The sequence below is a fragment of the Rana temporaria genome, chromosome 1, assembly GCF_905171775.1.
Source record: "Rana temporaria chromosome 1, aRanTem1.1, whole genome shotgun sequence".
Lineage (NCBI taxonomy): Eukaryota > Metazoa > Chordata > Amphibia > Anura > Ranidae > Rana > Rana temporaria.
In genome coordinates, this window is record NC_053489.1 from 77,111,794 (window position 1) to 77,171,159 (window position 59,366).

At 44.3% G+C, this 59,366-nt stretch overlaps 1 protein-coding gene and 2 pseudogenes across 2 annotated transcripts; all 3 read left to right on the forward strand.

The window, feature by feature from the left end:
* Positions 1-860: 860 nt before the first annotated feature.
* Positions 861-50,423, forward strand: LOC120928325 (granzyme K-like). 2 transcript variants are annotated; one of them, XM_040339423.1, is made up of 5 exons: positions 861-958; positions 36,897-37,050; positions 41,581-41,725; positions 42,716-42,979; positions 49,702-50,423. In XM_040339423.1, the coding sequence occupies exons 1-5, from the start codon at positions 907-909 to the stop codon at positions 49,852-49,854; spliced, it is 768 nt and encodes a 255-aa protein (XP_040195357.1). In that variant the 5' UTR covers positions 861-906; the 3' UTR covers positions 49,855-50,423. The 2 variants fall into 2 exon arrangements, with proteins under 2 accessions (XP_040195357.1, XP_040195358.1); XM_040339424.1 differs by lacking the exon at positions 861-958 and adding an exon at positions 24,194-24,296.
* Positions 19,560-19,688, forward strand: LOC120925225 (annotated as a pseudogene).
* Positions 20,613-20,748, forward strand: LOC120925249 (annotated as a pseudogene).
* Positions 50,424-59,366: the final 8,943 nt, after the last annotated feature.

The following is a 59,366-nucleotide window of genomic DNA, read 5'->3' on the forward strand; positions in this document are numbered from 1 at the left end:
TCTGGGAACTGTGTGTGTTCTCAGAGAGCAGCCACCCATTCACAAGTTGGCGCGAGACTCGCGCATGCGCAGTAGGAAATGGGCAGTGAAGCCGTAAGGCTTTACTGCCTGTTTTCCCTAGTGTGAATGACGGCGCGGGACCAGCATCGTGGGGGCCATCAGCGCGGGCAAGTAGGACAGGTAAGTGTCCTTATTAAAAGTCAGCAGCTACACTGTTAGTAGCTGCTGACTTTTAAAAAAATTAATTTGCGGGTGGAATCCCGCTTTAAATCTCTGTGATGACCGTAAAGTGAATAACTCAACACCAAGTTCACTATATGGACCCCTTATATATTTGTACATGTTGATCTTATCCCCCCTTTATCTCCTCTTCTCAAGAGAGAATAAATTCAGTTCCCCTAATCCAGGCTTCACTAAATGGCAGTCCGTGGTCCGGCCCCAGTGGCCATTCTAGGGTGCAATAAGGTGACAAAACACGAAACTTTACAACCCCTTTAAGGTGACTGAGTCATACTTGCTGAGGTATATTTCTTATTAGAACCAAAAAAGCTGGTTGGACAAGTTGTGTAGGGTCTTTTAATTTTACAGGACAAGTCCAGTTGAAAGTGACTAACTATTCTCTACCATGATCTGTAAAAAAAAAAAAAAAAATGTTTGATTTGATTTTTTTCCAATGTATTCATCATTTCTTAGATTGTTGAGTGCAAATGTCGTCAGATACTGTAACTAATGAACATGGAAAACTTTGTGTTGAGTAATTTTCTCAGTAGTAAAAATCGCTCTTATCGGTGTGTCTTGAGATTGTGTCAGATGTTTGTTGAGATTGCATTGCAGTGGGGATGTGGGCTATATAAACCTTCCCTTCCCAAATTTTTCAAAAAGGGAAGTATCTGTACCGATGAAAACATGAAACTGTTCCTCCTGCTTCTTTCCGCAACGTCCTTCCTTCTCTGTGAAGGTAAGAGAAATTACAACATTTAAAAGCTTATAAAGAAAACATGCTGAGAAAATGTTTATCATTGTAAATTAGGCCAAACAAAAAGGTGCAATAAAGCCTTGCAACCCATCACATTGGGGTTGATGTACTAAAAGTGGAGAGTTCAAAATCTGGAGCAGCTGTGTATGGTAGCCAGGCTCTAACTTTAACTTGTTTAATTTAAGCTTTGGCCAAAAAAAAAACTTGGAAGCTGATTGGTTTCTTTGTAGAGCTTCACCAGATTTTGCATGCTCCAGCTTTATTAAGTCAACCCTATCAGGTGAGAGCAGCCAGAACACAGCGATGATTGCTGATTGGTTGCTTTAGGTTTTTGCATGTGGCCATTACTTCTCTCTGTAAATAAAATTGAAGTCTAAAAAAATGCTTGCATTTCCTGACTGGTCTATCAGTAGCATGGGTTTCCAGGCCCAAGAAGGAGTCGTCTATAAATGTCCCAGATAAAGTTGTTGCAATGACAAAACTGTGGTGCACTTATTTTTAAATGACACCCATGCACAGGAAGTTTAGAGAACAGTGTATCCATTATAGAAAGGGATATGTGACCTTAAAGATTTTAATTATGAGTATATTTCTGATGAACTTTTTTACTTATCTGACTGCTAACCAGCAAAAATGATGCAGGATGATTATTAATTGTTTAAAAAATGCCATCTGGAAAGTTTGAAATATTTTATTATTTAAACATGATTTTATTGATAATAAACTGTTGGTAATAGATATGTGACCGCCCCTGATACCCTATACCACCACTGCGAATATGAAAAATAAAAACAGTGAAAAAAGCCGCCACTTAGTGAAAATAAAGCATATACCGGTATGTGGAATTAAACTTTTTTAAACAAAAGATGTATAAACAGGAAAAATAGTGTCTCTTAACCACTTGAGATCCGCACTATAGACGAAAGACATCCACAGCGCGGCTCTCAAGTGCCGGGTGGACATCCCTGGGCGTCCTGTTGTTTACATTCCCCGTGCGTGCCGCTAGGGGCGCGCAGCGGGGAAACACTGTGCCCGGTGCATCGCTGGGAAGCCGATGAGCGTGCCTGGCGGCCGCGATGTATCGGCGGTGACAGCAGGGACGTGGAGCTCTGTGTGCAAACACAGAGCTCCACGTCCTGTCAGGGAGAGAGGAGACCAATCTGTATCCCTTGTACATAGGGACACAGCATCGGTCACCTCCCCCAGTCAGTCCCCTCCCCCCACACACCCCTTCCTCACCCCCTAGTGTTAACCCCTTCACTGCCAGTCACAGTTATACAGTAATTAGTGCATTTTTTATAGCACTGTTGCTGTATAAATGTGAATGGTCCCAAAATTGTGTCAAAAGTATCCGATACGTCCGCCGCAATATCGCAGGCCTGACAAAAAAATCGCAGATCACCGCCATTACTAGTAAAAAAAATAAAAAAATTTAAATCATAAATCTATCCCCTATTTTGTAGGCGCTATAACTTTTGCGCAAACCAATCAATATACGCTTATTGAGATTTTTTTAACAAAAGTTTGTAGAAGAATACGTATCGGCCTAAACTGAGGGAAATTTTTATTTAAAAAAAAAAAATATTGGGATATTATTATAACAAAAAGTAAAAAATATTGTGTTTTTTTTCAATTTTTTTTGTCTTTTTTTGTTTATAGCGCAAAAAATAAAAATCGCAGAGATGATCAAATACCACCAAAAAAAAGCTCTATTTGTGGGAAAAAATTATAAAAATATAATTTGGGTACAGTTTTGTATGACCGCGCAATTGTCATTCAAAATGCGTCAGTGCTGAAAGCTGAAAATTGGTCTGGGCACAAGGGGGCTTAAGTGCCCAGTAATGAAGTGGTTAAACAATGCAGTATACAGCAAAAACTGTGAATGATAACAATTAGGGTTGTCCCGATACCACTTTTTTAGGACCGAGTACAAGTACCGATACTTTTTTTCAAGTAGTCGCCGATACCGAATACCGATACTTTTTTTTAATGTCATGTGACCGTTTTCAAACCACAATACAGACCAAAGATATTTTCTTTAGAATTATGAAGAACTGGTACATCATGGTGTGGGTCTGTTTTTTAGCATACGGTACTGGAAAACTACATATCATTGAAGGAGTGATCACTGTCGGTGCAGCTCATCGGTGCCAGTGCCCAAAAGTGCAGCTAGCCAGTGCCACCTATCAGTGCAGATCAGTGCCCATTAGTGCATCAGTGCAGGGAGGCAGCTTATTAGTGCATCTCATCAGTGCCACCCAATCAATGCCAGTGCCACCTATCAGTGCCATCCATTTATGAGTGCCATTCATTCAATGCCAGTGCCACCTATCAGTGCCATCCAATGGTGCCATCCAATTTGTGTGCGATGTCACAAAAAAAAAAAAAAAAAAGTATTCTATTTTGGTATCGGGAGTATTTGCGCGAGTACGAGTACTAGCGCAAATACTCGGTATCGGTCCCGATACCGATACTGGTATCGGTATCTGGACAACCCTAATAACAATGATAAATGTATAAAACGTGGATATTAAAAAATATCACCCAGTGACATGTGATAAATCAATAGTCCATAAAGCAAAAAAACTTTTGTGAAGTATTTCAATGCTTCATCTTCTTAAATCTTCCACCACACCAACGTGCAAGTGACTCTTCTACCTTTGAAATCGCACTCACCAACTTGCAATGCCTCCCACTTTCATGTTTGGCTCAGATGCCTTTTAACCACTTAAGACCCGGACCATTATGCAGGTAAAGGACCTTGCCCCTTTTTGCGATCCGGCACTGCGTCGCTTTAACTGACAATTGCGCGGTCATGCGACGTGGCTCCCAAACAAAATTGACGTCCTTTTTTCCCCCACAAATAGAGCTTTCTTTTGGTGGCATTTGATCCCCTCTGCCGTTTTTATTTTTTGCGCTATAAACAAAAATAGAGCGTACATTTTAAAAAAAATGCAATAGTTTTTACTTTTTGCTATAATAAATATCCCCCAAAAATATATATAAAAAACATATTTTTCCCTCAGTTTAGGCCGATATGTATTCTTCTACATATTTTTGGTAAAAAAAAAATCGCAATAAGCGTTTATTGATTGGTTTGCGCAAAAGTTATAGCGTTTACAAAATAGGGGATAGTTTTATGGCATTTTTATTAATATTTTTTTTTTACTAGTAATGGTGGCGATCAGTGATTTTTTTCGTGACTGTGACATTATGGCGGACACATCGGACATTTTTGACACTTTTTTGGGGCCATTGTCATTTTTACAGCGAAAAGTGCTATAAAAATGCACTGGTTACTGTGAAAATGACACTGGCAGTGAAGGGGTTAACCTGTAGCGGGCGCTGAAGGGGTTAAGTGTTTCTTAGGGAGTGTTTACTACTGTGTGGGGGCGTGGCTTTGCATGTGACGCCACTGATCGTCGTTCCCTATGACAGGAAACAGACGATTAGTGGCAGTCACCCTAGGAAGAACGGGGAAAGGTGTGTTTACACTTACCTCTCCCCGTTCTTCAGTTTTGTGACCCGATCGCGGGATGCAGTCACGGAGCACAGGACCAGGTCGGCAGCGTGCTTGCGACTCACGGCTGGGCTCTTAAAGGCAATGTACAGGTACGTGCTTGTGCCCAGCCAGGGATGGACTGGCCATTGGGACTACAGGGAGTTTCCTGGTGGGCTGATGGCTCAGTGGGTCGGCTTCAGTGACAGCAGCATGGGAGTTTCTCACTTCTGCCTAATCTTGTCCCATAAGGGGGGGCACCAAACTGATTCTTTGCCCCGGGAGAAATAATGTCTAGCTTCCCAACTAATACTGCCTATAAGAGTACCAGTACCAGCCGTTCTACTCTATTACAGTAAAACGGCTAGTGGCTAGTGAAGGGGGAGAGGAGGCTTGGGTGGCCGGGATTTGTCCGGCCTCTGTGGGAGAGACCTGTCAAAGTGGGCCAGTCTGGATGAAGTCAAGGGCCAAATTTTTATCCCAGTCCAGCCCTGTGCCCAGCCGTGCCATTCTGCAAACGTATATCGGCGTAAAGGGGTCCTTAATAGGTTAAACCTCACAATGGGTTAAAACGATCATCCAATATTCAACCGTGCTTTACACAGGATCTTCCTCATGTATTCTCTGTCACTCCTCAGCCTCATGCCATTGCTGACAGCAGGAAGGATTGTCTGGGACTCCCACTCTCCAGCCTAGATCTGATTGAAGTACCAGAAATTAAATGGAAAAATAATTGTGCAACTTGTTCCACCAAGTTTGGGGAAGAGAAGAGAAAGTTAGTAACTTGCACCTGAGCGTGTCTCCTTGTAAGATCTTCTACAATCCTTCCTGCTGTGAGCAATGGTATGAGGCTGAGGAGTGACAGAGAATACATGAGGAAGATCCTGTGTAAAGCACGGTTGGATATTGGATGATCTTTTTAACCCATTGTGAGGTTTAAAAGGCATCTGAGCCAAACACGAAAGTGGGAGGCATTGCAAGTTGGTGAGTGTGATTTCAAAGGGAGAAGAGTAACTTGCACGTTGGTGTGGTGGAAGATTTAAGAAGATTGAGCATTGAAATACTTCACAAAAGTTTTTTTGCTTTATGGACTATTGATTTATCACATGTCACTGGGTGATATTTTTTAATATCCACGTTTTATACATTTATCATTGTTATCATTCACAGTTTTTGCTGTACACTGCATTGTCTAAGCGCCACTATTTTTGCTGTCTTTTGTTTAAAAAGGTTTAATTCCACATATATGATTTTATTGATGTTGACAATTAAATTAAAATAACTTTTTCAGAAATGTATAGTTATTTTTTAACCACTTCAATACCCGCCCATAGTCATTTGACGTCCACAGATGGGATCTTCCATCCTGGGTGGACGTCATATGACGTCCTGGGCTTTGTGGGGGGATATCTGAATGATGCCTGCAGCTAGAGGCATCATTCAGATATCAAAAATATAAAAAGGGGAACTATTGCGCTACTGGGAGTAGTGAGCGTGAAAATAAGTGAAGCTGATATCAGTGGCATGGAAGCAGCTATATCTAAAAGTGTTCACTGTACACAAAACGAGAGTTAAAAAATAATAATAATAATGACAAGCGCTAACCACTATATGGATCACTGCTAATAAGTAGTGACTGGTGATGAATACAACATAAATAGTGACATAACGTAGATGAATCAACTATGTAATAATCTGCAATAATGTGCAACACAGAAAAGTGCAATAAAATGCAACACAAAAATGAAAAAAAGGAACTCAAACGGCTCAAAAGAGCCTGAAAATAAATGGGTGTAATAGCCAATTTTGGAAAAAAGTCTTATAGCTGAAAATGACGGCAAAACAAATGAAGATCTTCAAAATAGAGCTGCAGGCAATCATGAAATGTAGACAGCATCCATAACCAGTCTCCCAGAACTCTCACCTTAATACGATGTAATGTGGGCACGTGACACCATCACATCCGGAAGCCACCAGATACACGTAAGACGGCGCGTCCCAATCACATGCCTGTACCATTTTATTCTATGTAAGAGTCCAACTTTTAGTCATTAAAGTACCCCCCTGATTTCAACGTACTTCACCATTGGAAGCATCTTTCTTTCCCCCTCTTCTCTCTACCCCCTTACCTTTGAAAGCATATACCATCAGCTTAGACCCGCTGTTTATCCCTGGGAATTGGAATCCATGAGAGAGTCAAGGGACCAATTAAGAAGATACCTAAGAGGAATACCCAGATGAGAGTCCATACCTGTGATATATGCCCACATTACATCGTATTAAGGTGAGAGTTCTGGGAGACTGGTTATGGATGCTGTCTACATTTCATGATTGCCTGCAGCCCTATTTTGAAGATCTTCATTTGGTTTACCGTCATTTTCAGCTATAAGACTTTTTTTCCAAAATTGGCTATTACACCCATTTATTTTCAGGCTCTTTTGAGCCGTTTGAGTTCCTTTTTTTCATTTTTGTGTTGCATTTTATTGCACTTTTCTGTGTTGCACATTATTGCATATTATTACATAGTTGATTCATCTATGTTATGTCACTATTTATGTTGTATTCATCACCAGTCACTACTTATTCGCAGTGATCCATATAGTGGTTAGCGCTTGTCATTATTATTATTTTTTATCATTCAGATATCATTCGTTAGTGCTGGCGATTCTGTGCAACATAAGAATGATCATAGCTGCGGTTCCGCCGCTTGATCGTTCTTATAGGCGGCGGGAGGGGACATCCCCCCCTCCCGCCGCCATCTGGTGCTTCTTCTCCGGGCTCTCCCCTGCCATCAGGGGGCCCGGAGAAAGAATCGTCCGGCGCAGGCAGGAAGCATAGAGATGACTGGTGACCAGATGGTCATCTCTATGACCGTCGGAGGCCCGGGCACGATGTCATGACGTCACGCCTGGGTAGCCGTAAGTAAACAAAGCCGCGTTTGAGGCTAGTAAGCAACACTAATCATGAGATCAGTGACATTTTTTTCACCGATCTCATGCTTTCCAGCCTGGAGGAGAGATGCGGGGTCTTATTGACCCCCCATCTCTCCATAAAGAGGACCTGTCACACACATTTCCTATTACAAGGGATGTTTACATTCCTTGTAATATCAATAAAAGTGAAAAAAATAAATAAAGAAAAAGTGTTAAAAAATAAATAAATAAGTAAAAAAAAAAGAATAAAAAAAAAATTAAAACGCCCCTGTCCCCGGTAGCTTGCGCGCAGAAGCGAACGCACATGTAAGTCCCGCCGACATATGTAAATGCCGTTTAAACCACATATGTGAGGTATCGCCGCGTGCGTTAGAGTACCAGTAACAATTCTAGCACTAGATCTTCTCTTTCTTTCTCTTTCTAAAAAATGTCAAAGCGCTGCCTATGGAGATTTTTAACTACCGAAGTTTGGCGCCATTCCATGAGTGTGCGCAATTTTAAAGCGTGACATGTTAGGTATCTATTTACTTGGTGTAACATAATCTTTCATATTTTACAAAAAGATTGGGCTAACTTTACTGTTTTGTTATTTTTTTAATTCATGAAACAATTTTTTTCCAAAAAAAAGGTGTTTGAAAAATTATTGCGCAAATACCGTGCAAAAAAAAAATGTTGCAATGACCGTCGTATTATTCCCTAGGGTGTCTGCTAAAAAAACATATATAATGTTTGGGGGTTCTGCGTAATTTTCTAGCAAAAGAATGATGATTTGTACATTTAGGAGAGAAGTGCCAGAATAGGCCCGGTATTGAGGTGGGTATAAAAGCCCGGTATTGAAGTGGTTAAGGGACAAAAAAGCACAAGGGTAATAAAGAAGCAAAATCCGCTTGTGACTTATCTGTGGAATACAATTGTAATGTAATTTTAATCTTTTAAATGCTTTTATTTCTAGGCATTGTATTTTTAAGGATTTGGATTCCCTTACATGTCTTTTTCAAATGGTTGTAAAGCCTCAAGGTTTTTCACCTTAATGCATTCTATGCATTAAAGGGGTTGTAAAGGTAAAACATGTTTCCCCTAAATAGCTTCCTTTACCTTAGTGCAGTCCTCCTTCACTTACCTCATTCTTGGATTTTTCTTTTAAATGTCCTTATTTCTTCTGAGAAATCCTCACTTCCTGTTCTTCTGTCTGTAACTCCACACAGTAATGCAAGGCTTTCTACCTGGTGTAGAGCGTCGTGCTTGCTCCCTCCCTTGAGGGGGGAGGGGCGAGCAGGAGTGTCAGGATGCTCTCTATGTTGCAGATAGAGAAAGGTGCTGTTAGTGGGCATCCTGACTCTCCTGCTCGCCCCCTCCCCCCTCAAGGGAGGGGGCGAGCACGACACTCCACACCAGGGAGAAAGCCTTGGATTACTGTGTGGAGTTACAGACAGAAGAACAGGAAGTGAGGATTTCTCAGAAGAAAGAAGGACATTTAAAAGCAAAATCGAAGGATAAGGTAAGTGAAGGAGGACTGCACTAAGGTAAAGGAAGCTATTTAGGGAAAACAAAATTACCTTTACAACCCCTTTAAGTTGAAAAACCTTTTTTGCTGCAACGCCCCCCTTTTACTTATCTGCACCGATCCGGTCGAGCGGTGAGCACAAGCCCAGCGGTTTCAGCCACTGTCTCTATCATCATTGGACAGATTGATAGCAGCGGGATTTTTTTTGCCAAAAATATGTATCGGCCTAAACTGAGGAAGACATGTTTTTTATACATTTTTGGGGGATATTTATTATAGCAAAAAGTAAAAAATATAGCTTTTTTTTCAAAATTGTCAGTCTTTTTTTGTTGAGGTGATGAAATACCACCAAAAAAACCTGTATTTTTGGGGGGGAAAAGGACGCAAATTTTGTTTGGGTACAGCGTCACACGACCGCGCAATTGTCAGTTAAAGCGACGCAGTGCCGTATAACAAAAAATGGCTCGGTCAGGAAGTGGGTAAATCCTTTCGGGGGTGAAGTGGTTAAACGAGGCTAGTTTACTAAAAGTTGAACGTTGCTTGTTCATCCTGATCAAACGGGGTTTATTACCGGTCGGGAGGCGAGGGACAATTCGAATCGGGCCATTCAGATGATTCAATGGGCACAGATGCAGGCGGACCATCCACCCTGTCTCCTCCTGTCCACTGACGCCGAAAAGGCATTTGACAGGGTGGATTGGATGTATCTGCAGGCTGTGTTGTCTAGATTGGGACTTGGACCGAAAATGCTTTCCTGGGTCTCCTCCATGTATAGTGGCCCAGAGGCCCGGGTCAAGGTAAATGGCACTCTCTCTGACTCTTTCCCTGTTAGGAATGGGACAAGACAGGGCTGCCCGCTGTCCCCCCCTTATTTTTGCCCTCACCCTAGAGCCTCTACTTAATAAGATACGTTCTAACCCTGATATCAAGGGCTTTTGTGTTGGCTCTCATGAACACAAGCTCTCTGCTTACGCGGACGATGTTCTCTTTTATGTAGCGAATCCCTTGCTTTCCCTCCCTAACATTATGATGGAACTGCGGGCTTTCGGAGCCCTCTCTAATTTCAAAATTAATTTTGCAAAGTCCGAAATCCTGTCGTTGAGTGTCCCACCGGACCTGCGTACACGGTTGCAATCCTCCTTCCCCTTTACATGGTGTGCTTCTCATATGAAATATTTGGGGGTTTACCTCACCCCCCTCTACTCCCAATTATACTCCAGTAACTACGCCCAATTGCTCTCCACCATCAAAATGGACCTACGTCGATGGGACAGGGAGGTGTTCTCATGGATGGGCCGAGTCGGTGTGTTAAAGATGAATGTGCTCCCCCGCATTTTGTTTTTCCTTCAAATGGTGCCTATTTCTCTACCTAGGTCTTTTTTCTCGAGCCTGAACAGTGCGTTTCTCCGCTACATTTGGCAGGGCCGAAGTCCCCGTCTGGCCCTCCGTATTCTGCAAAGGCCGAAGCGACTGGGGGGTTTGGGTGTCCCAGACGTTCGCAGGTATTATGAGGCTATTGCCCTTCAGAGAATCTTGGACTGGCACCATGGAGTGTCCTCTAAATTGTGGGTCCCCTTGGAGAAGTCCCTGGCAGGCCGTAACTTATCCCATGCCCCTTTGGCTTCCTCAGACACAGATAGGTTTATCGTCCCAGGTCTCCCTAACGTCAACTCACACCCTGAAATTGTGGGATGCTATGAATAAGACGGGGGGCCTTGCCCCCCCTTTCTCCCCTCTAGCGCCCCTGGGGGGTTTCCCCTGGTTTCGACCGGGGGAACACCCATCTTTTTTGCGCTCCTGGACAGCGGATGGCGAGCTGCGTTGCGGCAGGTTTTTTCAGGACCAGGGTTTGCTCTCCCTAGGGGAGCTTCGGGCTCAATATGGGGGATTCCCAATGGATAGCTGGAGACATGGACAGCTTAAGCATTTCGCACAGGGCCTGCCTCACGCCATACGCTCCCCTACATCCGCTACCCCTTTTGAGAGACTATGCATGTCCTCTTCCCCCGTCCCCCATGCAATATCCGTGCTTTATGGCTTGCTGCAGGACCGGGGTTCCCCTGGGAGGCCCGCTTATGTCCGGGAGTGGGAGAGAGACCTGCAACATACGTTTACTGACACCCAGCTCAACCAGTTGTACCGCCTCACCCATTCCAGTTCAGTGGATACTAAAATGCAGGAAAATGGGAACAAGGTTTTGACCAGATGGTACAGGGTTCCCACTAGGCTCAGGCAGATGTACCCTATGGCCTCGGACGCCTGTTGGAGGGAATGCGGTCATAGGGGCACCTTTTTACATATTTGGTGGGAATGCCCTAAGCTGCGTCCTTTCTGGCAGGATGTTAGATCTCAAATCAATTCCATTCTTGACGTAGACCTGCCAGATTCTCCTATGAGTTTCCTCCTGCATGTTCCTGCCATTCCCCTTGGCCTGTACCGGAAATCTATACTACCGCACCTCCTGAATGCGGCTAGGCGGTTAATCCCTATTTTCTGGAAAACCAGCCGAGTCCCGTCCTGTTTGGACTGGATTCGGCTGGTAAACAATGTTAGGTCAGCGGAGGAATGGATGGCAAGGTATAAAGATGAATATGATAAGTGGTACGGGGTTTGGGCTGCCTGGATACACTATGTGGGCGAGGGTGAGGGAAATGCTGCTACACCTTCCTCGGGAATTACTGAACGCGTGACTGTATCTGCAGATTGATTGTTCTGATGATCACACTTGAGTACGCTTTATTTTTATTTTTTATTGTTATGCTATTTTTTTTTGTTTTTTTTTCTCTTCCTCTTTTTTTTTACTTCATTGTTCCTGTTTTTTGTTTGCCTGTCTGAACCGGGGTGATTAGCCTACTTCTGGTCCTCTGCACCTTGCAGACTGACTAGGGACAATTTCATTTTGTTTTGGTTTATATGTATACTGGACCTTGTAATTGTAACCCCTTTTATTCAGCCTGTGGGGCTTCCATTTGGGCCCTTTGTTTTATCTCTTTGGTAATTCATACATGTAAGGTTGGACGGCATTGTATGTTTCTTTTTTGTCTCTTTATTTTTCTACTGTTGTACAATGGAAAAATGTTTCTTTTTTCTATTTGAATAAATAAAGATTATATAAAAAAAAAAAGTTGAACGTTGAATTTTTTGCATGTTAAATTGTGAAGATTCACTTCAATTAACCAAATCATGTGAAAAGTAAATCTCTATTTGCAGATTGGGTAAATATTCACACAATTTATTGTTTGAATAATCTCAACTGCTTTAGTAACTCAGACTGAAAAAAAAGGAGCATTTACTTTTCAACTTCATCTCCTTCAGTAATTGAACCCCATAGTTAGTATACATCTTATTTACTAAGCTAACTAAACATTCACTCTGCCAAGCCTCTACTCTGCCAAGACTCTAGTCACACTGTCTCATGCAAGTTAATGTCACAAGATTCTGCGGTTTTCTGTTTCTTCCTCCCTAACCTCTTGTCTCTTATCTTAGTATCTACCAACTGTGTTATTCAGTATTACCTCTCATGGCTCAATCAATGGGGAAAAAAAAATCATGAAATAACATGCCACAACTTCCTGTTCTGTGCTTTATTATGTGCTGTATTGAGCTGACATTTTCGGGGCCTTTTCACCCCATACCACAGCGCACCATTTAGTGTGTAGAGATGCAGTGCATTGGCAGGTCATTCATTTTAAATAGTCTACCAACACACAGTAACACATTCCTGCATGATTTATTTTCTGTGTAGAGCAGGGCCGTAGATAGTTTTTTGAGACTAGGCCAGAAGAGAAAGAGGGACATACCTGGACAGGACTGCAGCAGTTCATCCATGTGGGGGGCTAGCGGCTACACAGCACTCTACAAGAACTTTGCACCCAGGCAAAGCTCTCTCCCAAGCCCAATACATCAGTATAGAAGAGACAGTCATCCAATGCACAAACAAGTGTTATTAGCAAAGGGGCCCGATAGGAGTCCTGGTTGTATATGTGCACATATTCCCAGGTATGTACAGTATGTTGCAGCAAAGTCCAGTTGCAGGGGCCCCTAAGCATTTTGCAGCATGTATCTTTGTGTTGGAGACCTGGAGAAAAGATCTGCGGAGCTTCCTCAGATATCTGCCACACATACCGCTCTCAATTCAGAGCCTCTCAGTCAGATCTTATCCACCCTGAACTAGAATCTCTGGTCAAATCGCTATTTCAAACCTCTAAGGCCTTTATGCCCTCTCTTCATGATGGCCTGGAAGGTTTTCATATTAAATAGTGGACAGATGTACCATATATAGATGGGAAGAATTGGAGGACATATGGGAATACCCCTTCCTTCAGCTGATTGCTGTCAGAGATCTACTTATCCAATTTAAGTTATTACACAGAACCTTTTTGACACCCCAGAGATTAAATAAAATCTACCCTAGGGCTTATCCCCATTGCTGGAGATGTGCGGGTGACTCAGATGATTTTTAGTACATATTTTGGTCTTGCTCACAGATTCATACTGTACATTTTAGTCAAAGGTCACTTAATTTGTTTAGTTTCTGACCACAGTTTCAATCCCGAAAAAAAATAAAAAATAGTTTTTTTAGGAGTGGTTGGTCTTCCACAGAGCAAACAAGACCCTTTTACAATATGGGCCCAGATTCAAGAAGCAATTGCGCCTGCGTAACCATAGGTTACACAGCGCAATTGCTTACTTGCTCCGGCGTTACGAATGCTCCTGATTCAGGAACATCGTAACGCCGACTGCAGCCTAAAATCTGCGTGGCATAAGGCTCTTATGCCACGCAGATTTTAGGCTGCATTCTTGCGATGACCGCTAGGGGGCGCTCCCATTGTGCTCAGTGTATAGTATGCAAATTGCATACTAACACCGATTCACAATGTTGCGCGGGCCCTGCGTACGCAAGTTACGGAGTTTCCGTACGGCGTCTTTAGCGTAAGGCTGCCCCTTCTAATAGTAGGGGCAGCCAATGCTAAAGTATACACGCCGTTCCCGCGTCGTGAAATTTGAATTTCACGTCGTTTGCGTAAGTGATTCGTGAATGGCGCTGGACGCCATTCACGTTCACTTGGAAGCAAATGTTGTCCTTGCGACATCATTTGCCGCAATGCACGTCGGGAAAGTTTTCCGACGGAGCATGCGCTCTACGCTCGGTGCGGGAGCGCGCCTAATTTAAATGATTCCCGCCCCCTACGGGATAATTTACATTAGGCGCCCTTACACAGGGCAATTTTAAAGAGCGCACACGCAATTTACGGAGCTACTGCTCCGTGAATCGCGCGCAGCGCAGATAATTTGCGGGGGTGCAGGGCAAAAACGCTGCCCTGTGCCTCCGTAAAAAAGGGGCAAATCGTACCTGAATCTGGGCCAAGGTCTTTTTTCAGGCCAGAAAGGCCATTGTGTTAAAATGAAAATCACCCGAAGCTCCTTCTCTGAATTTCAGGAAAGCTTTAGTAAATTCTGTTATACCACCCTACAAGGTCATCTATACCTCTCATGGATGTCCTAGTAAATGCAATAAGGCGTGGGACTTTTTAAATAGACTCACTCACAGTTGATGTAGGATGAACCTTTAGATGTTTGTTGAGCCCAAAGGGACAACGATTAGGACCTATGTCCGGTAGTCCTTTTAACTAATGCTATAAAGGACAGTTGATAATAGTTATTCCCCATTCCTTCTCCTTTTTCTAGAAAATTAGAGAAGTATTCTGTCTGGTCTATTCTGATGCCTTAACTCTGCCATGTGGTACCAAGCTGAAGTTTAGTTACTGGGTTTTAAGTTTGTGATTTTTCTATTGTACATTTTTGAGCTTGGGTATGCCCAATTGGCTCTGTTTTGTATGTACCACCAAAATGCAAATAAAAAGAATCTTCACAAAAAAAGAAGATCAGCGGTCATGGTGAGATTCTTCAACTATTCTCCAACTAGCCTAAAAAGGAGCATCTTTCTGGCAGGAGCTGTGGTGTGGTATGGGATTTCAGAGTATCCTGTCTACTCTGCACGTTAGTCCCTCTTTAGTAGTTTCTAATCTGACATGCAACCAGATCTTTAACATAATGATCCAGAAGTGGTTGTCGGATGCCTAACCTGGCTCGAGTCTAGAATATGATGGTTATCAAGCCCCAAGCTAAAACTAACTATAGAAGCCCAGATCAGAAGAGACAGAGTTAACTAGAATAACAGGAACTGCATATACTGTAAACAGTATTACAATAAACAGGTTCACCTACTAATTAGGGATCGACCGATATAATTTTTCCGGTGCCGATATGACACCTCTCCTGCCGATAGCGCATATTTTTATTTTGCGATATTTTGTACATTTAGAAAAAAAACAATTTACACTGACATTTAAATTTTTTTTTGTTATTGCTGTCACAAGGAATGTAAACATCCCTTGTGACAGTAATAGGCATGTGAGATGTACTCATTATGGAGAGATCAGGGGTCTATAAGACCCTAAAAACCCTCCTCTGCACTTCAATATATTCAAACATCAAAATCTGTGCTTTTTCGAATACTTTATATTTTAAAACTGGCGCCTTTAAGATGCCAGTAATCCGGAAAGTGGCGGACATGCCAATTGGTTGCTCGGGCCTGTCAGTGGGATGGGAGAGCCCAGGCGAGCGGCAGAAGGCGGTAATAACAGTCAAGCGGCTGCTGAGCCGCATCGGTTGTTATTACAATAAAGCTGATCATGTTGAACGGACCTGTAACCATGATAATGTACATTAACCACTTAAGGACCAAGCCTCTTTCTGAGATTTGGTGTTTACAAGTCAAACTCCTGTTTGTGTGGAGTGAAGCCTGGGGTCCCGTACTGATAATCACTTGCATATAGAGGTGTATTGGAATCTCCAAAGTATATATATCATTTTAAACGCTAAGCTCTGGTCGCAAGTTGTAATGCGTCCATCCTTAGTAGCTCAACACCTTTCTTTATGTGACAGAGAGATGATGTAGAGATCCCCCAAACTCCTGTTTGTGTGGAGTGACACCTGGGGCCTAATACTGAGTTGTCACATAAAGAAGCGCATTGAAATCCTTGCTAACCGCAGTTTTGGATCACTCCGTTCACCAGTGCTGTTCCACAGCCTCTCCTCCTCTTTCTCTCTCCAGCTGCACTGCAGGGGGATTGGTCCTGGTATTGGTCCTAGTACATGTGCCGCGTCCATCTGCTGTCCGGGCCCTCCTGTATGCCCATTTTCCGCACAGTGCTACTGGATTTCCTCCTCTCCTCTCATGCCAGCAGCTGCCGCAGGCACACAGATGGATGTTTTAGGATGGAGAGGGGCTGGTCGATATGTAATGATTGTATGTAAACTGTATTTACTATGCTTCAATTTGTGATTGAGCAGGTCGTCTCAGATCACTTCCTATTCATTCATCTGTGCAACTGCTGTTGCAGAGAAAGGGCCTGATAAATGTCCTCAGTCACTTTTGGCCAGGGGGCCTGTGAGCTAAGCTGTATGGGGCCCTGTGATTTCTAAGGCCCCGTACACACGTCCGAGGAACTCAACGTGCCAAACACATCGAGTTCCTCGTCGAGTTCAGTGTTGAAGCCGCCGAGGATCTCGGCGGGCCGACTTTCCTCATTGAACAACGAGGAAATAGAGAACATGTTCTCTATTTGGCCCGACGAGTTCCTCGTCGGCTTCCTCGCTGAAAAGTGTACGCACGACCGAGTTTCTCGGCAGAATCCAGCTCCGAACGAGTTTCTGGCTGAATTCTGCCGAGAAACTCGGTCGTGTGTACGGGGCCTAAGGCCCCGTACACACGACCGAGTTTCTCTGCAGAATTCAGCCAGAAACTCGGTTCAGAGCTGAATTCTGCCGAGAAACCCGGCCGTGTGTACACTTTCGGCCGAGGAAGCCGACAGGACCTCGGCGAGGAAATAGAGAACATGTTCTCTATTTCCTCGTTGTTCAATGGCAAAAGTCTGGGATGTTCTGGTCTGGGATTTAACAGCATGGAAAGGAAACATGGCTGAGACTTTCTCTCTCACTTCCTCCTTCCAGGATATTTACCCAACAAATCCAGAGACCAGAAGTGCTATACACAATTAGCTCTGTGGCAATTAACACCTTCAGCCCCGGAAGAATTTACCCCCTTCCTGACCAGAGCACTTTTTGTGATTCAGCACTGCGTTGCTTTAACTGACAATTGCACGGTCGTGCGACATTGCACCCAAACAAAATTACACTGGCAGGGAAGGGGTTAACCCCTAGGGGCGAGGAACAGGTTAAGTGTGTCCTAGAGCGTGATTCTAACTGTGGGGCTGCTGGGCTATGAGTGACACTGCGCAGCCGTGCCATTCTGCCGACGTATATAGCTGTGCATTGGTCGGCAAGCGGTTGAACAAAAGCCACCGTATTTACAAATTCAGGCAGTAAAGGACAGCAGTTCCCTACTATTTGGGGGATCCTATTCCTAGGATTGTAGACCAAAAAACAGTACAGATTATTCTTTAGATATATTTGCAGAACAGAATATCATCCTGGATCATGGCAGTGTACGCAAGTAGGGTAACAAGATTGATACAAACAGCATGATACAGCCTGCATAAAAGTAAAAAAAAAAAAAAATCCAAACTGAGAAGAACAGTGTAGAAATATAAAGGGAGAGATTTACTAGAGCCTTGGCACCCATGCCCCGTACACAAGCTCAGGATTTCCAATGGGAAAAAGTCAGTCGGGAATCCTGATGGGAAAAAAAAGAGCTGGTTCTCTTTTTCTTTTTGCCGGCGGATTTGGCAGTTTTCCCTTTGAAAAAACTGAGAGGGAGCATACACACGGCCGGGATTCCCGGCCAAAAGCTCTTCTCGCAGTTTTCCCATCGGAAAACCCGGTCGTGTGCACAGTGCATCAGAATCTGGTGGACCTGTGCATGGTAGCCAATCAGCTTCTAATTTCAGCTCGATCGATTAAGCTTTGCCAATAAAACTTGGAAGCTGATTGGTTTCTATGCAGAGTTGCACCAGATTTTGCACTCCAGCTTTAGTAAATCAACACTAAAGTGTTGCAATTTTTTTATTTTTTTGCACTATAATGAAATGCAAACATTATGGCCCCTTTCACACTGGGGCGTCCACGGCACCAGCAGTAAATCGCTGCCATTTTTAGCGTCACTTTACCGTCGTATTTGCGGGGGGTATTTGGCCGCTAGCGGGGCACTTTTAACCCCCGCTAGCGGCCGGAAAAGGGTTAAATCACGCTGCAGCAGCGCTTTGCCGGCGTTATAGCCGCGGTGCCCATTCATTTCAATGGGCAGGAGAGGTGGAGGTGCGGTACACACACTGCTCCTTCACCGCTCCAAAGATACTGCTAGTAGGACTTTTTTTACTGTCCTGCTAGCGCACCGCTCCAGTGTAAAAGCCTTTGGGGCTTTCGCATTGGAGAGACAGCGGCTCTTTCAGGCGCTATTTTTAGTGTTATCGTACCTGCAAAGCACCCCAGTGTGAAAGGGGTCTAATGGGCACTCAGGAGTTACCCAGTCAAAAAATATGTGCACACTTTTATCTTTGGGAAGTATCTTTGTAAAATCTAGGTTTTAGGTATAATTGGTGTCAGCGCACCTTAACCAATGCAAATGTTCTTGCAGAGCACAGGATGTTACCTGACAAAAAGTTTAAATTGTGAGCCAGCTAAAGTATGAACAAATGGGTTTTAGTGTTAGTGATGCAAAAAAACTGTAACCCTAAAGAAATATTTGTGCAGAGCACAGGATGTTACCTGCCTAAATTATTTTACTGCTTTGCAATGATTAAAGAGTTGCAGAAAAATAATGTTTTTGGGGTGTTAGGTGTACTAAGTGTAATAAGGATAATACCTGGCCAAATAATTATTTGCACTGTTGAAACAGTTGCAGAGAAATTGGTTGTGCCAAATTAAAATTGTCAAATGTTTGCAGGGCACCGGTGGTTCAGGGGTCGATTCACCCAAAGAGGGCATTAAGGAGGAGGAGATGGAGTGGTCTACAATGTCACTATCACCATCAATAAAGAAACAGGGCAGCAAAGCTAGCTTCACTGAGGTGCCCCTTCCAGCATCCTTCCCAGATGTCAGGAAACTTACCAGTGGGCTGTGAATGATATATAACTTCCTTATCCATTCTTTCTGGACTACATATCTGTTGTTAGGTAAAAATAGAAACATTACCTTCCACATGATTGTGGAGGGCAGGGATGGTCTTATGGGTGAAGAAATTATGGCTGGGAATCTGACACAGTGGTACAAGAGAGGCTCGGAATTCATGAAAGAGTACTGAATCCACAAGCTGGAAAGGCAAGAGATATTAAGAGAGCAATTTTTCTAAGCTAGTATTTAGCTGCCAGACATGGGGAGGTTGGGGACATATTTCTTCTTACATTCCAGCAGCTGTGGTGATACAGTTGGTTTTGCAGGTTGGGTTGGCAAAATAAGAGCATGATTGCGCTTCGGCTGTATGGGCCACAGTTACTCTTTTCCCTGTCAGGAGCCTAACGCCCCGGGGGATCAGAGCTGGGTCCTTTTCGGAGGACCATTGACGATGCACCCGTCACAGTTTTTTTGTTTCACCTCTTTATGTGTGTGCACATTTTTCCTGCACCGTGGAGTTTTTGGGTTGTGTTTTGCACGCCACAGGCTTTTCAACAGAAAAACATGTGTTGAAAGGCTTCTCGGCCTTTTGGCTAAGATCAAGTGTAGTATCTGTTCTTATCAGTTGCCAGTAGGTGGTGCTATGCTGACCGTCCCTAGTACCAGGCGAGGGGGAAAGGGATGGCGGTCGGCGGACGCTAAGCCTGCTCACGTGGAGGTGGAAGCCTTCTGAATTGGACAGAGAGGCATGAGGTCGAAGCTGGAGGGCTGGGCCCCTGGCCTCTGGCCTGGATTTGGTGGTGCCTGCCCCAGTCAGTTGTTCGGGAGAGAACCCTTGCTCCTCTTTTCGCCGAATGTGATTAGGTGGGAAGGATGGGGGTTGTGGGTAGTAGCCTGCTGTGGTTGGCTCTCCCCGATCTCTTCTCCTACCTTCCTGGCTGGGAAGGGTGCTGCTGGTCCGGGCCAGGGGTTAGGGTTCCGTTGAAAAGCCTGTGGAGATAGTGCCCCTGGAGTGGCAGTCCAGGGGTGCCATACATTGCACGAGTGTTTGAAAGGGGCACTCATCGTGTGGCACCTTAGGTCACGATCTCCACAAACACCTTTTTTGACACCTGCTTCTAGGGCCGAGCCTTTTGGCTAGGACCAGAGGAATTTTTGTTCCTGCCTGGAGGGCCAGCCATCGTATTGCACGGTGGCCAATTCCACTCACCTCTCCCACCTTCCTTTTCCCCCCACTTCCTTTTTTATTTTACCGCCGTTTGTCACATTATGTCTTCTTTTTGTCGGTGCATTTGCACTTTATGTGTGATGAGTAGGGTGCTGGTCCTCGGGCCTGCTCTGAAAGTCTTGGGAGTGGGCGGACATGGCCTTCTGGCTTAGTTCGCCTGCTCCCCCTTCGGGGGAGGGTTCTGTTTCGGCAGACCCTCCAAGGATGTTGGGTCCATGTGGCTTCGGCTGCACGGGGGATCAGAGTTGGGTCCTTTTCGGAGGACCAATTGATGATGCACCCGTCACAGTTTTTTGTGTCACTCTTTATGTGTGTGCACATTTTTCTTGCACCGGGTGAAGTTTTTGGGTTGTGTTTTGCACGCCACAGGCTTTTCAATAGAAAAAAAAATGTGTTAAAAGGCTTCTCTGCTTTTTGGCTAAGATCAAGTGTAGTATCTGTTCTTATCAGTTGCCAGTAGGTGGTGCTATGCTAACCGTCCCTAGTACACGGCGAGGTGGAAAAGGATGGCGGTTGGCAGATGCTAAACCTGCTGGCTCGGAGGTGGAAGCCTTCTGATTTGGACAGAGAAACATGAGGTCGAAGCTGAGGGGCTGGGCCCCTGGCCTCTGCCCTGGATTTTGTGGTGCCTGCCCCGGTCAGTTGTTCGGGAGAGAACACTTGCTCCTTCTTCCCCTTGGGGGGAGTGGTTAGTATTTCCCAAACGTGATCAGGAGGGAGTGATGGGAGTAGTGGGAGTAGCCTGCTGATGTGGGCTCTCCCCAATTTCTCAGAGCTCCTACCTTCCTGGCTGGGATGGGTGCTGCTGGTCCGGGTTGTGGGCCAGGGTCCGTTGAAAAGCCTGTGGAGATTGTGCCCCTGGAGTGGCAGTCCAGGGGTGCCATACCTTGCACAAGTGTTTGAGAGGGCACTCACTCTCCCATCTTCCTTCTCCCCCACCTTCTTTTTTATTTTACCCTGTGTGTGTCACTTTATGTCTTTTTTTGTTTGATGCTAGTTATGTACACTAAGTGTGATAAGTAGGGTGCCGGTCTTCGGGCCAGCCCTGAACGTCTTGGGAGTGGGTGGACATGGCCTTCTGGCTTAGTTCGCCTGCTCTCATGGTGTCTCCCTTCGGGGGAGCCCCACCTAGTTCTGGGAGGGTTCTGTTCCGGCAGACCCTCCAAGGAAGTTGGGTCCATGTCGGCTGCTCGGACCACTTGAGTACCTCAGTCCCTGTCTGGAGCCTAACGCCACGGGGGATCAGGGTGAGGTCCTTCGTGAGGACAGTACCCGTTGCACGTTTTTGTGATTACACTCTTTATGTGTGTGCACATTTTTTCTGCACCGGGTGGAGTTTTTGGGTTGTGTTTTGCACGCCACAGGCTTTTTAATAGAAAGCATGTGTTGAAAAAGGCCCACAAAGCTGAGCTCTGGGGAGCAGGCAGGGAGATAACAGTGCTCTGCACCTGTGGAGGGATTTCATTTGGTGAAACAGGAGAGCTGCTCCATACCTCCCAACTTTTCAAAATGCAACCGCGGAACATTAATTATTTATTTTGGCTCCCAAACAAAATTGGCGTCCTTTTTTCCCCACAAATAGAGCTTTCTTTTGGTGGTATTTGAGCACCTCTGCGGTTTTTATTTTTTGCGCAAAAATAGAGCGACAATTTCGAAAAAAATGCAATATTTTTTACTTTTTGCTATAATAAATATCCCCCAAAAACATATATAAAAACATTTTTTTTCCTCAGTTTAGGCCGATACGTATTCTTCTACCTATTTTTGGTAAAAAAAATCGCAATAAGTGTTTATTGATTGGTTTGCGCAAAATTTATAGCGTTTACAAAATAGGGGATAGTTTTTTTGCATTTCTATTAATTTTTTTTTTTACTACTATTGGCGGCGATCAGCGATTTTTTTCGTGACTGCGACATTATGGCGGACACTTCGGACAATTTTGACACATTTTTGGGACCATTGTCATTTTCACAGCAAAAAATGCATTTAAATTGCATTGTTTATTGTGAAAATGACAGTTACAGTTTGGGAGTTAACCACAGGGGGCGCTGTAGGAGTTAGGGTTCACCTAGTGTGTGTTTACAACTGTAGGGGGGTGTGGCTGTAGGACTGACGTCATCGATCGAGTCTCCCTATAAAAGGGATCACTCGATCGATACGCCGCCGCAGTGAAGCACGGGGAAGCCGTGTTTACACACGGCTCTCCCTGTTCTTCAGCTCCGGGGAGTGATCGCGACGGAGCGGCTATAAACGAATAGCCACGCGGTCGTCCCGGATCGCTCCCCGCGGGAATCCGCCCGCAGCAGGGGGGTCCCGATCGGACCCCCCACCCGCTAGAAGGCAAGGACGTATATATACGCCCTTCTGCCTGTCCGTGCCATTTTGCGGACGTAAATAGTCGTGCGGCGGGCGGTAAGGGGTTAAATGTGTTCCACCGAAATGATGGCAAATTGGTCTTGTAGTCGATCTCTGAATCTATGAAAGAATGATACTCTAGGGCAGTGTTTCTCAACCTTTTTCTAGTCGGGGTGCCCTTAAATAGTATTTTCAGTCTTGAGGCACCCCAGTACAAGGCTTGGTTCACGTTACTGTGTGCCGCAGAACACGTGCAAAATCATGCCCTTTCCTGACACACAGACAAATGCTCTGCTCTTTAGGGGTACCATTAATTCTTAATGGTACCCCCACACATTGGAAAACGTGGGGTGCTTTTGCTGCAGTGCAATTTAAAAATAAAAAAAAGTTTGGGAACTTGTTTAGCTGCATTTTGTGGGTACGGAAATGAATGGACTGCCCTACATGCAGCTACACAGATGTGAACCAAGGGCTTGTTCACATGTCATAGGGGTGGTAAAACCACATGGTTGAGCTGTTTTTTACCACCCCCAACTTCTCCACCTTTAGCTGCAGAGGCAGCAGCTGAGGGTGTTCACATGCTGTGGCTGCAACTGGAGGTATACAGAGGGTGAATAGGACTGCACTGCAACTACCCTGCAAATGTGTGCATTGCACAGTTGTGGTGTAGTGATGCTGCATTTACAGGCTTAAAACAGGTGGTAAAGAGGCAACATAATGCCTCTTTACCGCCTGTCAATTGCCTCTGGAAAGCGATCTGTTCATGGATTGCTTTTCAGAGGAGCAGCAGTCCTTGCTGCCATCAAACAAGCCCTACAAAAGCCATTCTGATGGTACATGAATTGTGGGGGGGGGGGGGGGGTTCAGGATTAAACGTAACATACACACATGCTTATACAGACAGACACTCACATGTGCACACACACACACACACACACACACAGACCGACATTTACATGTGCACACAGAAACATGTATAAAGACATTTTAAAATGAATCTAGCTTGTAGCTCAGTACCTTTCCAGATTCCTCATTCAGCCAGGTACTGCACTCTAGGGGAAAGCGGAGAGCACAGCACACTCCTCTGCACTTTACTTTCATTTTTGAAGCCAACATAGCTTCTCACAGTTCGGCAGGAGATCTGGCTCATCTGACAGCCTTCTCTCCACTGACCCCGCGGCACACCTGAGAACCTCTAAAGGCACACCAGTGTGCCGCGGCACACTGGTTGACAAAGGCTGCTCTAGGGAGAATGACCCAGTGATTCGGGTAATTGAGGGGTTTAATAGTGGAGAAATTTTGTGAGGCAATGAGAATGTGTTTCATGTTATGGGTGGTCCCAAAAGTGGGAAAGCCTTTAAAGTCAGAGCTAGCCATTCAACTAAAAATTTCAGAAGCAGGTCAGCAATGACAGCCAATAAACCTGTATATCTGTCATAACAGGTAGCCTTTTTAAAATTATAGCCAAATAGGGTATGGAATTTTTAAAGAGTCTAACTTTGAGAACTAGTGATGCAGATATTAAGACATTTTCTGTGGTGTATTTTTTTTTCTAGAAGTGATAAAGCTTTATCAGCATGTAGTATAAGATTGTTGTGATAAGATTTCATGGGGTATATATACATTCCCAGTCCATACCATTCACACTGGTGACCTGGCCTGACTCTCAACCATGAGACTGCAACTTATTTTGACTCTCTTTGCACTTCACCTACTCTGCTCTGATGGTAAGACCTTGTTTGTGTATTTAATTTCTCATGGTTCATGTAACTTGTGGTGTGTTCATTAAGTCCTTTTTCCTTTTTTTTATTAAAAAATTAAATGTTTTCGTATCTTAGAAAGTAAAGGCAATTTCTAGTTCTGTTACTGACAGCCTTTCTCAACTTTGTTACCCCAAGGGAACCATTAAAATATATTTTCAGGTCTCTGGAAACCCCTGTGAAAAGAAATGTACCTACAATTCACTGTACATTAGCATGATCACCAAATTGTAGAATGTTTTATATATACAGGTAAATAATATGGCTTACCTAGCATATTTGACAACCTGGGAAAATAATCTGCTCTATACAACATTTGTAGTAATAATCTTAAAACAAAACTAATAATAATAATAGAAAATAAATGCTTATAGTAAAAATGATGAGGTCTCCTGGCATTCGTGGTCATTGTAGATATGCCCCTTCCATTGTTGATAATGTAGGGAGTAGATAAATTTACCATGGCTTACTGCTAATGAAATGCCTAGCAATTCCAGGGGGAACCCAGGTTGAGAAAGGCATTTTTCTGATATGTTTACTCGCAGTCCATATATTCTTATAATATATCAAACTACAAAAAATGTCTAGGCTTTCACGTTTGGCGCTAAAGTCAATACTCAAATGCTGCATGTTTGCCAATTTGGGTTTTTTCTTGGGCACACTGAGCACTTTTTTGAGCTTGCTCTTATAGGGCATGTATTAATTTTGATTATTTGTGATCATGTCAAGTTGTCTCAATCTTCACAGGAAAATGCCTAATGATTGGATTGCATTCTTGACAATCATTTTATTTATTTTTTATATATATATCCACTGCACATAATAAATTATTCATTACCACATTTTATCATTAAAGTGAACTTTCAGACTAAAATGTTTTCTTTTCTATTTTAGAGTTAGGAAGGGTCAGATTTGTATTGCAGGAATAAAAACTAAAAATTAGGAAAGGGTATCAAAAAAAATTAGCCAATCAGCAGTAATCAGATTTAAACAAGCTTGGGATAACTTAAAAAAAAAAATCCCACTTTTGCCATCACTTTGATTATTGGTTTATTACTATCTATGTCCCTCTTACAAATACCGCTCCTCACGTGCAGTGTTTTTTTTTTTATTATTATTCAAAAAGCCCATAGTCTGGATCACCTTGATCCTATATATCACAACATTAGTGGAGCTTGAGGAAGATAATCCTTTCTAATGTTTTGAAAATCAATATAAGTATGTCATCCCCTGTTCAACAAAAACACTACAGCGTTTTGAATCGTGGGCAGATTTGCCGTGGATCTGCTCGCGATTTGACAGTGCTGATGGGTGAATGACAAATCCCGGAACTCGCATTTGAGATGCCATTCATTTAAATGGCACCTCAAATCGGAAGGCGGGTCTGCCGCGATTTTCGCTCGATAAAAAGGGCAGCAATCCGCATCATGGGAAGCATGTCACCAAAAAAACTGGAGCTTCTTTTGGTTGACATGCTTCCCACAATGTGGATTGCTGCGCTTGCAGAACGTTTTATCGCATGACAACCATGGCAGACCCACCCCGCGATTTGAGCTGTCATTCAAATGAATGGCATCTCAAATGCGAGTTCCGGGATTTTTCAGAGAAGAAAAAGATCACGGAAGGCTGCACACCATAGAAGGCATCTTTATTAATATGAAAAAATAAGTAAAATCCAAATGCAGTCACTTAATGTGAAGGGAAAAACAGGGAGAACAGCTAACGTGTTTCACGCCTTTTTATGGCGCTTAGTCATAGCTAAATTACCAAAGTTTGATCATGGGTATTTATAGAAAAAGACCTCAAAGGATTTCAATTTGTTTTTATTAGTCTTTTTCTTAAATACAAAAAAAAAAAATCTACAATTAAACGAGATTCTATCACATTATACAGGGAGTGCAGAATTATTAGGCAAGTTGTATTTTTGAGGATTCATTTTATTATTGAACAACAACCATGTTCTCAATGAACCCAAAAAACTCATTAATATCAAAGCTGAATATTTTTGGAAGTAGTTTTTAGTTTGTTTTTAGTTTTAGCTATTTTAGGGGGATATATGTGTGTGCAGGTGACTATTACTGTGCATAATTATTAGGCAACTTAACAAAAAAAAAATATATACCCATTTCAATTATTTATTTTTACCAGTGAAACCAATATAACATCTCAACATTCACAAATATACATTTCTGACATTCAAAAACAAAACAAAAACAAATCAGTGACCAATATAGCCACCTTTCTTTGCAAGGACACTCAAAAGCCTGCCATCCATGGATTCTGTCAGTGTTTTGATCTGTTCACCATCAACATTGCGTGCAGCAGCAACCACAGCCTCCCAGACACTGTTCAGAGAGGTGTACTGTTTTCCCTCCTTGTAAATCTCACATTTGATGATGGACCACAGGTTCTCAATGGGGTTCAGATCAGGTGAACAAGGAGGCCATGTCATTAGTTTTTCTTCTTTTATACCCTTTCTTGCCAGCCACGCTGTGGAGTACTTGGACGCGTGTGATGGAGCATTGTCCTGCATGAAAATCATGTTTTTCTTGAAGGATGGTGACTTCTTCCTGTGCCACTGCTTGAAGAAGGTCTCTTCCAGAAACTGGCAGTAGGACTGGGAGTTGAGTTTGACTCCATCCTCAACCCGAAAAGGCCCCACAAGCTCATCTTTGATGATACCAGCCCAAACCAGTACTCCACCTCCACCTTGCTGGCGTCTGAGTCGGACTGGAGCTCTCTGCCCTTTACCAATCCAGCCACGGGCCCATCCATCTGGCCCATCAAGACTCACTCTCATTTCATCAGTCCATAAAACCTTAGAAAAATCAGTCTTGAGATATTTCTTGGCCCAGTCTTGACGTTTCAGCTTGTGTGTCTTGTTCAGTGGTGGTCGTCTTTCAGCCTTTCTTACCTTGGCCATGTCTCTGAGTATTGCACACCTTGTGCTTTTGGGCACTCCAGTGATGTTGCAGCTCTGAAATATGGCCAAACTGGTGGCAAGTGGCATCTTGGCAGCTGCACGCTTGACTTTTCTCAGTTCATGGGCAGTTATTTTGCGCCTTGGTTTTTCCACACGCTTCTTGCGACCCTGTTGACTATTTTGAATGAAACGCTTGATTGTTCGATGATCACGCTTCAGAAGCTTTGCAATTTTAGGAGTGCTGCATCCCTCTGCTAGATATCTCTCTATTTTTGACTTTTCTGAGCCTGTCAAGTCCTTCTTTTGACCCATTTTGCCAAAGGAAAGGAAGTTGACTAATAATTCTGCACACCTGATATAGGGTGTTGATGTCATTAGACCACACCCCTTCTCATTACAGAGATGCACATCACCTAATATGCTTAATTGGTAGTAGGCTTTCGAGCCTATACAGCTTGGAGTAAGACAACATGCATAAAGAGGATGATGTGGTCAAAATACTAATTTACCTAATAATTCTGCACTGCCTGTATACAGTATCTGCTCCTACTCATTATTCAATATATAGAATATTGATCAATGTCCATAACTCACATTACCTTTAAGACAAAATTTCTTTTTTTTTTGTTTTCAATTTGATTTTATTATTCTTTTTCTTAAATACAAAAAAAAATTAAATTTACATTTGACCTCAAAGGTTTGATAACCAATCAAAGAAGATCTCACAGAGACCTACCAACACAATCAAATTTTAGGGCAACACCCAAAGTTAGGCGACACCTGGGATATGGAGTTGAAGTTATAATGATATAGATAAAGATCCACCAAACCAAAAGGTTTATTAAATTAATCTGAATATGTATATATATATATATATATATATTAGGGCTGTTACTGATTACAATTTTCGTGTTCGATCAATCGTTTTTTTTGTAATCGATTAATCGACTAATTTCGATTAATTATAACGCACATGCAGATTTAACTACTTTTAGCTGATCTCCTTGCATTGCAACTCTGCATTAGTCAGTGGTAAATGTGGTATACACTATATACAATCACCCGACACTAGTTAGTTTCCACAATCCATAACTTAACTTTACAGTTCACACAAATACGTTTTAAATTCAAACTGTAGCACTGACGTAAGTAATTTTTTCTTATTAACCTTTAGGAAAAACTTAGAAAGTTAATTTAACTTTAATTATAAAGCTTATCTAGTATATTGACTGTCAGTCACTTTATAGTAGGCAAGTAGGCATCACTTTAGCCAGTCACGCAGACATACCAGAGTTTTTACATTTTCTGGAAGCAGACATGATCGCATTTTATTGACAATATACATGGGCGGCAGCGGTACACAGTCGCATTTTACCCTTTCTTCGACTGCAAGCGGGGGTTAAAAGCGCACCCTCCCCCCACGTTAAAATGTAAAAACACCCCACTATGCCCCCTGCATCTTTCAATATCTCTTTGTCACTACTGTGTACCCCCTCTCCACAACTGCACCTCTGGACCCCTTTACATTACACAGCACCCCACAGCTCTGGACCCCTTTACATTACACAGTACCCTGCATCACTGGACCCCTTTACATTACACAGCACCCTGCATCACTGGACCCCTTTACCCCTTTACATTACACAGCACCCCTTTTCCTTGACTGAAACACTACACTATATTGACAGCATGTTTATTTCAGGTCTAAACGAGGAACCTTTTGGAATGAGGGACAAATGGATTTAATTCCAGAAGAGGGACAGGCACTCTAAATAAGGGACAACTTGAAACTATGCTGTAGGCTACAACAGGGCCATCTTTTCCATTGGGCACGCCGGGCAGTTGCCCGGGGGCCCCACTTGCCTGGGGGGCCCCACCGGCTGCCCAGCAACTCCAGTAAAATATTGTGGAGAGTGACGGGTTAGAACTGCCCATGCCCAGTTTGCGGAAATCACAGAGAAGATCCGGTCCTCCATGGGTGCGGGGGGTTGCTGATGTAAAAAAATGTAAGGGGGCACTGATATAAAGGTTCCCCCTCCTATATTAGTGACCCCCCTTACCTTAGTGTATTTACTCACCAGAGTGCCCCCCACATCAGAGTTCCCCTTTACATCAGAGTCTGCAGGATTCCCCCTTACAATACAAGGGGGAACTTAGTCTGCGGACCCTGATGTAAGTGGGAAAGAGAAAGCAGTGGACTCTGATATAAGGTGGTCTCTGGTCACCAGAGCCCCCCTCCACATCAGAGTTCCCTCCTTAGATCATGATCTGCAGCGTTCCCCTTTACATAAGAGTTCCCTTTCACTGTAAGGGGGAATCCTGCAGACTCTGATGTAAGAGGAAACTCTGTGCTGGCTGGGTTATAGTAACCTGACCTTCATGTCAATGAAGACATTTTTTTTAACTTTTGTTTAACTTAAACACATTGCTAGTAGCACTAGCTACTGTATATGTTTATAGTTTAAATACTGACATTTGCATTATTCGGCACTGAAAACTGTAATTTTAGGTACTTTTTTTGCACTGGCAGTAAAAAATGTGGTTCTGCCAGTAAATTTTATGATTTTTGTCAGTAAATTCTCGTGCGTGATTGTGTAGACAGGGCCCCTGTGCACTGTATTGCCCGGGGGCCTATAATGCTCTTAAGATGACACTGGGCTACAACTCTGTGTTGTGTTTGCTCTGTGTTTCCAGACTTGCTAAAAACATATCAGAAAATAGTCTAGTGTTACCTGTGGCAACAGATGTTGGAACAAACAAAGCACAGGCCTGGTAAACGATATAAAACGGCGCTCCCCTCCCTCTGTCCTCTGGCGCTCGTATCGTATGTCACGGAGCAGGGTCTGTGTGCAAGGTCCCACCCCCCTAGTTCGGCTCGTGTGATAGGCGAAACACTAGAAGACTACAGACGAGCCAAACTAGGGGGGCCGGACCTTGCATACGGACCCAGCTCCGTGATATACGATACGAGTGCCGGAGGACAGAAGGAGGGTAGCACTGCAGTCGCCGCATAAAGCGGCCCCAGGGCCAGTTCGGCCCTAGTCCTGGGTCTCCCTGTCGATTCCAGGGGGGGGGGGGAATGACCCCCCTTGCCCTATGGAGCGGACACCCATGACAATATACCCTGAAGAATTGAACAGTCTTTCGCACGGAACAGATGTTGCCGATACACAAAGAATTGTCTGCACAAAACTGCTTAGGACAGGAAAACAATGGTTATTTTTGCCCCCTTCCCTTGATGGAGCCTGATGCATCCTCCTGCTCCACATATGCAAAGGTACCTCAATCCAATGGGTGCAGGTTGCTCGCATCCAGCAGGGTAAGTCTCACTGTCCAGGCTGTCCGGTGACGTCAAGAATTTTGATCGATCAAAAGAATTTTGATCGATCAAAAAAAATTTAAGATTAATCAAGGAATTAATCTTTAATTTCCCCAGCCCTAATATATATATATATATGTTAGGCATATGATGATTTTTATTATTTGGTGTACATCCATAAATTTAAGACAATGATGAATGATAAATAATAATAACAACAGTAATATCAATATCAGTTATTGAATAATGACAAAGATAAAACTATAAATAAATGCAATAAGTGTAAATGACACAAGATCGCAAGATCACAATGTAGCATAAAAGTAAAATTGATGTGGACATACCAGAATGTATCCAACATTCTCAAATGGATCTTAATTGGCACATATATATGCACATAATCCTAAAATATATAAACCTAATTACATATAAAATTCTAATAAAAAATGTATATTTATTTAACCTAAGGTGACCAGATTTTTAAAATGAAATCCGGGGACATATTTTTCTTTACTAGTAATGGCAACAATCAGGGACTCTCTGCCCATCGCCGCCCGCCTCACAACCTCTCAAGTCTCACTCTCCGGGCCCCGGTTACTACTGGATGGGGAGCAGAGGAAGATCACTCCGCCAGGGAAGGCAAGGAGATAGGCAAGTGGCTGGCCAGGATTTGAGCCCAGGCAGAAGAACATGCGAGTGGAGCTGAATGGGCATGCGCCCGAAACTTTGCCCGAAATATTGCCTCTGCTCCGACCAGCACATGATCATCAGAAGGGGGCACAGATAATGGGAAAAATGCAACCCCACCTATGCTAGTAGGCACGGCGGTGTAATTCAAAAATGTTTATTTTAATTCTGCACTGTCTGTCTTTGAAATTGCCCCTGTCCCCTAATGAATCCAATCTGGGGACAAAACCAGGGACAGACTTGGTCCGGGGGACAGTGTCCTCAATCAGGGGACTGTCCCCTGAAACTGGGGATGTCTGGTCACCCTAGGTTAACCACTTAAGCCCCGGACCATTTTGTTGCTAAATGACCGGGTCATTTTGCGATTCGGCACTGCGTCGCTTTAACTGACATTTGCCGTGCGACGTGCCTCCCAAACAAAATTGATGTCCATTTTTTCCCACAAATAGAGCTTTCATGGTATTTGATCACCTCTGCTGTTTTTATTTTTTGCGCTATAAACAAAAATAGAGCGATAATTTTGCTATATTAAATATCCCCAAAAAAGATATAAAAAAAAATGTTTCCCTCAGTTTAGGCCGATATGTATTCTTCTACATATTTTTGGCAAAAAAAAATTGCAATAAGTGTATATTGATTGGTTTGCGCAAACGTTATAGCGTCTACAAAATAGGACATGGTTTTATAGCATTTTTATTAATATTATTTTTTTTACTAGTAATGGCGGTGATCAGCGATTTTTATCGTGACTGCAACATTATGGTGGACACTTTTGACACATTTTTGGGACCATTGTAATTTTTACAGCGATCGGTGCTATAAAAATGCACTGATTACTGTGAAAATTACACGGGCAGTGAAAGGGTTAACCACTAGGTGGCGCTGTAGGGGTTAAGTGTTTCCTAAGGAGTGATTCTTACTGTAGGAGGGTGTGGCTTGCTGTGACACGGCACTGATCGTGTTCCCGATGACAGGGAACACAATCAGTGACAGTGTCACTAGGCAGATCGGGGAGATGTTGTGTTTACACTAACATCTCCCCATTCTATCTCTCCGTGAGACGATTGCGGGTATGCCCGCAGAGATCGAGTCCGCGGTACCCGCAGGCAGGCTCACGGAGATCACAGCGGGCGCGCGGGCTCGTCCGCAACAACCGCTTCTTAACCTCCATGGCGGTAAGATTATTTCAGATTTTAGGTGCTGAAAGCGGTACCATTATTTTGCATGGAAATTTGGCGTTTTACATTGTAGGCCTGTAATTCTTAGGAATAACTCACTTAAATCTGACTAAACCAGAGTCTAGTGGATATCTCGGGTATGATAAAGTTTGAAAAACAAAATCATAAATTATAATATAATAAATAACTATAAATAATTATAACAAATAATAATATAATTATAATAAAAATAATTCAATAATGTAATCAAATCAAAACACTGAAATTTGCTCAGTTGCAGAATTGTTGCTGTCATTACTTTCAGGGTCTGATGATGAATTTCCCCACAAATCGCTATTGCTCAATTCTGCAAGTGATTCTAATTTATTATCGCTGTTTTCTAGCTGGTCTAAAACCACTTTTGACATAAAGGGACACTTTTTGGTTGCTATGGACAATCTCCAGTTTCCAGGTAGAAAGAACAGTTTTTATTATATAAAAGTGCATGAAGGACACTGGACAGACCACTAGGGACAAAGGGGATGTGTATTTATTTCATACAGTACTGTAATCTATAAGATTACAGTATACTGTATGTATTGTGTGTATTTACTTTTTTGAATTTGGCGCCGATCTCCGCCCCCGTGCGTCGTAACGTCACAGGGAACAAAGCTCGTCGGCACTCGGGCACTGTATGAATCGAGCAAGGAGGACACAGCTCGATCACACAGTGGGGAGGCATCACAGGATCCAGGGACAAGGTAAGTAAACTCTGCCTGTGGACACTGCGAGGCGATCCCGAGTCTGGCTCGGGGTTACCGCTTTTGGTTCTGAAATTCCACCCCGAGCCAGACTCGGGAATATCGCTAAGGGGGGTTAAAGGGGACTTATATATACGTCCTTTTGCCTGCCCCTGCCATGCTGCAGATGTATATCTGCGTACGGCGGGCGGCAAGCAGTTAAAAATTATTGTATAGAAATCATTGTTCCCACAGGGTCCCTGCGTTCAAAGGAATGCAAACCTCATTAAATAAAGTCTAGATCTTATAAAAATCACAGAAAGTTGATGTATCTAAATTATAATGAACATGATAGATCAGAAAAAAGAAAAAAAATCAACATGAAAAATGAGGGGCATTAAATTGTTGCAGGGAAAAGGTGGGACATTAAAGAAGGAAGTCATGTGATTGTGCAAGTTTTAAGCAGATCAACCATATATACTACATAATTATTCACGCAAACTTCAAACAGTTCTCTGGATGTTATAAAAATGTGTAAATATTTATTTAATAATCAACTATGCTGGAGACAATAGTCTCACTGCATTTGTTGCAATTGTGAAGAAAGGTACAGTAGGTGACCGCGATATTGTGTCAATCTCGCTCCCTTTCTCGGCGAGATTGACCACCTACGAGCCCCATCGCGGGAACCCCCATCGCGGGAACCAGCGCCGAGCTGGCTTGCCACGATGAGACAAAGCCGTCATAGAAGCGACGGGAGATCTGACTTGGATTCCCGCCAATTCTAGCTGCGGCGTTTGGTATGAATCCTGAGAGGGAGAACTCCACGCCAAATTTTAAATAAAAAACCGACATGGGTTCCCCCCAGGAGCATACCAGGCCTTTAGGTCTGGTATGGGTTGTAAGGAGACCCCCCGTACGCCAAAAAAAACAACGTGGGGGGACCCCCACAATCCATACCATACTCGTATCCAGAGCACATTACCCGGCCGGCCAGGAAAGGAGTGGGGATGAGCGAGCGCCCCCCCCTGAGCCGTACCAGGCTGCATGCCCTCAACATGGGGGGGTTGGGTGGACCCCCCACCCCAGAGCACCCTGTCCCCATGTTGATAAGGACAGAGCCTCTTCCCGACGTTTTTAAAGTAATTTATTGGTCAGCTCCGGGGGCCTTCTTCTTGCGCTCTCCGGGGGTCTTCTCCGCTCTCCGGGGGTCTTCTTCCGCTCACCGGGGGTCTTCTACCATCTTCTCCGCTGTCATCTCGGCCCCGGTTCTTCTCCCGCTCGCTCTCCGGTGCCTTCTTCTTCAGGGCTGGCCGCCGCTATCTTCGTGTGTTAGCTCGATTATTACTAGCAGCGGCCAGCCCGCTCTTCTTCTTCTTCTGTCTTCTGTCTTCTTCTGTCTTCTTCTGCCCTCTTCCCATGTTGACACAACGCTTCTTCCCGCTGTTATGCCGGGTGTCCGGTGCGCGATGATTTATATAGGCCTCTCTTATGATGTCACAGTCCCATCGTGCTCCGGTACCTACCCACGTGGCTGGAGAGAAGACAGTGTGCAGCCGCGCCACCCGGTCGATCGTGACAGGCTTGTGCAGCAGCGCCGCAATGAGAGACAGAGGGGAGGAGGAGTAGGAGAACACAGACCAGGAGCAGCCGCGGCGCTAAAAGAGGGTTTTCTGGCTGAAAATCACTTTTCACTTTTTCCGGGTGCCACCCCTGTAGTGGGTGGCACCCGGGTGCGTACCGCACCCCCCGCACTGCCCTAGCAATGCCACTGCTACAACTATGGCCTGCCTATGTCTCCCTGCAGATTTGGTTGAATTCCGGACCATCTATTGCCAGCTTAAGGCACTGCTGTCTCTGGCTCATTAAATTTGGCATAAGATTTGATTGATGTCACTATTCTTCTTCTCACTGTTCTTGTTCTTGGAGAGAAGCCTCTATCGACGTACTTGCCTCCACTCAGAAACACAGTGCAGAACAAGGCATTGTAAATCAGTAATTGGGAAAGGCTCAGGTTTAGGGATCCCAAACACAACCCTGGTAACTAGACCTTTTCCCTCAACCTACACTTGTTTGGACACAGCTTCTATTGCTCATTCTTAACCACTTGAGACCCGCGCTATTGACAAAAGACGTCAACAGCGCGGTTCTCAGGTGCCAACTGGACGTCTTTGGACGTCATTTGAAAGCATTACCCGCGCGCCACTGGTAACCACTGTGCCGCTGCATCGCTGGGGACCCGATGCGTGTACCTGTCCGCCGGGTACACGCGATCGTCGGTGACACAGCCGGTAACAGCAGGGACGTGGAGCTCTGTGTGTAAACACAGAGCTCCACGTGCTATCAGAGGAGAGGAGACCGATCTGTGTCTCTTGTACATAGAGACACAGCATCGGTCACCTCCCCCAGTCACCCCCCTCCCCCACACAGTTAGAACACACCCAGGCTACACATTTAACCCCTTTCTCACCCCCTAGTGTTAACCCCTTCCCTGCAAGGCACATTTATACAGTAATTAGTGCATTTTTATAGCACTGATCGCTGTATAAATGTGAATGGTCCCAAATTTGTGTCGAAAGTGTCCGATACGTCTGCTGCAATATCGCAGTCCCAATAAAAATCGCAGATCGCCGCCATTACTAGTAAAAAAAAATTTTTTAAAAAAAAATCATAATTCTGTTCCCCATTTTGTAGGCGCTATAACTTTTGCGCAAACCAGTCGCTTATTGCAATTTTTTTTTTTTTTACAGAAATACGTCGAAAAATACGTATCGGCCTTAACTGAGAAAAAAAATCGTTTTTTTAAAAAAAATTGGGATATTTATTATAGCAACAAGTAAAAAAAATATATATTTTTTTTAAATTGTCGCTCTTTTTTTGTTTATAGCGCAAAAAATAAAAACCGCAGAGGTGATCAAATACCACCAAAATAAAGCTCTATTTGTGGGGAAAAAAGGACGTAAATTTTGTTTGGGAGCCACGTCGCACGACCGCGCAATTGTCAGTTAAAGCGACGCAGTGCCGGAAGCTGAAATTTCGCCTGGGAACGAAGGGGGTTTATGTGCCCAGTAAGCAAGTGGTTAATAAATGTATGATGTAAACGCATAGCTCCCAATTGTCCCTGATTTGGAGGGACTGTCCCTGATATGTCCCTCTGTCCCTCAATCCTCCTCATTTGTCCCTCATTTTGGTCTGATCTATATAGTTGTATATGAAATTCACTTTTTAATTTTCAAAAAGTGTTTTCCAGCGCTAAACCTTTCACCCAAATTCTAAATTGCTTCATTTGTCAATTTTAAGAGACAATATAAAGGAATATTAGTGGTTTAACTTTTTTGGGGGTTATGTCCCCGTTAATGGGGGTGGCAGGGGTGTGTCCTATGCCTACATATGTTTGCTAGTAGGTGTCCCTCATTCCAATCTCAAAATGTTGGGAGGTATGTAAATTGATAATGCAGGTTTTATGACCACTACCTGCTGTTTAGAAAGTTTTTAGAAAGGAGCTTAGATGTGTACCGTTTCTTCATTATAGGCCTTTTCTCATTTGGGACTGAGGAGAGAAGTTGGTTGCTTTCAGGAATTTTCTTCCATAATTGCATTTAGAAAAGGAAATATTGTAGAACGACCCCATGCTTTGTTCACTTGGATTTGAACTTCCCATGTCTGACTTTGCATTCTAATATTATGGTAAATATTTTATGTGTTTCATGGTTTGGTATTTTTTGATGTTCATTCACACAGGTGCCAGGATAAAAATCATAAATGGAGATGTAGCTAAACCACATTCCAGACCGTACATGGCTGTGATAAAGTTTGAAACAAAATATGAAGAAATGATATGTGGAGGAAGTTTAATACACCCTAGATGGGTGCTGACTGCTGCTCACTGTATCAAGTAAGTACATTAATAGCATAGTATTCAGCATATTCTAAAATGTTACAAAATTAAATGAATTGATTTTTTTCCAGCCATGCTTGTAATATGAAAATGGTATGAATGTGTGTGTGTGTTGATTTTGTTTTCCCTTTAACCTTGCAGCCCAATCTTTCCTGGCACGCAGCAATCAGAACTTATACACTTATCCAACCAGAAGTATTAATACTCCCTATCCTGATATGAACACTCAAAGCATCAAAGCCCCAGCCTCCATGTTGCCCCTTCTTGGTTGCACTCCTCAGAGACCTCCCAGCTACATTGTATAAATGTTTTTTTTTTTTATACCTACCTTTTACAAATGACCTAAGGCTAGTTAGGTAACTCAGGGGGGGAGATTCAGATAGAGATACGACGGCGTATCTCCTGATACGCCGTCGTATCTCTGAGATCCGACGGTCGGATCTATGCGACTGATTCATAAGAATCAGTTACGCATAGATCTCCCTTAGATCCGACAGGTGCAAGTGACTTACACCGTCGGATCTTAGGCTGCAATCTCCCGCTGGCCGCTAGGTGGCGCTTCCATTTGTATAAGCGACGAATATGCAAATGAGGAGATCCGCCGATTCAGAAACGAACGCCCGCCTGTCGCTTTTTTTTTACGTCGTTTGCGTTCGGCTTTTTCCGGCGTATACTTACCCCTGCTATGTGAGGCGTATCCTATGTTAAGTATGGCCGTCGTTCCCGCGCCGAGTTTTGAATTTTTACGTCGTTTGCGTAAGTCGATTCAGAATACGGCCGGACGCAAGTTACGCTCACGCCGAAACCACGTCATTGGGAGCAATGCACGCCGGGAAAATTCACGGGGACGCGCCTGATTTAAATACTACACTCCCCCTAGCCACGGAATTTGAATTCCGCCGGGTGAATTACGATCCGCCGGCGCAAGTTTCGAGGTAAGTGCTTTCTGAATACTGCACTAGCCTCTCAAATTTGCGCCGGCGGATCGTAAATCAGATAGATTACGTGGATCTAAAGATCCGCTAATCTATCTGAATCTAGCCCACATACTTCTCTATAACCTTCCCAGAGTTGAAGCTATTATAGCAAAGGGTGAGACAACTCAATATTGAACCCTACAGGCTAAGACTGGGATGCCATTAAAGTTGTGTGTGTAAAGGCACAATACTTTTGCCAATAAAGTTTATAAGCTGGAGTTTTGCTTTAGATAAGAAATTTTATGTAGCCAAAAATGCAATATACATGGCAATGCTGTAAATATACACAACAATACAGTCATGTATAATGCATTTTTGGTAAAATCTAAAGTTCTTATCTAAAGCATATGTAAAGTCTAGTCAAAGCTATGAACATAAAATCTGTTTTGTTAGAATCTGTCTGCTATATTCCAGGTTCACTTTAAAGCGGAGCTCCACCCAAAAGGGGAACTTCCGCTTTAAGGACTCGTTCCCCGCTCCTCTTGCAGAATTGTCACTTTTGAGAAGTGGAAGGGGAGGGGGAGGAGCAGGTACCCGATTTTGACAGGTACCTGCTTCCCACTTCCGTTCTGAGCTCAGCGGTACTCGGAAATGGAAGTTCTCCTCCCTCTCTTCTGCAGTCTTTTGGGACACCGACAGGTCCCAGAAGACTGCATCCATCATTCACAATGCGCAACGTGTCGCAGTGGGCACCCGGCTGTGAAGCCTCAAACTGTCACATCCAGGGGCCCATAGTGAAGTTGCCGGCACCGGGGACCAAAGACAGCGGGTGAGGCCAACTTGGGTGAGCACACCGCTGAATCGTGGGACAGGTGAGTGGCTGTTTTTTAAAAGTCAGCAGCTACAGTATTTGACTGACTTTTATTTTTTCCAAAGGTGTCCGGAACTCCGCTTTAATAGGTAACATTCAGAGATAAAACACAATCATTTATCTGTAAATGGCTTATGTGCATTAAATTGTCCTGATAGAGATTTGGCAGTATATGAGGATGTTAAAGGTAACCTACAGAGTACTTTCTGGACTTGTAAAAGTTGCTTAAAATATTTTTTTTTAAATCGTGGCCTGATGGTTTTGGGTTTTAGGGAGTTTATTGGAATGTGGAAGCCCCTATATGGTTGTATTTGGTCGTCCTTTATTTACAAGGCCATGGATTCCCAGCCAGAAAATGAATGGGACTGGCACTGGTTCCTTAACAACCATTGACTGGAAACTGTCATATATATATATCTCCATTAGTATAAATCTAAGCATCCTTTTGGGGGAAGCATAAGCAGGGGGCTCATTTTTTTCTGGGGCTCTTTCTTCAAGTGGGGCTATTTCTATAAGTGGAAGCACTTCTGACTCTGCACTTCAGCGATTGCACAAAGCGAAGGAACACAAAATACCTTGAAATTTACAATACAGGTATACTTTTTCACACTTTTAGCTCTTCCTCCCCTTTCTCAAATGCACTACCACTATTTCTGACAGCTGTGTCTTCTATCCTTAACCTCTTGCCGACCAGCCGCCACAGTTTTACGGCGGCAGGACGGCTCGGCTGCGTAAAATAACGTAATATTAAGTGATTTCGCATTTCAGCCACTAGGGGCACGCCCCCTGCTTGCCCCTGGTGCCGACGCGCATGCCTGGTGGGCGCGATCACCGCCAGGCACCCGCGATCGCTCGTTACAGAGCGAGAACTGGGAGCTGTGTGTGTAAACACACAGCTCCCGGTCCTGTCAGGGGGAGAAATGACTGATCGCATGTTCATACAATGTATTAACAGCGATTTGTAATTTCCCCTAGTCAGTCCCACCCCCCTTCAGTTAGAACACACCTATGGAACATAATTAACCCCTTCCTTAAACGTCTGGTCTACAACCGACTGAGCGCCCACCTTACTGATAATAACCTTCTTGATCCCCCTCAGTCTGGATTTCGTCCTCAACATTCCACAGAAACTGCTCTCCTAAAACTAACAAACGATATACTAATGGCCAAAGGGAAGGGACACTATTCTGAATTCCTACTCCTGGACCTCTCTGCTGCCTTCGATACGGTTGACCACCCCCTCCTCCTCAAAAAACTCCACACCTTTGGTATCCGTGATTGTACTCTTAGTTGGTTCTCTACCTACTTATCCAACCGCACCTTCAGCGTTACTTACAACTCTACTTCCTCCTCTCCTCTTCCATTCTCTGGTCCCCCAAGGTTCTGTTCTTGGACCTCTCCTATTTTCAATCTACACGGCTTCCACTACCACCTTTACGCTGATGACACTCAAATCTATTTCTCTGCCCCTCAACTCACTCCTTCATTCTCCTCACGCATCACTAATTTACTATCAGATATATCAGTTTGGATGTCACACCACTTCCTCAAACTCAATCTATCCAAAACGGAACTTATCATTTTCCCTTCCCCACATGCCTCTTCCCCTGATCTCTCTGTCAAAATTGATGGCACAACTATCAGCCCATCCCCACATGCCAAGGTCCTAGGTGTAGTCCTGGACTCTGAACTGTCTTTTAAGCCTCACGTTCAATCACTGTCCAAATCTTGCCACCTCAACCTTCGCAACATCTCCAAAATACGCCCCTTTCTAACCAATGACACCACAAAGCTCATAATTCACTCCCTAGTCATCTCTCGCCTCGATTACTGCAACTCCCTCCTCATTGGCTTACCTCTGCATACTCTAACCCCCCTTCAGTCCATCATGAATGCTGCTGCCAGACTCATCCACCTTACAACCGCTCTGTCTCTGCTACTCCCCTCTGTCAATCCCTCCACTGGCTTCCGCTCACCCAACGAATTAAATTCAAACTACTAACAACTACTTACAAAGCCATCCACAACTCTGCCCCCAGCTACATCAATGACCTAGTCTCTAAATACCAACCTAATCGCTCTCTTCGTTCTTCTCTAGACCTCCTACTCTCTAGCTCTCTCATCACCTGCTCCCATGCTCGTCTCCAGGACTTTTCCAGAGCCTCTCCAAGCCTATGGAACTCCTTACCCCAATCTCTCCGTCTTTCTCCTTCTCTATTAGCTTTTAGAGGATCCCTGAAAACCCTCCTCTTCAAAGAAGCCTACCCTACCCACACCTAACAACTGTATTTTCATTTAAAATACATCTGATCATCCCCCACAGCTAGCAACCCTGTGTTCCACTTAACCCTCCCTTCTAGACTGTAAGCTCTAACGAGCAGGGCCCTCTGATTCCTCCTGTATTGATTTGTATTGTGACTGTACGGTCTTCCCTGATGTAAAGCGCTGCCCAAACTGTTAGCACTATATAAATCCTGTATAATAATAATAATAATAATAATAATATATATATATCTATATATAGTAGCAGAAGAGAAGCTCCAATTGAACAAGCAAAAAAACTTGGCACAGGTAAAACACAGGTTCAGAGCGAACCATAAGCTCATTCCTATTAGGTAGAGCAGAATTACATGACAAAACATCATCATACTGGTTATGCACAAGTCACCCAAGTATGGAAAAAAACTATGTGATATGCATGATATAATGACCGCCATATTGGTTATCTCTGTCTTTTAGGCCTGGAAGTGTTACAACTGTTATTCTTGGTGCTCATGCCAAGGACAATAAGGAGAAACAACAGCAAGTGTTTCGTTATCCCAGGAGTTATACGCACCCTCTCTATAACAACACCCGTTATTATAATGATCTTAAACTATATAGGGTAAGAATACTGGATACATACTTTATTCATTAAAATATTATTGCATTATTATATAGTCTTTAATATAAGAATTACAATAATTTTATTACATCGCAATACAATATTGAACAGTGTTTTAGGACAACTCTTCAAGTTCAAGTTCCCCTAAATCATTGTAATAAAAGCAGTACTGTAGAATAGGTTTAAAGTATATCTAAAGGCAAAACTTTTTTTTTCTAGTTTTGGATACAGTGGAGAGGGGTTAGAATGCTTGTGATCCCGTTAACCACTTCAGCCCCGGAGGATTTGGCTGGCAAATGACCGGGCCACTTTTTGCGTTTAAAGAAACCGGAAATTATGTGGTTGGAGTTTTCGATGGGTTGGAGCATTTGACAGAACACCGTCCCTTAAAGTTTTCGTAAACCTCGAACATGAAAAATGAACAAACCATATCCCTCATATGCCTCAATCCAAAGCAGTGAGCGTCATTTCTTTCTGCTACCTCTTCCCTCTGCTATCTGCATGATTCACTGATAATAGTATTTGCTGATTCCACAGCATCCCAGGTGTCTGCAGGTGACTGGCATCCTCATCTGGGTGTGTTTTCCTACAAGACTGTGTAGAAAGGGGGTTTGTCCATTCCCTCCACTCAGGTCTCAGATTACACTGAAGCTCTGTGCTCTAGCTGTGCAGTGTGTGGGGTCAGATTCCTGCCCCTTGCCTTCTGGATCTGAGAAATAGCCTTTGTTCTGTATACTTTGAACAGATCTGGAGTACAATTACAGTATGTAGAAGGATGTGTTTCATCTCTGTATATCACCTGAGGCTAGTCACTGCAATGAGAATATGTAAGGGTTTACAACCACTTTAATAATTTCAAATGAACTCATAACTGAATTAAATGGTCAAATAAAAAAAATAATGTAACTTTTACCATAATACTGTAATGTCCTTGCAATCGTAAGCTTTTCTCTTCATTTTATTGATTAAACTCTGTTGTGTATATTACAGTTATCTTCTGCAGCTAAGCTGGGAAAAGCTGTTCAACTTCTACCTCTGCCAGAAACATTTGATGACCTAAATGAGGGGACTGTATGTGAAGCAGCGGGATGGGGAAAGACAGAGATAGATGATGATTCAGAATATCTGCTGCAAGTTAATATCACTGTCCTAAACAGAGAAAGATGCGCTGAACACTATATAAGTAAAGAATATGAAATAACAGAAAATATGATGTGTACTAAGGTGGGACCTCGAGGACAGGATACCTGTAGTGTAAGTATACTGTCTCTTTCTCAGCCAGTAATGTGTGCTCTACAGAATGAATGAATGTTCACTGTTATCAAACTACACACCCAGGACCGGGACTGAGGTACTCGCCAGCAACTATTTGGGGACTAAAGCCATTGGCCTCAAAATTGCCGGCCAACACCAAAAAAGTCTTAAGGACTGAACGACTGTGGAGAATCGATCGACGATCGACAGTCAAACACTACACCTGCCTAGCCAAACCAAAGCCCATATCATGCGCTCTGGTCAATACAAGATCAGCAGTAAGACATCGAATAGAAATTCATGATCTCATCCTACAATGCGATTTAGACTGTCTCTTTATTACAGAAAGCTGGCTCACAGCTGACTGTAACACCATTCTCGACGAACTGGTGCCAGAGAACTATCGCATAACAACAGAAAACAGAATAGGACAAAGAGGATGAGGCCTGGCAGTGATCCATAAGAGTTCCCTCTCGATCACTAAACCAGTCCTTCAGAACACACTTCCATTCATGGAAACCCTCTCCCTACAACTTCAAACAAATCCACAGGAGACCGTCCATAACCTACTCTGCTATAGACCACCGGATCCAAAATCGCAGCTTCTCACATCTTTGACAGAATTTCTGTCCACTTATACACTAAACAGCAAACATTTTTCGCTGCTTGGGGATCTCAACCTTTGGGCCAACTCCTCACAGGATCCCGTGGCCTTCGCCTGCATTGACCACTTGGAAGGACTAAGTCTGCAGCAACTAGTAGGTGGGCCCACACATGCTTCTGGACACACCATCGATCTTATTTTCAGACAAAATCTGGAAGTAAAAATTCTGGAAAATGAGTCGTTACCATGGACAGACCACCATGTAATCAAATTTATGATTACCAAAAATACCCCTTTAACAAAAACGCCCAAACCAGTGACAATGCACTGGACCAAATCTCAGAAAAAGCTCCATTCGGAGCTCTTTAAAACAATACTAGGAAATAAAATAAAAACGATCCCTTCACATCAATCAGCCACTGAAACCCTGGATTCCATAAACACAGCTCTACTGCAGTCAGCCGACTTGGTAGCGCCTAAACATAAAACCTGTATCCGTAAATACAACTCCAGCTGGTTTAACGACCAGCTATTGTCCCTTAAGCAAGAACGTAGAAGAGCGGAAGCAGCTTGGAAAAGAAGCACTACAGACGAAAACCGCGCCATCTACAACGAAACAACAAAGAAATAGCACAAAGAAATTTTCCGAGCTAAAATAAATAATTTCTCCAAGATCATCACCAATGCCCTAAACCAGGGATATGCAATTAGCGGACCTCCAGCTGTTGCAAAACTACAAGTTCCATCATGCCTCTGCCTCTGGGTGTCATGCTTGTGGCTGTCAGTCTTGCTATGTCTCATGGGACTTGTAGTTCTGCAACAGCTGGAGGTCCGCTAATTGCATATCCCTGCCCTAAACCGCCCTCGCGAACTCTTCAAGTTGGTTAGTCAGACCATGAACCCAGCCTGTCTTGAAGCCCCCAATTCTGATACCCAAGAATTTTGCAATGAATTATCGGACCATTTCGTGAACAAAATTGAAAGGATCCGTGTAAGCATTCTGCAAAACAGTATCCCCCTCAACCCCCTCAGCAGTCCCCAGCCCAATCACCACAGGAATCAGGCCCAAGTAACAATGTTTACTCTAAAACCCGTCTCCCTGGATGCCACTAAAAATATTATCTGCACTCTGCAAAATAGCACAGCGCCTAATGATATTATCCCCACCAAACTGCTGAAGGAATGTGCCAATATTTTGGCACCACCCATCAAGCAGCTGATTAACCAGTCATTCAGGGAAGGCATAGTGCCCTCCCTGTTGAAACAAGGGATAATCTAACCCATCTTAAAGAAACCCACCCTTGACCCCAAAGACCCTGAACATTGTCATCCCATAACAGGCCTGAACGTTTTCTCCAAGGTAATGGAGAAAGTGGTGGTACAACAGCTGCAACAGCATTTAGACACCCATAATTTGCTCAATCCTTATCAATCGGGTTTCCGTCCAGGGTACGGGACGGAAACAGCATTGCTCAAAATATGGGATGATGCTCTTGAGGCCGCAGATGAAGGAGAACCTTGTCTTCTAGTTCTGTTGGACCTTAGCGCAGCTTTTGATACGGTTGATCACAAACTATTGCTTATTCGGCTAGCTGAAGTAGCCAAGATCGGGGAATGTGACTTACCCTGGTTTTTCCTTTTTGGAAAACCGATCACAAGTAGTGAAACTGGGACCATTCACTTCTGAAAAACGCACGGTGTCATGCGGAGTCCCTCAAGGATCACCTCTGTCGCCGGTGCTGTTTAATATCTATCTTCGCCCTCTTTTTGAAATTATCAGCAGCCAAAAGCTGCTCTACCATTCCTATGCGGATGACACACAATTGTATTTTCGTATCTGCAACAAAAAGGATCACCATCTCAATCTAGAGAAATGTCTCTCTTTGATAGAGAACTGGATGACAAAGAGTTATCTTAAACTCAACGGCTCAAAAACAGAACTTCTCCTGTTTCACGCCAATCGGAAGAATCAACTGGCAACAACCTGGACACCTCCGCCCATTCTAGGAAAAATCATCACCCCTAGCACCAAAGTCAAAAGTCTCGGGGTCTTCTTTGACACCCACATGACAATGGATGCACAAATAGGGTCAGTAGTCAGCGGTTCACACCATCTGCTATGCTTATTACGCAGACTAATCCCATTTATTCCTAAAGAAGACATAGCAGTTGTGGTGGGAACAATTGTTAACTCCAGGCTGGACTATGCAAATGCCCTCTATCTCGGACTCCCAAAGTACCAAATCACGCGCCTGCAGGTCGTTCAGAACACGGCCACGCGTCTGGTGAGTGGGAAAAAAACATGGGAATCAATCTCCCCTTCACAGAGAAGCCTTCACTGGCTACCAGTGAAAGACAGAATCACTTTCAAAGCACTCTGTCTAACGCATAAATGTATTTGGGGAAATGCCCCCCAATACCTATGCGACAAAATAAAAGCCTACAACCCCAATCGCGCACCACTCACTGTTGTTATTCTCACAGTTACACCCCTAGACACTGCCAGATCAGTTTGGTAGGCCGGTCCCAAATCAATCAGCGGCTCCTTCGGGGGTAGCGCTACATTTACAAACCTATTTGATGTGATATATGGACTTATATTTAATTAATATTTAAACACATTTATATATATTTTTTGGTATTTGTGCACATATTCACTTTTGTCACATGGTGATGTTTATGGACATTAGCATTACTTTTGAATACCTGTGAAAACTGATATTTCAACGTACATTGTTTACAGCGCTGCTTATATTTTATTACACTAATTTTAGGGTTTTAGAATATGTTTTTCACAGTTTGATTTTTTTAAACGTAGCTGCTTCACTCTTTTACAAATTTGATTATCACTATTTGTTCATAAGCGCAGTGGTGGGAACACATAAAAGGTGGATTCATCTTTGTTACCATTATTTACAAACAATAGCTATTGTTTGAGAAAATCAATACCTACTCTTTCCTGGCAAAACTTGGGTAGCAAGCATCTATTATCTATAGTACCTGTACTTAAACTGTTAGGGCCAGATTCTCAAAAGAGATACGCCGGCGTATCGCCTGATACGCCGTCGTATCTCTGAGTCCGCTCGTCGTATCTATGCGCCTGATTCATAGAATCAGTTACGCATAGATAACCATTAGATCCGACAGGCGTAAGGCTCTTATGCTGTCGGATCTTAAATGCAATTTTTTTTTTCGCCGCTAGGTGTCGCCGACGTCGTTTTCCCGATCGAGTATGCAAATTAGCAAAATCCGCGAATTCCCGAACGTACACCCGACCGACGCAGTGAAGTTACGACGTTTACGTAAGATTTGCGAAAGTTGCCCCTGGGTATATGAGGCGCAGTCAATGTTAAGTATGGCCGTCGTTCCCGTGTCGAAATTTAAAAAATTTACATCGTTTGCGAATGGCGCTGGACGCCATTTACGTTAACGTCAAAACCAATGATGTCCTTGCGACATCATTTAGCGCAATGCACGTTGGGAAATTTTAGGGACGGCGCATGCGCAATACGTTTGGCGCGGGAACGCGCCTAATTTAAATGATCCACGCCCCCTACCCGGATCATTTGAATTAGGCGGGCTTGCGCCGGAGGATTTATGCTACGCCGCCACAACTTTACAGGCAAGTGCTTTGTGAATCAAGCACTTGCCCGGAAAACTTGCGGCGGCGTAACGTAAATGAGATACGTTACGCCGCCGCAAAGATGCAGCGATCTACAAGAATCTGGCCCTTACTGCTTAATAGAGAACTAGTGTATATTCTCCTGAAAAATTAGCTCATACTGTACATAAAAAATGGTATCACAGTTACTTAGCGTGTACATTACAGCAATGGGGTCCTCAGTTTGAAACCCAACCAGGACACTATCTGCATGGAGTTTGCATATCTTTCCATTAGGCTTGTCCCGATACCGATACTAGTATGGGTATCGGGACTAGGGTTGCCACCTCATCCCTTTAAAACAGAACACATATGAATTACACAGGTTCTGTGGCTGATTAAGGTGGTAATTGAACTCAAGTGGAGCCTTATCTAAATTAAATTAGCCTCAGAACCTGTGTAATTCATTTGTGTTCTGTTTTAAAGGGATGAGGTGGCAACCCTAATCGGGACCGATACCAAGCATTTTCCCCAGTACTTGTACTCGGGCAAATGGTCCCGATCCTTCACCCGATACTTACGATCACCGCTGATTTTAAAGCAGCTGAAACCCGCCGTGTATCCCGCCGTGTGTATCCCGTGTATGCCACCGTGTGTATCCCGTGTGTGCCGCCGTGTGTATCCCGTGTATGCCGCCGTGTGTATCCCGTGTATGCCGCCGTGTGTATCCCGTGTATCCCGCGTGTTTCTCTCCCCTTCGGTGCTCCTCCACCACCCCCTGGAAATGTCAGGATGGAGAGCGGGGTAGGAGCCGGTAAATCCGGCTCCTTACTGCTCCGAATGGACAGAGTCAGTGATCACTGACTCTGTCCATTCACATAACTGAAACATTGTTACCTGTGTTTGCAAATGTTTCAGTTTATGAATGAAGAGAAGACGCTGTCTTCTCTCCTTTCATTTTCAGCGCAGCTGATGCTGCTGAGAAAGGGACAAGGGACATGTCTGTTTTAAGACCCCTGATATCTCACCAAAGCCCCCCCAACAGGGCTGAATTTTTTTTTTTAAAAAGAAAGAATAAAAAAACAAAAGAATAAAAAAAATGATTGTAGAAAATAAAAAAATTAAAGAAAAAACACACTGACACGGTCCACCCCCCCCCCCCTTAAAAAAAAAGAAAGCATTTTAAATAAAAAAAATGTAAATAAAAAAAAATGTAAAAAATTAAAAACAAATTGTTAAAGATAAAAAAAAAAAAAACTTACTGACACATGTTCAGTATCAGCGAGTATTTGAAAAAAAGTATCAGTACTTGTACTCAGTCTTAAAAAAGTGGTATCGGGACAACCCTACTTTCCATGCTTGTGTGGGTTTTTTCCAACACTCCAAAGACATGCTGGTAGGTTAATTGGCTTCTGTCTAAATTGGTTCTTTTATGTTTGTATATGTACAGTATATATGCATATCAGATAAATTGTAACTGCTTTGAGGGCAGGGGCGTCGAGAGGGGGGGCTAGGGGGGGCTGGAGCCCCGAATGGGTCCCTGAAAAGCCCTGAGTCTCATGATTGCAGGTCTCCATTGTTAGCCCTGAGCGAGTTGTGAGCGCCGGGACCGATCTGATCCCAAGCGCAGCCAAATGTGGCCGAGTGCGGCTGAGTGCCATAGTGGGTCCCTCCTTCTGGAGCCTGCGCAGGCTCCAGAAGGCGGGACCCACTATGGCACTCAGCCGCACTCGGCCACATTCGGCTGCGCTTGGGATCAGATCGGTCCCAGCGCTCACAACTCGCTCAGGGCTAACAATGGAGACCTGCAATCATGGACGTCCCACTGGTCCAATGCCGGGACCGCGGGACGTGTGACGTCCATCATAGGTGCTGCAGGCTCCAGAAGGCGGGAATTACAATGCGACTGCCGCGCCACATTCCCGCTCGGCGCTCGGGCGGGCGTTTCTCCTCTCCTCCTCGGCTCTCCTCCCCTCCAGGCTCTCCTCCCCTCCAGGCTCCTCGGCTCTCCTCTTCTCCTCGGCTCTCCTTTCTTCCTCGGGTTCCTCCTCTGACGACTGACAGAATGACTGACTGCCTGCTGTGACATGGCACACCACGGCTGAGCTGAGGTAGATCAGACAGTGTATGTAAATGTCAGTGTATGTAGGTCAGTGTAGGTAGGTCAGTGTATTTAGGTCACTACTGTCAGTGTAGGTAGGTCAGGTAGGTCAGTGTATGCAGGTCAGGTAGGTCCAGCCAAAAAAAGTCTGCGTCACATAACCCCCCCCCCCTCCCCGGTTTCTGGCATTGGACTTCGGGCTGAAGCCCCTGGTCTTTTTGCCACCTAGCAAACCACGGCAGGGAGAGATGGAAAAGAGCTGTATGTAAAGTAATGTATAAATTGTCACTGCTATATCAATACCTGTAATAAAAGTAAAAAATGTACTGCATGTATTCAGTAAATAAATGTCTACAAAATCATAGTAATCTGCAGATAAATTAAATAACAATCTGTTAAAAAAAAACAATTTTCAGGGGGATTCAGGTGGTCCTTTAATCTGCAATGGAGTTTTCTCAGGACTGACATCATTTGGGCCAAGAAAATGTGGACAACCTAATGAGGCCTCCGTCTTTACTCGCCTAACCCAGGAATACATCGATTGGATACATAGCATGATCAACAAATAGTACCAAACGTGCTTTAAATACAGTATAATCATTATTTTTCAAATGCTTTATCAATCAAATTAGGTCTTTATGGAAGAATCTTTTTTTCTTTCTTTTCCTTTTTTTGGATTCATCAGAGACTCTATCAGGTATTTGAATTTTTTTCTTGTAGCGTGTTTCCTTTTGCTATTTTTTATTCACTTGCATGGTGGCTTTAAACTTGCTGGATAATTCAACCACTCCAATCAATCCCATCAATTACCTAGCACAGCCAAAGCTCCCCCTCCCTCTTGCCATATCATAGCTTTTCTCTCTTCTGGGAGTGTCTAATTACTGACTGTGCTGGCCCAGCTCCTATGACCTTCATCTTACCTACTTATGTAAACTTTTTTATAGCTGCTAGAGAAGTGAGGAGGAATACTATAGGGTGTCACTTGAATGACAGCTGAGTCTGCTTACATTCTAAATCCAGCAGTCGCCTCCGGCCCTTTGGGTAGATACACAAAAAAACAGTAAAAGCATATATATATATAAAATCTCACGAGAATATTATTGGTCTGACAACAGGGCATTTTTAAAGCCTAAATTTAGCTAAAACAAAGAACAGCAAAATCAGCCCCTATAATTAGTATAATCAGGTTGATTTGCTAAAGGCAAATATACTGTGCACTGCAAATGCACTTCGAGTGCATTTGCTCTAGATCTGAGGGGAAGCTCTGAAATGAGGGGAAGCTCTGCTGATTTCTATCATCCAATCATCAACAAGCAAAAATGCAATTTTTTATTTTCCTTGCATGTGATTGGGTATTCTTTGCAAAGTGAAGCTGTACCTCATTTACTAAGCTCTGGAGCAACTGCACTTGCAGGGCACAGTATATTTGCCTTTAGTAAACCAGTAAAACAAGCCCAATGTGTCCCTTGTCCTGATTCTACAAACAATCCCCCCCCCCCACTCCCCCACAGCCAAACCCACCCCAAACCAAACCCAGCCACCCCAGACCCCCATTTTCAGAAAAAGGTCAGCAAAGGTAACCTCCATATTTCTCCTCTTACAGGTGTCCTTTATATTTAACAATATGCTTGCCTGTGCACATTTTTGATTCATTAGTAAATGCTATGTTACACAGAATCTTAAACTGCTTTAGCCGATATTTCCAGCACAATTAATAAAATCATGTTGTTTTATTGATAAAAAACCTTCACTATGATGCTGCTCGTGTGAGAGTGTTCACTGTTAATAAAGTTATTGTAGATATTCACATCGACTACCTTTATTTTGCTATTACCATGTTCCAAACATTTTGTATATATTTGTGTTAGTAATAAACACTCTTAGCCAGATTCAGTAGATACGCCGTCGTAACTCCGAATCTGCGCCGTCGTATATTTAAGCGTATTCTCAAATTGATATACGCTTAAATGTTGTTAGATACGACCGCCTGCGCCGTCGTATCTTAGCTGTCTATTTACGCTGGCCGCTAGGGACGTGTACGCTGATTTACGCCTAGAATGCGTAAATCAGCAAGATACGCCTATTCACGAACGTACGCTTGCCCGTCGCAGTAAAGATACGCCGTTTACGTAAGGCGTTTTCAGGCGTAAAGATAAACCACCAAAAAGATGGCGCAGCCAATGTTAAGTATGGACGTCGGAACCACGTCAAATTTTTTAATTTTTACGTTGTTTGCGTAAGTCGTCCGTGAATGGGGCTGGCCGTAATTTACGTACACGTCGAAAGCAATGAGTCTTTGCGGCGTAATTTGAAGCATGCGCACTGGGTTACGTCCACGGACGGCGCATGCGCCATTCGTTAAAAACGTCATTTACGTGGGGTCATGCTTTATTTACATAAAACACGCCCACCTCTTCACAATTTGAATTAGGCGCGCTTACGCCGTCACATTTACGCTACGCCGTCGCAACTTACGGAGCAAGTGCTTTGTGAATACTGCACTTGCCTCTCTAACGTGTAACGTAAATGACATACGCTATGCCCGCACAAAGTTAAGCCGGCGTACGTGAATTTGGCTATCTGTATTTTATTAGTTCACAGTTTTACAGTGAACACTGATAATAGCACAACTTTATCTGTTACACAAACATAAAACATTTTTTATTTGTGGTGATGGGACCGGGTGGTGGGTGTGATAACTGTTTTCTGTATGTGCGCCATATCTAGAAAACTTTTCCTCTGGGTACCAAGAACCAAGAAGAGAACACTTTTATTGAAACAAATGTGTAATATTGAAGTGGACCTTCATCCTCCCCACCCATTTTCCATCATATCACCCCTACCCACCTCCTCTCACACAATTGGACTTTTTTAATAGAAAACAGTTCTAATACCTTTTGGTAAACACATCCCAGCACTTCCTCTATTCTTACCTAGGCGAGAATGATGTATTTAGTTGCCTGCCGCCTCACTTCACATACCACAGGAGGCCTCAAGGTTCCCTTAAAGCTCATGCACCACAGTGCATCACCAGGGGGCCAGTTGTATCTGTCTTGTGTTTTTCTTGCCCTAATAACACATGTACCACTACCCCCGAAGGAGCTGCTGGTTTAGATTTGGGTCTGTCGTTACCTTACTGTTCACCATGCTTGTCCTAGGGGTCCTTCTTGAAGAGTTACGAATGTCCACACCAACAATTGGTTTCCTTTGCTTCAAACGCTTTATTAACCACTTTCATACCAGGCACTTACGCACCTTCCCGCCCAAGCCAATTTTCAGCTTTCAGCGCTGCCGCCTTTTGAATGACAATTGTGCGGTCTTGCTACACTGAACCCAAACAAAATTGGCGTCCTTTTTTCCCCACAAATAGAGCTTTCTTTTGGTGGTATTTGATCACATCTGCGTTTTTTTTTTTTTTGCGCAACAACTAAAAAAAGACTGAAAATTTAGAAAAAAATTAAGTTTTTATTTTTTTCTGTTAATTTTTTTGTAAATAAGTAAGTTTTCTCTTTCAATTACGGGCACTGATATGGCGGCACTGATGGGCACTGATGAGGTGGCACTGATGGACACCGATGAGGTAGTACTGATGGGCACTGATAGGCGGCGCTGGTATGCGGCACTGATGGGCACTCATAGGCGGCACTGATGGGCACTCATAGGTGGCACTGATGGGCACTCATGGGCGACACTGATGGGCACTCATAGGCGGCACTGGGCACTCATAGGCGGCACAGATGGGCACTCATGGGCGACACTGATGGGTACTTACGGGTGGCATAGATGGGCACTGATAGGTGGGCACTGGACATGGATGGGCACTAAGGGGTGGCACTGATGGACACTGAGGGGTGGCACTGATGGATCCATGTTGCCAGTCAGTGCCCATTTGTGGGCACTGATTGGCATCTTTTTTTTACTGCCCTTTTTTTTACTGACTTTTTTTTATTGCCCCTTATTTATTTTTATCTTTTTGCCTGTCCCTGGTGGTCCAGTGTGGGCTTCCCTGATGGTCCAGTGTGGGCATCCGAGGGGGGGCTGCGCTGATAAACAATCAGCGCGAACCCCCCCTGTCAGGAGAGCTGCCGATCGTCTCTCCTGTACTCGCGTCAGACGCGAGTGAGGAAGAGCCATCAACGGCTCTTCCTGTTTACATTGTGATCAGCCGTGATTGGACACGGCTGATCACGTGGTAAAGAGCCTCCAGTCAGGATTTCAGAACCACTTCCCGGACGTCAATCTGCTATTGACCGGGCAGGAAGTGGTTAACAAGTTCCATTAGAGGGACAGAGGGATAGGGAAGATTCAGGTACCTTGCTTTGGGGAACACGGGTATGATCTTGGATCCAGAGGGCAACTGTTCCCACACTGAATTTGGCGACCACTGGATAATCCTCTCTCACTGGCCTAGCAGCCGGTACAAAGCTCACTCAACAGTCTCTGCCACAGACTTGATGAATACTGTCGAGTCATTACACAGTCCTCTGCCACAGGATGATGTAACTACACAAACACTTTGCAAAGTTCCAAGAAAGATTACACAGCTCACGGTGCTAGGATCTTTCAGCCGAGCCGGCCGCACTGTGAGGTACTTTGGTCAGGATGCATCCTCTAATTGAATCCTCAATTATTCGGCTTCTTCCTGCAGAGACGACAGCACAAGACCATCCCTGGACCAGTAGGCCCCCAGAAACTTCTGGGCCTACTTTCAGTGGCGGTGCCTCGGGCCAGCAGGCCCCGAGACCAAAAAGTTGCTAATACATCCCTGAGGCCAGGAGGGCCACCAGGTCAGGATCGGAAGACCCCGCCAGAACAGCGTCTGCCCCTTAAGTACCCCTCCCCAGAATGCACAGCAGCAGGGACCACGCCACTGAGCTGTTTCTGGGCAAGAGGCAGGGATGGACTGGCCATAGGGACTACAGGGAGTTTCCCGGTGGGCCGATGGCTGAGTGGGCCGTTTTTTAAAACAGAGACTCTCTTAGACCCCCCTGTCTCTCAGTCCCCCCCCTCTGTCTCTCAGTCCCCCCCCCCTCTGTCTCTCAGTCTCAGTGTCTCTCAGTCCCCCCTCTTTTAGCCCCCCTCTGTCTCTCAGCCCCCTCTATCTCTCAGACCCCCCTCTGTCTCTCAGACCCCCCCCCCCTCTGTCTCTCAGCCCCCCCCTCTGTCTCTCAGCCCCCTCTATCTCTCAGACCCCCCTCTGTCTCTCAGACCCCCCCCCCTCTGTCTCTCAGACCCCCCCTCTGTCTCTCAGCTCCCCCAGTCTCTCAGCCCCCCCACTGTCTCTCAGCTCCCCCCCTCTGTCTCTCAGCTCCCCCCCCCTTTGTCTCTCATCCCCCTCTATCTCTCAGACCCCCCTCTGTCTCTCATACCCCCCTCTGTCTCTCAGACCCCCCACTGTCTCTCAGCTCCCCCCTCTGTCTCTCAGCTCCCCCCCCCTCTGTCTCTCAGCTCCCCCCTCTGTCTCTCAGCTCACCCCCCCCCTCTGTCTCTCAGCTCCCTCTTCTGTCTCATTCACTCCCTGACTCTTAGGCTGCTTTCACACTGGGGCAGGCATTGACGGTAAAACACTGCTAGTTTTAGCAGCACTTTACTGTCGTTTTAGCTGCACTATTCAGCATCTAGCAGGTGCTTTTAACCCCCACTAGCAGCCGAATTCAAGGTTAAATGCGCCCATGTATCGCTGCTGCCGAAGTGCTTTGCAGGCGCTTCAGCTGCGGTGGCCATTAATTTCAAAGGGCATGAGCAGTTTGTACACCGCTCCTCTACCGCCCCAAAGATGCTGCTTGGAGGACTTTTTTTAACGCCCTGGCAGCGCCCCAGTGTGAAAGCACCCAGGCTTTCACGCTGGGACTGCAGCGGAAGCGTTTTTCAGTCGCTTTACAGGCGCTATTTTTAGCCCAAAAGCGCCTAAAAAACGCCTCAGTGTAAAAAGGGGTCCTACACTCACCTCTCTCTTTTACACTCACTCTCTTTTTCTTATACTCACCCCCCTCTCTCACCCACCCCCTCTCACCCCCTTTCCCTCAACCCTCCCTCTCTCTCTCATTCCCCTTTCTCTCACCCTCTCATGATATACAGTAATGGATGTAGGGGCCTTTTGGTGGGCGTGATTTTTGGGGGGGGTGGGGGCAACACTTTATTGAATTAAAGTGGGCCGGTCTGGATGAAGTCCAGGGCCAAATTTGTGTCCCAGTCCAGCCCTGGCAAGAGGCACCCAATACACCCAGCTCATTGCAATTCCAACTTTGACCCTTGGTGACAGCGACACCCACAGTCAGGTGGAAGATGCGCAACGCGGCCGAGCTGAAACAGAGACCCATAATTTGGCATAGAATTCTGAGCTAAACTACAGCTCAGATAACTAAATTTACAAATAGAGCCTACTCAACAGGAGCAGGGCGCTACACACACAAAGGCTGGCTGCAAAAATATGGAAGAGACAGATGGTACCTGATGGTGGCAAAAAAACATGGTGGCACAGAAACGAGTGAGCAGCAGTGGATCCCTACAGAACACTGTTGGATTTGCTGGAGAGGTATATAATTTGTGGATAACTCAGTGGAGTTAAGAGGGGACAAAACAGAGGGGGAAGTGAAGTTCATCTCAAAAGCCCTTATGTATAAACAGTCTAATACAAGAACTGTCTGCCCACATGCATTCCATTCTGCCATTCTTACTTCTGATGCAGTATGAAAAATATTAATAGCTAGATTCAGAGACAGTTACGCCGGCATATCAGTAGATACGCTGTCGTAACTCTGAATCTACGCCGTCGTAAATTTAAGCGTATTCTGGAAACCAGATACGCTTAAATTAGGCTAAGATACGAGCGGCGTAAGTCTCCTACGCCGTCGTATCTTAGGGTGCATATTTACGCTGGCCGCTAGGTGGCGCTTCCGTTGCTTTCGTCGTAGAAAATGCAAATGAGTTAGATAGGCCGATTCAGAAACGTACGTGCGCCCGGCGCATTTTTTTACGTCGTTTACTTAAGACTTTTTTCGGCGTAAAGTTAGTCGAACAAATAGCTGGCCTAGCCAATGTTAAGTATGGCCGTCGTTCCCGCGTCGAAATTTGAAAATGTTACGTTGTTTGCGTAAGTCGTCCGTGAATGGGGCTGGACGTAATTTACGTTCACGTCGAAACCATTACGTCCTTGCGGCGTACTTTGGAGCAATGCACACTGGGATATGTCCACGGACGTCGCATGCGCCGTTCGTTAAAAACGTCAATCACGTCAGGTCACGAATCATTTACATAAAACACGCCCCCCTGTTCCACATTTGAATTAGACGCGCTTAGGCCAGCCCATTTACGCTTCGCCGCCGTAACTTAGGAGGTAAGTGCTTTGTGAATACAGCACTTGCCTCTCTGACTTACGGCGGCGTAGCGTATATGTGATACGCTACGCCGCCTCAAAATAAGCCAGGCTATCTGAATCTAGCTAATAGAGAGAATCTGACCATTAGGGTTGATAGGGACGACACAGACAGTCCTTCTGGTCACATTCATTGTCCTTGTTTTTCTGATACAAGAACAGTAGCATAATCAAAGAAGTCAGATATACGCCAACCATATTGTTTGTAATAGTAAATACATTTGCACAGTGAATCTGCATTTGATGGAACATTCAGGCAGATGTAAATGATAACCATACTCAGTATAGATTGCAGACTTAACCTAATGTGTATGGGTGAGGCTCAGAGGCAGGGTAGTGTATTAATCAGGGAACACACTGACCTAAATTTTCACTGGCTAAACCTGGCCATAAACGGAACGAATTGCGAGCCGTGGGCGGACCTGTTGGTATTCTCCCTCCTGGTATCCTTTAAACTGAGAATTGAAGGAGCTGGGTGGAAAGCTGTTGGCCGAACCACAGCTGCATCCAAGCAAATGCAGGCATTGTTCAGGTATTCCTACCAGCGCTACTGACAGGGGGGACAGGCAGCATCAAGGCCGAGTCATAAAGGGCCCTGGCCTCATTATTTTCTATGGCCCCCACAGGGATCCTGCAGGAAACTTCCCTTGCTGGCCATACTCCACAGGGGAATGGTAAAATCTGGGTCCAGCCCACCTGCTGCTTATTGACTGGGGCGGATACTGTCTATTCAACTCTTTCTGCAGAGAGAAATTGTGCAGTATTAGCTAGATTCAGGTAGGGGCGCGCAACGTTAGGCAGGCGTAGCGTATGGCATTTACACTACGCCGCCGTGAGTTAGATAGGCAAGTGCTGTATTCACAAAGCACTTGCCTCCTAAGTTACGGCGGCGTAGCGTAAATTGGTCAGCGTAAGCACGCCGAATTCAAATGAGGATTTGGGGGGGCGTGTTTTATGTATATTAACTGTGACCCGACGTGATTGACGTTTTTTACGAACGGCGCATGCGCCGTCCGTGTACATATCCCAGTGTGCATTGCTCCAAAGTAAGCCGCAAGGACGTATTGGTTTCGACGTGAACGTAAATTACGTCCAGCCCTATTTACGGACGACTTACGCAAACAATGTAAAATTTTAAAATTTCGATGCGGGAACGACGGCCATACTTAACATTGACTAGTCCAGCTATTTGATGGAATAACTTTAAGCCTGAAAATGCCTTACGTAAACGGTGTATCTTTACTGTGACGGGCGCACGTACGTTCGTGAATAGGCATATCTAGTCATTTACATATTCTACGCCGAACTCAACGGAAGCGCCACCTAGCGGCCAGCCTAAATATTGCACCCTAAGATACGACGGCGCAGGCTGTCGTATCTTAGCTAGGTTTAAGTGTATCTCTGTTTGAGAATACACTTAAACTTAGGACGGCGGAGATTCTGAGTTAGGTCGGCATATCTACTGATACGCCGGCCTAACTCTCTCTGAATCTAGCTATATGTGTGTGTTGCCCCCTTGCACTGCCTTGAGCTTCTCTTCTTCTCATGGAGCCCACGGAGAACCAGGTGCCCCTATGTCTGAATTGCCTCCCAGTTCTTGATCTATGCCTCCCTTAATCCTGTTGCTTTGGAGACTTTGCAAAGTTTCTCTCTATTGTCCTTATGAGGATGCGGAATCCCTAGATCAATACATTTCCATCTCTGAAATAGTGGGGGCTATTAACTCATTTTACCCCCCAACTAAATTCCCAGGCCTGATGGGTTACCAGTTAATGGTATAAACTGCATGTAAAAGACCTAGCCCCAAAGCTATGCAAAGTATCTGCGGAGAGTCACAAGTCACGTCCTTACCCCCCTCTATGTACCAAGCACCCAATATACTATTACCTAAGCCAGGGATAGACCCCAAATTCTCTGAGTCTTATAAACCTATTTCCCTTCTGAATTATGATTTAATGGTCCTGACTAAGGTCTTAGCTATGAGACCGACAAACCTTTTATTCTCCTTGGTTAGCATTGACCATTAACTGGTTTTAGCCCAGGTAGATCAACTGACGTCAACCTGCGCAGGGTTCTGAAACACTTGCAGCTCCCCTCAAGCGAGTCAGCTTCCCGCGTTCTGGTTATGCTAGATGTAGCCAAAGCATTTGACTCAGTTGATTGGGTCTACATGTCTGCCGTTTTAGAGATGCTGGTTTTTAGGCCACATTTCCGTAATTGGATTAACCACTTCCATACCGGGCACTTATACACCTTCCTGCTCAGACCAATTTTCAGCTTTCAGCGCTGTTGCACTTTGAATGACAATTGCGCGTTCATGCTACACTGTACCCAAATTAAATTTGTATCATTTTGTTCCCACAAATAGAGATTTCTTTTGGTGGTATTTGATCACCTCTGGGATTTTTATTTTCTGCAAAAAAAAAAAATACCGAAAATTTTGAAAAACAAATGCTTTTTTTTTTGTTTCTGTTACAAAACTTTGTAAATAAGAACGTTTTCTCCTTCACTGATGGGCATTGATGGGGCTGCACTGACGGGCACTGATGGGCACCGATGAGGTGGCACTGATGGGCACCGATGAGGTGGCACTGATGAGGTGGAATTGATGGGCACTGATGGGCACTAATATGCAGCACTGATGGGGCATTGATAGGCGGCACGGATGGGCACTGATAGGCGGCACGGATGGGCACTGATAGGTGG

Coding starts and splice junctions, on each gene's coding strand:
- LOC120928325 (XM_040339424.1), top strand. CDS start 24,242: ATGAGACTGCAACTTATTTTGACTCTCTTTGCACTTCACCTACTCTGC. Junction 37,051..41,580: donor ACTGCTGCTCACTGTATCAA/GTAAGTACATTA, acceptor TCTGTCTTTTAG/GCCTGGAAGTGTTACAACTG. Junction 41,726..42,715: donor ATGATCTTAAACTATATAGG/GTAAGAATACTG, acceptor TGTATATTACAG/TTATCTTCTGCAGCTAAGCT.